This window comes from Vigna umbellata, chromosome 1 (assembly GCF_029865625.1).
Source record: "Vigna umbellata cultivar VRB3 chromosome 1, Vumbellata_1.0, whole genome shotgun sequence".
Taxonomy (NCBI): domain Eukaryota; kingdom Viridiplantae; phylum Streptophyta; class Magnoliopsida; order Fabales; family Fabaceae; genus Vigna; species Vigna umbellata.
In genome coordinates this window covers 30,485,107-30,557,195 of record NC_142165.1, presented here as the reverse complement: position 1 = coordinate 30,557,195, position 72,089 = coordinate 30,485,107, and the positions used below count along the sequence as shown (strand labels likewise).

General features: G+C 34.8%; 2 protein-coding genes and 2 pseudogenes across 2 annotated transcripts; 2 read left to right on the top strand and 2 right to left on the bottom strand.

Annotated features, from left to right (window-relative positions):
* Positions 1-7,201: 7,201 nt before the first annotated feature.
* On the top strand, positions 7,202-8,659 carry LOC148205112 (uncharacterized). Its single transcript, XM_088103025.1, has one exon. It carries the CDS (start codon positions 7,202-7,204, stop codon positions 8,657-8,659), a length of 1,458 nt encoding a protein of 485 aa, XP_087959151.1.
* Positions 8,660-24,285: 15,626 nt separating this feature from the next.
* Positions 24,286-25,451, bottom strand: LOC148205111 (uncharacterized; annotated as a pseudogene).
* A 14,702-nt stretch (positions 25,452-40,153) lies between these two features.
* On the bottom strand, positions 40,154-43,551 carry AFB5 (auxin F-box protein 5). Its single transcript, XM_047318159.2, has 3 exons — positions 42,506-43,551; positions 41,852-42,365; positions 40,154-41,745 (listed from the first exon to the last, which is right to left on the bottom strand). Exons 1-3 carry the CDS (start codon positions 43,123-43,125, stop codon positions 40,987-40,989), a joined length of 1,893 nt encoding a protein of 630 aa, XP_047174115.1. The 5' UTR covers positions 43,126-43,551; the 3' UTR covers positions 40,154-40,986.
* Positions 43,552-52,405: 8,854 nt separating this feature from the next.
* LOC124841808 (caffeoylshikimate esterase pseudogene) lies at positions 52,406-53,108 on the top strand (annotated as a pseudogene).
* The last annotated feature ends 18,981 nt before the right edge of the window (positions 53,109-72,089 follow it).

Below are 72,089 nucleotides of genomic sequence, written 5' to 3'. Positions count from 1 at the left end.
ATGTTTCTTTTGTAAAAGGAAAGGACACATGAAGAAAGACTTCTTAAAATTTAAGAATTGACTTGACAAGAAAGGTACTCCATTTGTTTTTGTCTGTTATGAATCTAATTTGACTAGTTTTAATCATAACACATGGTGGATTGATTCTGGTTCCACAATCCATGTTTCTAATACCTTGTAAGGTATGCAAAACCTAAGGAGGCCAGTGGGAAGTGAGCAATATATCTACTCAGGGAGTAAGATGAGTTCACATGTAGAGGCCATTGGAACGTGCAGCTTAGTTTTAAGTAGTGGTTTTGTTTTGCATTTGGAAAAGACATTTTATGTTCCTTGTTTTTCTAAAAATTTAATTTATGTTTCAAGACTTATACCTTTGGGTTTTTCTTTTAATTTTTCAGATTCTGGTTTTACCTTAATAAATAAATCTAAAGTTGTTGGTTTTGGTGAATTGTGTGATGGTCTTTATTCCATTCTTTTGCAAAATAATATCGCTTATGATTCTATGCACGTTACTACCGGGTTAAAAAGATGTGTTATGAATGATGATTCTTTTGTTTTATGGCACCGTAGATTGGGACATATCTCCATTGAGAGAATTAAGCGATTAGTAAATGATGGAGTACTTCGTACTTTAGATTTTGCTGATTTTGGGACTTGTGTGGATTGCATTAAGGGAAAGAAAACTAACAAGTCCAAAATAGGTTCTAAGAGGAGTTCAAGTTTACTAGAAATTATTCATACAGATATTTGTTGTCCAGATATGGACGCAAGTAGTCCAAAATACTTCATCACCTTTATAGATGACTACTCACGTTATATGTATCTCTACTCACTTCGTTCTAAGGATGAAGCTTTGGATGCCTTTAAAATTTTTAAGGCTGAAGTTGAGCTACAATTGGGAAAGCAAATCAAGATTGTGAGATCAAATAGAGGTGGAGATTATTATGGTAGATACACGGAGAATGGACAAGCACCTGGTCTATTTGCGAAGTATCTTCAAGAACATGGAATTGTTGTCCAATACACTATGCCTGGTTCTCCATATCAGAATGGTGTGGTAGAAAGAAGGAACAAAACTTTAATAGACATGGTGAGAAGCATGAGGAGTAATTCAAAACTTCCTCAATTCTTGTGGACTGAAGCACTAAAGACGACTGTGTATATATTAAACCGAGTCCCAACCAAGGTTGTCTTAAAGACACTGTTTGAGTTATTCAAAGGTTGGAAACCAAGTTTGTGACATATACGCGTTTAGGGATGTCCGTTTGAAGTGAGAATTTATAATCCACAAGAGAAGAAACTAGACTCAAGGACTATTAATGGATATTTCATTGTGTCAACACCCAATTTCGTCCGGATTGACTCTAATAGGTTTATTTTATTTTATTTTTTTTATTTTTTATTTTTTTGTCTTATTTTATTTTATTCTATTTTCTTTCATTTTTATTTTTAAGTTATGTTTCTATTTTACTTTTTTTTATTAGTTATTTCGCTTTATTTGATTTAGTTTTTTATCTTCTTTTGCTTTAATTGTTATGTTAAACGTTAACAGAACGAAAAAAAATCTGAAAAAAAAAAGAGAAAAAAAAAGAAAACGCAATAGTAAACTAAACCTTTTAGGAACAGCAGACTTTGCTTCTCCCCATTCTCAGTCTACGCAAGCACGAATTGAGCTTTAGAGGACTGTCCTTCTGCAGCAAAGGGGCTTACAGTAGCTGCAATCATATATAAGGGGGAAAGGATATCTGATTCGCTAGGACCAATTGATCCATTTGAAACGTAAAAGAGGAAAAAAGACAATTTGAAATCAAAGTGAATATCCTAAGTCAGAGGTTTTTCCTCCTGCGGAATCTTGCAAAGCATTTTTGAAAAAGAAGGACCATGGAGTCTTTCAAGATTTCATTTTTTTTACAGACCTCAGGAGAAGAACAAAAGAAAACCTCCTGGAGGGTCTTTATTCATATTTTTCAGCTACCAACCATCATTGGCGATCACCACAACCCTCTTGCACCCACAATAGCACCTACAACAGCACTTACAACAGGGGAGCAACAACAAAAGGTCACGTCTAAGAGCGGAGAAAGAAAGAAACGTTGGCTATAAGAGGAACATTTGCTCAGATACAAAGGGATAGTAACAAAGCGAAAAACAAAGTCTTCTTTAGAAGTAAGCTTCCAACTCTAGCTGACTGACTTGCATTATCTTCCATATATGGATTGATCTTTTAGGATAATATTTCTGTTCCCGCCTACTCCCAATTAATTTTGCGTATGCGAATCAGTTTTTTTTTTCCTACTGCTCTCCTTTCCTTTGCTGTTTGGACTCCATATTGTTTTCATTGTCCGAATCACTCGCCCCCGTCGCGTCGAAACAAACCCCGATGTTTCTCCACATTTTTGGTCACAACCATTACCCATCATGGCGAGATATTAAACCGCTCAAAAACAGAATAGAGTAATAGGAGAACCCATCGTCAGCGACGACGGTGGCGGTCGCCGGCAGTGTCTCCCTCTGGCGAGGGTTGGGACGTCGTTGGGGTTCACAAGGGAGAAAGGTTGAACCGCAGTGAAGGGAGATCCTTCCTTTGGAGCCACCAGTAGCAGCTGGTCTCGTTAGTGGTGGTGAGAATGTGTCACAGGAAGTGAGGATGTTTCCCTCTCGCGTAAGAAGAGGAACGAGAAAGGAGAACCTTGCGGTGTGACCAGCAATGACTATGGCGACGAACGACATCGCCGGCGACGTGCTGGGCCGCAGGGAAGGATGCCACGGTGGTTGGCTCGACGATGGCAGCGGCATATATTGTATAAGAGAAACTCTAGGTTTTTTGCTCACGAAACAGGGGATGAGGGAACCCATCTTCTTTTTACTTTCCTGACTCTCTTATTGTTTACTTTCTTTATTTTATTTTTTTGTTTATTTCTTATCTAATTTTTATTTTTATTTTGTTTTTCTTCTTCTTTTGTTTTTCGTAAAGGCTTGACTTTCTTTTTTCTTTCGATGCAAATTTTCTTTTTTCTATTCTCGTACCTGCCATTAATTTTTCCTTATGTGAGCTTGTTCATGGAGAAGAAGTTTTTTTTTACAAATAAAGAGAAAAAAGAAACCTAGGGTTTCTGCTCAGAAAAGTAGGTCTGGGCCAAATCTTCCTAACAGCTGGTTTTAAGCTTTGGTTTAATTAGATTCTTCTTTGTTTATGCTTTTATTTTGCTTTACGCAATCCTGATACGTGTTTTAATTTATTCATTGCACATACATTTTATTTGTATAATTTATTTTATTATTTTACTATTATGTTAATATGTATTTATTTAACCATTATTTTCTCGTAGAATATAAAATGGTATAAAATAAAAAAAATTATGAGAAATAGATTTCAGTTTTTTAGGTTTAAAATTCTTCTTTTATCTAATAATTAAATATGGTCTTATTTCATTTTAAACAATTATTTTCATATAATGAAATTAGCCAAAAAAAATTTGTAAAATTATAAAATATAAAAAGGATAAAATTATAAAATCCAAAATGGTTTTTGAGTATATTTTAAAGGTTAAGCACATGTGTGATCGCTCGCATCGTCCTTGTGCTCAAAACCTTCTCTCTTTCTTTTATAAAAAAATACAAAAAAAATATTTTAAAGGTTAAGCACATGTGTGATTGCTCGCATCGTCCTTGTGCTCAAAACCCTTTCTCTTTCTTTTAAAAAATACCCAAAAAATTATTTTAAAGGTTAAGTACATGTGTGATCACTCGCATCGTCCTTGTGCTAAAAACCTTTTCTCTTTCTTTTATAAAAAATACAAAAATATATTTTTAAGGTCAAGCACATGTGTGATCGCTCGCATCGTCCTTGTGTTAGAAACCTTTTCTCTTTCTTTTATAAAAATACAAAAATATATTTTAAAGGTCAAGCACATGTGTGATCGCTCGCATCGTCCTTGTGCTAAAAACCTTTTTTCTTTCTTAAATAAAAAAAATACCAAAAATATGTTTTAAAGGTTAAGCACGTGTGTGATCGCTCGCATCGTCCTCGTGCTAAAAACCTCTCTCTGTCTTTTATAAAAATATCAAAAAAAATATAAAAATCTTCAAAAACTAAAAACAACATTTTCAAGCAAACAAACAATATTTCTAGCCAGAACTACGTGATCCTTGATTCTCCATCAAAAGTGGAGATACGTAGGAGCAAGGTTAGCCCTTGTCAGGTTCACTTCCCAAAAATCCAAAATCATTTCAAAACAAATTTTCAAACAATTTCCAAACAAACTTCTTAAACAGTTTCAAAAGAACTACGTAACCCTGATTTCTCATTCTGAATGAGAATACGTAGGAGCAAGGTCAATCCTTGTCTGGCCCAAAAAACTAAAAAATATATTTTGCTTCTTTAGAGTTGTATTTTAGGGGATAGTTAAACATTTTGAAAACCACATCATATTCGCGTATTTAGTTAAAGGTACTGCCTTAGGGCAGGCGTTGTAGGGTGCTAATACCTTCCCTACACGTAACCGACTCCCGAGCCTAGAATCTGGTTCTTGTAGACCACGCCTTATCATTTTATGGTTTTTCCGTAGTTTTCCATAATAAACTATGGTGGCGACTCCAAAATCTCTTTTCAAAACCCGTTTCCTTTTTTGGATCGTCGTCCCGTCGCGATTCCGGTTGCGACAGATGGCGACTCCGCTGGGGACGTGAAGAGAGTCAAGCCATTTAATTAGATATGCGAATTTGATGTGGTTTTTCTTTATGTTTTCCTTTCCCATTTCTTTATCTATGTTTGATATTTATAATAATTGCATGTGAGTTGTTTTGCTTGTTCTGTGAAAAAAAATTGGTGTATGTTGAACCCTAGGGTAAAAAACATGTTTATATCTGCCTGGGAATTTTTCTGGTTGTTTTGCAGGTGAGGGTTTGGGTATACATTGCATTCTCCCTTCACACACACACTTTGTACATATCATCAGTGGGGCCCTATACCCGGGTCTGAGCGTAACTTAGAATTAGAGGAGTTGTGTAGCGGTGTCATTCTGGGATGTACTTCCTGTCTGGCTATCGTGAGAACTCCAGCTAGAGTCTATTCTCTTCATTTGTGTCTCTACATCTAGTTGATTACTCTGACTGTTGTGGAGAAGCAATGAAAAGGGCCATAGCTCTAGTAACCATCGACCTTTAGGTTCAGGGAGCCATCCTTGTGAGGTTGCATATACTTGACCTTCAATCTGAAGCGCTGAACCTTTATTAGGGCACAAAGGGAGATGTGTGCAGTCTTATAACCCTCATTTTTGCTTAATAAAATCCAACACCTTGTACATATCACTATATCTTTTGATAATTTTTTCTTTCTTTCTTTTCTTTCTTTTTCTCATGCATTTTTATGGTCTTGTCACTAGTTCTAGTTAGGAAATTATAAATGTGACCAAGCCTTTGAGATAAAATGGAAATTAACATGAGATCTGAGGTCAAGGGGGGTTCAAGTTCAGACATTTTAAAGGAAATGTTAGCCACTGAAGTAAAAGAGGGTAATATGGTTGGCCTGAGAGAACTGCTGAAGAAAATGAAGACAACCCCAAAAGGATGCATTCAGGAAGGAGTATGGGAATCTGTTGAGCCTGTTAAAGGTGAAAGTTCAAACACGGCCATTACTGTTTTAGCCCAGTACTATGAATCACCACTGAGATGTTTCACTTTCTGGGATTTCCAATTGGTGCCTATGGTAGAAGAATTCGAGCAAATTTTAGATATACCTCTCAAGGGAAAAATTCCCTACAACTACCTGGGGCAGTATACCCCGACTTGTAGCTAGCGAGAATCACAAAGTACCCCTATGAAGTTAGATAGTGAATTCACTCTTAAGGGTACAACATGAGGTCTTTCTTGAGGACACTTGGAGTGGTACTTGCATCGAAAAGTGGAAACATTCATGATTGTACAGGCACTGATCCCCTATGGTGTCATGCCCTTTCTTAATACCAAGGATTTTGTCGACTAAGCTGCCATGAATGCATTTGTGGGAGACAAAGTTTGCTCTAAAGAATCCAGTCACTATTGTCCTAACTGAAGTTTCCAAGACCCTTAGTCAAGGTTATTTGCCATGCAGAAAGAAGATCTCTCGCATGAGTAAGGCCATTCTGAATGCCACATGTCACGTGGAGGAGTTGTTGCAGTATAAACCAAAGATGAAAGAGGCAAATCAATGAGCGCAACTCTATGCAGGCTTAGAGGAGGAAAGGTCTAAATGATGTGTTTTCTTGGCAGCAAAGATCGCACATCATATGTCATTGCGGTAAGTACCCTAATGTACCCCTCATGGGTATTCGATGTTGTACTAATCACAATACTGTGTTAGCACAAAAGCAATCTGGGTACCGCCCACGCCTGCATCCCTGGCCATATCGCAGATCTTAAGAGGAAGGAACCTTTGCTGAATTGCTTCATCAGGTTAGAGACACTTGGGGCAATGGTCGGAGGGAGGCTCAAGATTATGGATTATTAATGAAAGTTTTCCTTAGGAAAGGGAACGTAGAAAGGGTTAAGACAATCAAGTTGTAATTCACGTTAATTTCACCTACCCAAATTGTGAAAAACAATTTCAAAATGACGAGCAGTGGATAAAAGCAGTAGTGACAAAACTGAAGAAGGAACGTTGGCATCGGGCTGAATCAGAGAAGAAACATCAAGAGTTGATGAATCAGATGAAGGAGTATACCGTTGAACAAGGGCGAGTTATAGAAAACTGGAAGAGAAGTTTCTCACAACTAGCTTCCCTTGCTAATGAAGCCATTAAGGATGTCCCTAAGTTATTAGCTGATGCTGAATCTGTAATGCCGATCTTTAATCCGCCTAAGAAGGTCAAAACTTTCCTCAATTACTGCAAGAAACTGATGAGAGAAATGAAGAATGTGATGGCTAAGGCTCGTGATAATTGATCGTGATTTTGCATAACTCAGATGTGGTGAACTTAAATGTTGTGGATGAACTGTCCTATTGACTTTGTTTCATGTTAATTTCCAGATTATACATTTGGCAATGTTTTCACATCTTTATAATTTCTTACTATAGTAACCGCGTTACTTTGTCTTTTCTCTTTTTCTTTTCCTTTTTATTTTCTTTTTCTTAATTTATTTCATCTAATGAAATTCAGATTTAAAAATAATAATACGGCTAAGTCTCCAAAACACCCTAAGGGACACGAACCAGTGGAAAAATCATGGAGAACCAAGGAGAAGTTCAAGAGGGGATGAAAGCCGATATCCAACAGCTGAAGGGACAAATGAGTCAAATCTTAGAGGCTCTGAATGCCTTACAAAGCCCTGGAGATTCGTGCGCACAACGACCACAACAAAGAGTTCCAGAGGCACAAACTTTCCCTTCCTATGGTCTTCCCCCGAATTACACTCCACCCTCAGGAGTGGACTTGGAAGATCTTGACGCTCAAAAGGCCGAAGATAATGCAGTTGAAGTAGAAGACGAGCCTGGGGCAACCACTTTCACAATTCCGGGGAAGACGATCCAACCAGGTATTGAGAGCGTGATAATGAAAGAACAACCCGAGATGAAGTCAACATCTTATGTCGTTACACCAGCAGATTTTAAGGACGACAAGGGTAAATTAGAAATGCTCGAGAAGAGGTTGAGAGCCATAGAGGGCGAAGGAAGTTTTGAATTTGGAGATGCTAGAAAACTATGTTTAGTTCCTGATGTGGTGATACCTCCAAAGTTCAAGTTGCCAGAGTTTGAGAAATATCGAGGAAATACTTGCCCAAAGAGCCACATAACCATGTACTGCAGAAAAATGGCAGCTTATGTCCATGATGAAAAACTTTTGATTCATTGCTTCCAAGAAAGTTTAACTGGTGTGGCTCTAACTTGGTACATGCGCTTAGAAACTACTCACATCTACTCATGGAAAGATCTGGTTGATGCATTCCTAAGGCAATATGAATATAGTAAAGATCTAACACCTGATAGAGTACAACTGCAGAACATGGTGAAGAAAGAGTCTGAATCATTCAGAGAATATGCCCAAAGGTGGAGAGAAATTGCTGCTCAAGTAGAACCGCCTTTGAGCGACAAGGAGATGACTACCATACTTTTGAATACTCTACAACCACCATTTTATGAACTCATGATAAGCAGTGTCTCCTCGAGTTTTGCTGATATAGTAGTGATTGGAGAGAGGGTTGAGGGTGGCATAAGAAATGGAAAAATTGCACTAGGCCCAAAGCTAGTAGCAAGTTTAAATGAGTATGGTCCTAGACATGAAGAACGAAGAGCTAATTCACATTTTACTGCCTATCCTCAAGTGTCACATTCCTATGGGTCCAATCAAGCCATTCAGCGAAGGAATTACAATCGTGATGAAAAGGTCGCCAACTTTACTCCTATCCCCATGACCTATACAGAGCTACTGCCAGATCTTCTCCGCAACAACCTCATAGAGGTTTGTCCCACCAGGCCTGTGCGACCTCCTTACCCAAAGAATTATGACATAAATGCCAGGTGTGATTATCATGAAGGAGCGCGTGGACATTCAACAGAGGCATGCAAGGCTTTAAAGCATAAAGTGCAATCTTTGATCGATTCAGGATGTTTAAAGTTTGAAGAAAGTCAATCCAGCACTTTGACAAGGCGTGAGCTCGCCTCTACAAATGCCATGAACAAATGAAGAGGACTCTAGGACTATGTGGGAAAGCATAGGTTATTGTAAAAGGCGAAACTGATGTTGTTTTGCTCATGTTTTGAATTGTCTTGCTATGAGGGCTATGTCCATTGATATCATGTTACCATCCATGACTTTTAATGTGAACTTTCATTACGAGGTATCTCCAAGGTTTACTGGAAATCATGTCCTAATAGGGTGTCGTGGAGAACGAAAGCCGCAAAGAACAAATTGAAAAAACAAAAATGATGAAGGCAATCTTGAGTCACTCGTCTTTCTTGTAAATCATCAAACTCTTGTTTTTTTCAAAAATAGCAAAAAAGGAATAAAAAATGATAATCGAAAACAAAAGTTGCAGTGTCAGATTATTCCGAGGTCAAATGTTGAATCAAAAATAACAATTTGACGTTTTTTGTCGAGACGTTTGTGCGCATGTTGCTTAAAAACCTTCACCATTTACCTTTTCCAAAATAAAGGATTTTCCCCAACAAACACTATCACTGCCCTCACTAACAAAGTGAACCTTTACACTGGGGCAGATTGGTCTGACCAAAATTACTCTCGCTTGTGCTAGTTGGGTGATCCCTGAATCCATTGAGACAAACAAAAGAACTTTCAAAAAGAGAATAAGCCCACTAGATTGAAAACCCGAAAGGGCAGTCTAGAAAGGAAAAGAGAGGAAAAAGAGAACTCATGTTGAGGTCATCTAGTCGTAGAATTAATCTTTTGAAAATAAAGCAATCAGAATTTGAAATGATGTGTGGCCATCTTTCTTTATCCAAAAAGCAAAAACTATAACCATTGTTACCCCGTTTGAGCCAAAAATAAATTCTTTTTCAAAATTATTCCCAAGTAAGGGTTATCATCAGTATGGGTCAACTCGAGAAGCAGACGAAGATCACTGAATGATCAAACGAGAGAATCCTTCAAAAGGGTAAACAAAAAAAAAAAGAGAACAAAAACAAAACAAAAGAAAAATCACAAAGTGGTGATAAACGAGGTGAATGAAAAACAAAGTTCAAGAAAAACAAGAAGAGTGCTCAAAAGATCAAATTATTGACACAATGCCAGATGATAACCCTTGTTTCAAAAAAATAACCGACAAGCATTCATTTGGGCCTTTAACCCTTTCTTTCGATACCTTCTAGCCCTAGCCACATTACAAGCCTAATAAAGTCCACACAGATTGAATAATGTTTGCTCAAATTTTCACAAAGCTTAATTTTGCGACAAGACGAAATGACTTGCAATGTGTTCAAAAAAAAAAACAAAAAATTTTGAAAATGAATGAAAAAAGTAATGTCTCAGGAAGAAGGGATCTCTTTGTCAACTAGTCAGAAGCATGCAACAGAAAATCAAACCAATTGGGCCATCCTTTTAGCCGATCTTTTCATGCCCACTACCTCTTCCAAACAGAATCCCATGCCAAAAAAAACAACAACAACAAAAACTGGGGCAGCTTGGTGGACCTCACCACGCATTTTTCCTTGAAATTCATCAACCCATAATCTCAAAACTAGGGCAGCTTTGCGGATCTTACTTGAATTTTTCACCCAAATTATCATGGATTCGTCACCATACTCATTACACCAAACCGGGGCAACTTTTAAGTACCTCGTGTTCGCTTCGGCCCTCACCTCCTTTAAGGAGCATATGAGGTGACCTGCCCACATGGCTATCCCATTCTCTTCCAAACCATTCTAAACAACTCTCATCCTTCACTTGCCAGTAACTTCAAACATGTGTGCACTAAAGTCTCGAAAGAAAAAGTCAAAAATGTAATAATCTCAAAGTTAGATCTCGGACGTATGACATTCCTCACTTTTAGAAGCATTGAAAATAATGACCAGTTTGATGATTGCAAGTAAGACGTTTGACTCAAAAAAAAAAAACACACAAAACAAAACAAATGTTTTCATATGTGCATAACATAAGTTGCCATCAATCCATCAAAAAGAAAGTCCTTCTGATCGAAACCTTCTTCATTCATATGAATGGTTATCGAATCTTTCTTAAAAAACACAAAAAGAGTAACATTCAGATTTTCTCTCTCAAGCCATATTATTTCAGGTCGATCAAGCTTTTTCTCTCATATTAGGGTCTTGACATCCTGATCTTGCATCAAGATTTTAACAATTTGTAATGAAGGGTTTCAACACCTTGACGTCTTTTCAAAAATCAAATTTCTATCAAAATTACAAAACATTTCACAAAATTACAGCTTTCAAGAATTCCGAAAATATCAAAGCCCAATTTTCACATTGGCCCCCAAAGCCCAGTTTCTACACTGGCCCCCAAAGCCCAGTTTCAACACTGGCCCCCAAAGCCCAGTTTCAACACTGGCCCCCAAGCCCAGTTTCTACACTGGCCCCAAAGCCCAGTTTCCATACTGGCCCCCAAAGCCCAGTTTCAACACTGGCCCCAAAGCCCAGTTTCTACACTGGCCCCAAAGCCCAGTTTCTACACTGGCCCCCAAAGCCCAGTTTCAACACTGGCCCCCAAGCCCAGTTTCTACACTGGCCTCAAAGCCCAGTTTCCATACTGGCCCCCAAAAGCCCAATTTTAACATTGGCCCCCAAAGCCCAGTTTCCATGATGGCCCACAAAGCCCAGTTTTTACACTGGCCCCCCAAGCCCAGTTTTTTACACTGGCCCCCAAACCCAGTTTCCACACTAGCCCCCAAAGCCCAGTTCCATACTGGCCCCCAAGCCCAGTTTCCATACTGGCCCCCAAGCCCAGTTTCCATACTGGCCCCCAAAGCCTAGCTTGCCTGGCCCACAAAGCCCAGTTTCTACACTGGCCCCCAAAGCCCAGTTTCCACTGGCCCCCAAGCCCAGTTTACACACTGGCCCAAAAGCCCAATGTAAACATTGGCCCCCAAAGCCCAGTTTTTAGACTGGCCCCTAAAGCCCAGTTTCTACACTGGCCCCAAAGCCCAGTTTCCATACTGGCCCCCAAAGCCCAGTTTCAACACTGGCCACCAAAGCCCAGTTTCAACACTGGCCCTCAAAGCCCAGTTTTCATACTGGCTCCCCCCAAAGCCCGGTTTCTACACTGGCCCCCAAAGCCCAGTTTCTACACTGGCCCACAAAGCCCAGCTCGCCTGGCCCCCCAAAGCCCAGTTTCCACATTGTCCCACAAAGCCCAGTTTCTACACTGGCCCCCAAGCCCAGTTTCTACACTGGCCCCCAAAACCTAGTTTTCTTTGGCACCCTAATATTCTGGCCTTCCACTAGGCAATGGTCGAACTCTTGCTCTTTTTTTTTTTTTTTTTTTTTTTTTTTTTTTTTTCTTTTGAAACCCAGACGAAATTAGTGTTTCAATCTTTACTTAGCTTTTACTCAGATAATACGAAAATATCAAATTTTCATATTATCCAGTAGTATCTAAGTAAAGAGGGGCAGCTGTCAACACCCAATTTCGTCCGGATTGACTCTAATAGGTTTATTTTATTTTATTTTTTATTTTATTTTTTATTTTTTTGTCTTATTTTATTTTATTCTATTTTCTTTCATTTTTATTTTTAAGTTATGTTTCTATTTTACTTTTTTTTATTAGTTATTTCGCTTTATTTGATTTAGTTTTTTATCTTCTTTTGCTTTAATTGTTATGTTAAACGTTAACAGAACGAAAAAAAATCTGAAAAAAAAAAGAGAAAAAAAAAGAAAACGCAATAGTAAACTAAACCTTTTAGGAACAGCAGACTTTGCTTCTCCCCATTCTCAGTCTACGCAAGCACGAATTGAGCTTTAGAGGACTGTCCTTCTGCAGCAAAGGGGCTTACAGTAGCTGCAATCATATATAAGGGGGAAAGGATATCTGATTCGCTAGGACCAATTGATCCATTTGAAACGTAAAAGAGGAAAAAAGACAATTTGAAATCAAAGTGAATATCCTAAGTCAGAGGTTTTTCCTCCTGCGGAATCTTGCAAAGCATTTTTGAAAAAGAAGGACCATGGAGTCTTTCAAGATTTCATTTTTTTTACAGACCTCAGGAGAAGAACAAAAGAAAACCTCCTGGAGGGTCTTTATTCATATTTTTCAGCTACCAACCATCATTGGCGATCACCACAACCCTCTTGCACCCACAATAGCACCTACAACAGCACTTACAACAGGGGAGCAACAACAAAAGGTCACGTCTAAGAGCGGAGAAAGAAAGAAACGTTGGCTATAAGAGGAACATTTGCTCAGATACAAAGGGATAGTAACAAAGCGAAAAACAAAGTCTTCTTTAGAAGTAAGCTTCCAACTCTAGCTGACTGACTTGCATTATCTTCCATATATGGATTGATCTTTTAGGATAATATTTCTGTTCCCGCCTACTCCCAATTAATTTTGCGTATGCGAATCAGTTTTTTTTTTCCTACTGCTCTCCTTTCCTTTGCTGTTTGGACTCCATATTGTTTTCATTGTCCGAATCACTCGCCCCCGTCGCGTCGAAACAAACCCCGATGTTTCTCCACATTTTTGGTCACAACCATTACCCATCATGGCGAGATATTAAACCGCTCAAAAACAGAATAGAGTAATAGGAGAACCCATCGTCAGCGACGACGGTGGCGGTCGCCGGCAGTGTCTCCCTCTGGCGAGGGTTGGGACGTCGTTGGGGTTCACAAGGGAGAAAGGTTGAACCGCAGTGAAGGGAGATCCTTCCTTTGGAGCCACCAGTAGCAGCTGGTCTCGTTAGTGGTGGTGAGAATGTGTCACAGGAAGTGAGGATGTTTCCCTCTCGCGTAAGAAGAGGAACGAGAAAGGAGAACCTTGCGGTGTGACCAGCAATGACTATGGCGACGAACGACATCGCCGGCGACGTGCTGGGCCGCAGGGAAGGATGCCACGGTGGTTGGCTCGACGATGGCAGCGGCATATATTGTATAAGAGAAACTCTAGGTTTTTTGCTCACGAAACAGGGGATGAGGGAACCCATCTTCTTTTTACTTTCCTGACTCTCTTATTGTTTACTTTCTTTATTTTATTTTTTTGTTTATTTCTTATCTAATTTTTATTTTTATTTTGTTTTTCTTCTTCTTTTGTTTTTCGTAAAGGCTTGACTTTCTTTTTTCTTTCGATGCAAATTTTCTTTTTTCTATTCTCGTACCTGCCATTAATTTTTCCTTATGTGAGCTTGTTCATGGAGAAGAAGTTTTTTTTTACAAATAAAGAGAAAAAAGAAACCTAGGGTTTCTGCTCAGAAAAGTAGGTCTGGGCCAAATCTTCCTAACAGCTGGTTTTAAGCTTTGGTTTAATTAGATTCTTCTTTGTTTATGCTTTTATTTTGCTTTACGCAATCCTGATACGTGTTTTAATTTATTCATTGCACATACATTTTATTTGTATAATTTATTTTATTATTTTACTATTATGTTAATATGTATTTATTTAACCATTATTTTCTCGTAGAATATAAAATGGTATAAAATAAAAAAAATTATGAGAAATAGATTTCAGTTTTTTAGGTTTAAAATTCTTCTTTTATCTAATAATTAAATATGGTCTTATTTCATTTTAAACAATTATTTTCATATAATGAAATTAGCCAAAAAAAATTTGTAAAATTATAAAATATAAAAAGGATAAAATTATAAAATCCAAAATGGTTTTTGAGTATATTTTAAAGGTTAAGCACATGTGTGATCGCTCGCATCGTCCTTGTGCTCAAAACCTTCTCTCTTTCTTTTATAAAAAAATACAAAAAAAATATTTTAAAGGTTAAGCACATGTGTGATTGCTCGCATCGTCCTTGTGCTCAAAACCCTTTCTCTTTCTTTTAAAAAATACCCAAAAAATTATTTTAAAGGTTAAGTACATGTGTGATCACTCGCATCGTCCTTGTGCTAAAAACCTTTTCTCTTTCTTTTATAAAAAATACAAAAATATATTTTTAAGGTCAAGCACATGTGTGATCGCTCGCATCGTCCTTGTGTTAGAAACCTTTTCTCTTTCTTTTATAAAAATACAAAAATATATTTTAAAGGTCAAGCACATGTGTGATCGCTCGCATCGTCCTTGTGCTAAAAACCTTTTTTCTTTCTTAAATAAAAAAAATACCAAAAATATGTTTTAAAGGTTAAGCACGTGTGTGATCGCTCGCATCGTCCTCGTGCTAAAAACCTCTCTCTGTCTTTTATAAAAATATCAAAAAAAATATAAAAATCTTCAAAAACTAAAAACAACATTTTCAAGCAAACAAACAATATTTCTAGCCAGAACTACGTGATCCTTGATTCTCCATCAAAAGTGGAGATACGTAGGAGCAAGGTTAGCCCTTGTCAGGTTCACTTCCCAAAAATCCAAAATCATTTCAAAACAAATTTTCAAACAATTTCCAAACAAACTTCTTAAACAGTTTCAAAAGAACTACGTAACCCTGATTTCTCATTCTGAATGAGAATACGTAGGAGCAAGGTCAATCCTTGTCTGGCCCAAAAAACTAAAAAATATATTTTGCTTCTTTAGAGTTGTATTTTAGGGGATAGTTAAACATTTTGAAAACCACATCATATTCGCGTATTTAGTTAAAGGTACTGCCTTAGGGCAGGCGTTGTAGGGTGCTAATACCTTCCCTACACGTAACCGACTCCCGAGCCTAGAATCTGGTTCTTGTAGACCACGCCTTATCATTTTATGGTTTTTCCGTAGTTTTCCATAATAAACTATGGTGGCGACTCCAAAATCTCTTTTCAAAACCCGTTTCCTTTTTTGGATCGTCGTCCCGTCGCGATTCCGGTTGCGACACATTGGATATGCTAAAAAGTCTAAGGGATATAGATTCTATTGTCCATCGCATAACACTAGGATTGTGGAGTCAAGAAATGCAAAATTTCTTGAGAATGACTTGGTTAGTGGGAGTGATCAGTTTCCAAACATTGGGAATGAAAGAGATCACTATGAAGCTCAACCCTCTAGCTCAAGTGATAGATTTGTTGCCATTCACACCCCTCAAACACAAATGGGTGATAGACAAACAATAATTGAAGCTTCACAACCTACTGAAAATGATCTTACAAATGAAGTTGCTAATGAGGAACAACAAGATGATGTTGAACAACCTACTAAACACTTGCTTGAGCAACAATTTCCTCAAGAAAATGATGAGGCAACATTAAGAAGATCTACTAGAGTTAAAAGGCCAGCAATTCCTAGTGATTATGTAGTGTATTTGCAAGAAGTTGACTACAATATTGGAGCTGCAAATGATCCTGAAATGTTTTCACAACGCATGAGTTCTAAAGAATCAGACCTATGGTATGACGCCATGAAAGATGAGATGGATTCTATGGCATCCAACAAAGTCTGGGATCTCGTTCAGTTGTCTAATGGTGTAAAATCCATTGGATGTAGATGGGTCTTTAAAACCAAGAAAGATTCAAAAGGAAACATTGAGAGACTTAAGGCAAGACTTGTTGCCAAAGGGTTCACTCAGAGAGAAAAAAATCGACTACACAGAGACCTTTTCTCCTGTATCTAAGAAAGATTCTTTCCGAGTAATTGTGGCATTAGTAGCTCATTTTGATTTTGAGTTACATCAAATGGATGTGAAAACAACATTCCTTAATGGTCATCTGGAAGAAGAGGTTTACATGAAACAACCTGAAGGATTCTCTTCTAAAGACAATGAGCACTTAGTTTGCAAGCTTAATAAATCCATCTATGGATTAAAACAAGCCTCCCGCCAATGGTATCTAAAAATTTATGATGTTATCACTTCATTTGGTTTTGAAGAAAACGTCAAGGATCAATGTATATACCAAAAGGTCAGTGGGAGTAAGATTTGTTTCCTTGTATTATACGTGGATGATATTTTGCTTGCAACCAACGATAAGGGTTTTCTATATGAAGTGAAACAATTTCTCTCAAAGAACTTTGACATGAAGGATATGGGAGAGGCATCTTATGTCATTGGCATTAAGATCCATAGGGAAAGATCTCGAGGCATTTTGGGTTTGTCTCAAGAGACCTATATCAACAAAGTTTTAGAGAGGTTTAACATGAAGGATTGTTCACCAAGTGTAGCTCCTATCGTGAAGGGTGATAAACTCAATTTGAGTCAATGTTTGAAAAATGATTTTGAGCGGGAACACATGAAGAATATTCCATATGCTTCAGCTATCGGAAGCCTTATGTATGCTCAGGTCTGCACTAGACCTGACATTGCATATGTTGTTGGAGTTTTGGAAAGATATCAGAGTAATCCAGGTGTTGACCACTGGAAAACTACAAAGAAGGTAATGAGATATCTTCAAGGGACAAAAGATTACATGCTTATATATAGACGAACTGAATGTTTGGAAGTGATTAGCTACTCTGATTCAGACTATGCTGGCTGCGTTGATTCACGAAAATCAACATCTGGTTATATTTTTATGTTAGCTGAAGGAGTTGTATCTTGGAGAAGTACCAAACAGACATTAACTGTTACTTCTACTATGGAAGCTGAGTTCGTTTCTTGTTTTGAGGCTACCTCACATGGTGTATGGTTAAAGAGTTTCATTTCTGGGCTTAGAATTGTGGACTCTATTTCTAAGCCATTAAAGTTGTACTGTGACAACTCTGCTGCGGTGTTTATGGCTAAGAACAATAAAAGTGGATATCGAAGTAAGCACATTGACATCAAATACTTAGCCATCAGAGAACGTGTTAAGGAAAAGAAAGTGGTCATTGAACACATTAGCACTGAGTTGATGATTGCTGATCCTTTAACTAAAGACATGCCACCAAAGAATGTTAAGGATCATGCAGTGCGAATGGGACTTGGTTCCATGATGTAATTTCATTATCAGTGCATTTATTATTTTCAATGAAACTCTTATTCAGTTTGATGTTTTTTTCTCATATGTTTTTGTGCACATTTATTTTGAGAAGATATCATTTAGTTTTGATCTAGCATAAACATATGGTTTATGCATTAAGTTGAGAGCTAATGTTGAGAGAAGTATATATTGTGGTACATGGAAGATAACACACACTATCAGAGGACCTATCGCCATGACTCGTATATATTTTGTCACTTGTTGTGGTTAATAATTGGATAAAGGGACCAAGTGGGAGAATGTTAGTAATATTTTAAATATTATAGAATTTTTAGTTCCTATTTTTAAGGAACATAAAGTGGTCCATTACGCCATTATTTTTAACTGCATAGAGGTTATGGAGCAGTTACTAATTTTGTTTAAACGTAAAGCCCATTTATTTTTGAACCTATGATGGCCAAACTTTATATAAGGGAATGAGTTACTCTCAGTTTTGATCACTAAGCCTACTCCTCTATTCAGTAAACACACCATCGAGTTTTAGTGAGTTAAGGTTTGGAAAACAAAGTTATCTATGTTTGGATTACAAAAGCTGCAATGGCAGGAGGTACGCATATTATTCTTTCATTTTGCTTCTGTTGTTTTTTATCTGAATATGTTACTGTGATGTTAATATAATATAGGGTTAAATATGTTTTTAGTCCCTAAACTATTGGTCGTTTCTGGTTTTCGTCCCTCTTTCAAAATAAGGTACAATTTGGTCCTCATTCTTTTTGAAAAGTTCATTTTAGTCCTCAAAAACTAACACCGTTAAAAATTTGGTCCTCATTTAGTCAACAAAACGAGGACTAAAACCAAAGTTTCGAGGACTAAAATGAACGTTTCGAAAAGAATGAGGACCAAATTGTACCTTATTTTGAAAGAGGGACGAAAACCAGAAACGACCAATAGTTTAGGGACTAAAAACATATTTAACCCTATAACATATTTAGGTCAATTTTATACTCTGATATTTTTATCAGTGAATGCACATCAATATGTATTAGAATAGAGAAAAACTTCACATGTGATATCGGATATGAAAATCCGATTATACCTATATCAGATTTGGAAATTCGATGTGTTGTTTGTCGCATGTCCATTTCCGAATGTTGCTTTGTTATATAAAAGTTTAGTTCTATTAGTTATTTAATTATTTATTTTTTTATTATTATTTTTAAATTTATGTATAATTTATATGAGTTTATAATTTGATTAGAAAAAATTTTAATTGTTAAAAAATATTTTTTATGAATTTATTAGATTTAATAAAAATATTTTAGAAGAAATGAAATTTTAAAAATGTATATCAAATATGAAAATACAGGTTATCGGATGTTGATATCCGATAAATGAGCAATCGAATATGCAGTTTCGATTTTATTTTAGAAAAGTTTAATTTCATGCACTTATTTAATTAGTTTATTATAATTATATTAGAATTTATGTATCAATTTTTATGAATTTATAATTTAATTAGATAATTTTTAATTGTTAAAAATTAATTTTTATAAATTTTTTAAATTTAATATAAATATTACAAAGAAAATAAAATTGTGAAGGTGTTTACTCGGATATGAAAATTTTTTACATGTTTTTTTACTTGTTTTAGGTTTGTTGCACTTTTATATTTGCTGCATGCTGCTTTATTCATATTATTTAAAAATATGTTTGTTTTATAAAAAAGTTAAATAAAGGTTTAATACCCAATTTTGTCCCCACTTTGGTTCGGAAATCTCAATTTAGTCTCTCTTTAGAAAAGTAATTGTAATGGATCCTTACTTGTAATTATGTGAGTCAAGTTAGTCCCTTCCGTTAAATATAAGCAAACGGAGTTAATGAGTTGATGATGTGGCAGCAGTTAGTGATTAGGTGTCAAAACGCAATTGTGTGCGTGCTTACGTGGTGTTAAGGCAGTTCATTTTGAAATCTGGTTTTAATTAGAAATTGGGGAAAAATTGATTTGGGAGTGATTTGTTGGAGATTAGGGCATTTTGATTTGTGCGAAATAAATTCCAGAATTTATAAAAGGATTGTTGCTTTCATCATCTTCGTACCTGTCGTGTTCTAGAAAATATATGTTTACATGCTTTTCTTCATCAGTGAAGAAAACCTACTCTATACACCAAACACAGATACATTTTTTGTTTTAAAAATGGAGCAACAGAATGTTTTTACTTTTCTACTACCTCTTGATCTTGTGGTTGGAGTTATTTTTCTACAAAATTCTGACCTCCTAACTCTGTGAATCAGCTTGTGTTTGCTTGTTGTTACTCGTTATCCCAAAGTATGCATTTCATTAATTAAGAAAAACACTAGCAAATTTTTAGGATCCTGCAGAAGAAGTTAGTGAGAAAACGAAAGAAGTTGATCTTCCTCTAAATGCTGCAGACTCTAATAACACCGCAGAGGGTCTTCAGAATCCAAACACACCTTCCATAGACGAAGAATCTGCAAAGTCAATATCCAACAAGTCAGAAAACGATCAAACCGATCCAACCACAACAGTTGCTGCTAATCTCCAACAAATCACCCCCAAATCAATTTTTCCCCAATTTCTAATTAAAATCAGATTTCAAAATGAACTGCCCTGACATCACTAAGCACGCACACAATTGCGTTTTGACACCTAATCACTAATTACTGCCACATCATCAACCCATTAACTCCGTTTGCTTATATTTAACGGAAGGGACTAACTTGACTCACATAATTACAAGTAAGGATCCATTACAATTACTTTTCTAAAGAAGGACTAAATTGAGATTTTCGAACCAAAGTGGGGACAAAATTGGATATTAAACCTTAAATAAAACCAATTAACCTAATTTTAATAATTATTAAATTTTGTTAATATAAACAATACATTTTAATTATTTAATTTTAAAATATAAAAAATAAAATTAATAGTTATTTAAATTATTTGTATGTTGATTATATTATTTATAAATGTATAATTTATAGTATTAGTTTATGATTTTATAATTTAATTATAAATGTTTAATTTATTGTATTATGTCAGAATCATTAAAAACGCACCCAAAAACCCTCTGAACGGATGCCAGGTGTCAAGCGGAGGGGATCCAGAAATCAGATAGTGGAATGCAAGTGTCATCATATGAGCGGACGTTCGTTTTAAGCAAAACTGAGTTTTTGGAAAGTTTACGTCACACTCTCTGCATGCATCTTCTTCTCCAAAACTCTGATATTACTCATTTCTTCTCCTTCTCACAAAAAGCTATCCCTTCTCTCTACGAAAACTCACCCTTTCTCTTCTCCGATCTCCGTTCAGGCACCGTAGAAGCACTTCTGGCGTCAAGAGCTTCAGTTTGAACCGATCGGTTTCGAGTTCTGAACTGGTAAGTTCTTTTTGTCCTTAGCCGTTCGTTATCTGGTACATGCAAACTACAAGTTTTGGTTGCATGATTTCATCTTGTTTGAGCCATTGTTGGTCTTCTGTTATTTGGTTAGTTGAAGAATTTTTGAACGTGAGGGTAGAAGGAATTGTAGTCAGGCGAGCCTTAATTCTGCCTCTAGGAACATTCGTTCACGCTCAGAGGTAAGGGAAGCTTATTTAATTTAATTTGTATATTTACTGTGCTGCATGAACGTTTGTTTATTTGATTATTGGAAATGAAATATGATTGTGCTATGTTCTGATGTATGAAATATATGAAATTTCTATGATATGGATTGTATAAAGTATGAAAATTGACTATGATATGAATATATGAAATTATGAAGATATATGTTGAGAAATTTAATTGAGATAAATGAGTTCGAAGTATGAAATTCCCTATGAAAGTGTACGTTCGTCACTGAACGGTCCTTGACCGTTCGGTTTTCTAGTGAACTCGGTTAGAATTGGATTCTTTCATTTGGGAAGAATCCTAGTTGAGGATGAGCGTCTTCGTTCGTAATGTTGTGCATGAGCGTTCGGCCAAGCATAGTTGTTTCTTGGTATTCGTTTATAAACTTAAGTATAGATATATGTATTTGTATATACATTCGTTTGTTCTTAAACACTGCTCCAAATGATATCTTATTATAATTGTTAAATATTTTAATATAAGTTTAGTAGTGCTCGGTCTTACACCAAACGCTCGTACTGAATAATGCTCGGTCTTACACTTTTTGGGATGTTACATATTAGTTTTTTATTTTGTTAAAATTTTTGTATAAAATAAATTATTATTTTTGTTTTATTTAATAACAAAAGTTTGGTATTTAAAATTTATATCAAAATTTTTAATAATTTTTTAGATAGTTTTAAGTAATTTTATTTTAGTGTTTTTTTTAAGTTGATTACATTATTAATAAATGTATAAATGTATAATTTATTGTATTAGTTTATGATTTTATAATATAATTTTAAATTTTGAATTCATTATATTAATTTTTTATTTTGTTATAGGTGATTGTAGTCTAAATGGACGAATATCGTTATGGGATTGATTATGATATAAATTCTACCATGCTATCAAAATTTTCGTCCTTTATAAATGAGGTTGCTGAGGGAGATTCACTATAGTAGAAAAGGCTTTTAACGTCTCTTACTTGGGGCTTTTGACGTTTGATTCATCCCTGACGTCTTATTGGGTGACATCAATGGAACGTCAAGCCCCATAGTCAGACGTATATATAGACGTCGGTTCCTACAGTCGGACGTCTATATAAACATCAGATTGCACAAGTCGAACGTCTATAGAGAAGTCTGACTGCACAAGTCAGACATCTATAAGAACATCAGATTGTAGGGACCGACGTCTAATCCCTTGAACGCTAATCACCTGAAATTGTCACTGTAAGCCATTAGAATTTTGTGTGTGCATTGACAGACATCTATAGACGTTGGACAGTGCAATAACAGATGTGTACTGGGTGTTTTTTTTAAATTAATTTATTTTTACAATAAAACCACATTTGAAAAACAAAAAATTGTCCCAACACAGCAAAATATAATATATTTTATGCGTTTCAAGTTAACAAAGTACTAAATAATCTAAAAAATAATCCAAAACCTAAACTATCAAAAGTTAAACTTAAACTAAATGTAATTAATGTTCAACATCAATAGTGGTCTTCCTACGTCCATCTCTAGAGAAGATAAGTTGTCCATTCTTGTCTTATCTTTTTAGTTACATCCTCTAACATAGGAGATGTACTCTTGAAGCACTGCAAAATGAAGAAAAATTCATTATGTTTGCATATGTTCAAAGATGAATTTTATTTGTAATGTATTGAAGGTAATCATCATTACCTCAATCCAGTCATTTGTAATGGTAGCTCGAATGATGGTTTTAATCCAAAACATGACATAGTAGCCACATTCCCATGAATCTAGTGCTTGTTACACTAAAATGACAAACTAATTAGTCAAACATTTAGATCATTCAATAACATAGAAAATGAATAAGAACTATAAATGACTTACAACCTTTGGATACATGATTTAAACTAGTTGACCTCGGGGTTTACCCATAACTTTATTTACATTGAAAACACAAGGTAATATTAATATAACTATATTTATCATAAAAATTGAAGGTGAGCATGAATTTGAAACATAACAAGAGAAACACTTACTCTTGAAGCATGTTTTTGAAGTCATTTTTCGTCCTCATGTGTAGCGAACAAAACCATATAATTTTGCATTGTCTGGGAATGATGACCATCAACTGCTAGTGAGACCTATCATGAATCAAAACTAGTTAGTAAACTAATTAAGTAAACTTTAATGAAATTTTACTTAGAACAACCCATACCCATCAATGTATGACACAAGGTATATGTCTCTATTTGACTCAGCCATCCATGTTTGCAAATAATTTTGTTTGGTCTTAATTGTGTTACCAGAAGGTTGAATGGTCTAAGATTCAACAAATTCGTACATGGAAGATCGACCTTGGTCCACAATGATAGTGTCCATGTACCTAAAACAACAAATTTAAGTTGTTAGAAACTGAGAATCTAAATATAACTAATATGGAAGACAAAATTGACTATCTTACATGCATCATAGTTGAAGGATGGAAATATTCAACATCTTGTCTCCCCCAATGACCTCTAGTGCATCATTTAATGTGATATATACTGACACATGGCACTGAAGGCCAAATACTCTCAAATCTCAGTACAATTCTACTAGTCCTTTGGACAACCTGGGTAATTTTGTCATGAGCTTTGATAGAGGATCATCCCCCGCTTCAGCCATGTCATAATCTTCATCTATAACTAGCTCATGCATCGATGGCTTCTGAGGATGTGTGAACTGAAGATAAAATTTTCAAAGTTATCAATCAATATTTATAAATTTAACATACAAAAACTAATAATAAAAATATTATACTTGTGGTGTAGCAATGTGTGATATGATCAATGTTTTAGGCCAGGCTATAAATGTTCCTATGGCCTCCCTCACAAAATGAATTTTTGAAGTGGGTACAGACATCTGAGCCTAGGAATCCCGAACCTCGTCAATCATCACACGAACGTGGTGGCATAATAAGGGAACATCATGAATAGTTTTTCCTCCCTCAAGTACTCGTCGAACAACCACAATGCGTGGTGGATCCCCATCAACCAACAACTCATATTGACCACTATACTTAGTAGGGTCTATAGTGGAGCATGATCCTCTTGTGTTGACCCGAGGTGCTGTTGGAGCTTCAGTGGACACCCCCACGGTGCCTTGGGTCCTGGAATGCAACTTCTCTTCAAGCGCTTTTTAGATTTCCTTTTGTTCTTGTAGTTGTTCCATAAATCGTTGCTCCATAGATCTCATGCTTTGGTTGAGTCTTTCCTCCCACTGAAGATCCATCTTCCTTAGTGCCTCCTAACTCATGGATTCAGTGTTTTTTTTTGTGTAGGGCCAAAATAGTCATGAAGATCAATCGTCCCACCAACTCCACGTACACGTTCTGGGTGCTCAGGCTTTCCAATGGTCGTTGTTATAATGTCGTCCCTACATTGGCCAACAAATGTTCCTTGAGTCTACTGCTCAACCAGCTCATCCTACATATAACAACATACTTTGTTACATAAAACACATGGGATGATAAATACACAACCAATCAATGTTTAGAAATTTAACTTACAATTTGTGAGATCAAGGCAGCTGAGGGGGATGTTATGTTCCCATCAGACTTAGTCCGAGCAGCCTTCCACATCTCGTACCCAACAAATGCAGGTGCTAGGTCGGGGGACTCAAGTCTTAAGGCCTCCACTCGACTCTTTCTCATCTTCCTCTCAAGTAATGCATAACCACCTCGTGATAACACGTGAGGTGCATCATTTAGTCTTTGTCTTTCTTGGGCAGCTAACCTTTTACCCTGTCAAACCATATATATTCATAAGTGTAAAATCACAATGAAATACATTAAATAACTAAAGAAAACAGTTAAGAAACAAACTTGTCAGTCCCCAGACTCTCTAGATGCACGAAATTGCATTCACTCCTCCTTAATTATTATGTACTTGTCACAAGGAGACTCGTGTTGTTTGTCTCCAAAGACATATAGATGTGTTAGTCTTGTCTTGAAATCCTTCCATCTGATCGCTACATTGGATAAGACTTTCTTTCTAATTTGACCAATGTTTGGAATATCAAAATGTTGCTGTTTAAAACGAAGAACATGTTAATAACATAATAAGAACAAAGTAAACAATATATCAATTTTCTTTTAAGTAAACATACCTGAATGTCCTGTCATAAAAGGTTTTTGTCGACCTCTGGGACGTCATCCCAAGATGCAAGAATGATAGAAACATGGGTTTTTGCTAACATACCCAAATAACTCCTAAACTTATCAACATGTGACCTTGAACGCAGACTTGATCTTGGGTCAATGTCAACATGTATCATGTCCTCCGCAACACGTCGGGATAACACATCGGGCAATCCTGTGACCGGTCGACCACATCCGCTCTTTCCTGATCTTGATCCTGAGGTCGACATATGCAAAGAAGTCTAACATGATAAATTTGATAAGATTTCAGCAACATTTCGCATTGGTCTCTGAAATACACAAAATGAGAGTGGTTAGGGATGACCACGATCAAATATGCATCCGAAGAACAACACAAACAATATGAACCAAAATTTTATCAATCTTATCCATAAACTCCAACGTACATGTTATAGCAAATTATGAAAAATAATTTTTCCAAACTATCCCATCGGATAATTCAAAATTTAACACAAATGATTAAAGAGTAATCGTTTGTGTTAGATTTTAAACAGGAACTAAGTTTCACTTATAATATAAAACGCCAATCATAATAACACAACAAACTTTATCACATGTTTTAATTAAAAACCCAATCACACGCATACCCAAAAGCCAATAACATGCATACCCAAAAGCCAATAACATGCATACCCAAAAGCCAATAACATGCATACGCAAAAAATTTTCAACAAGAAAGTTAACCTTTTTAACAAATTAAAAACGTAGTGGAGGGAAATGGAGGAATGCACCTCTCAAAAACGCAAGAAATCGCGGGCCAAAAACGCTCAAAATTTCCGCCAAAGAACACGCGTAAAACTGCACCAAAATGCAATAAAAACGCATTTTAATCGGTTCAAATGGAAGATAATTCATTAAATAGTAATGTAATCAGAGTAAAACTAATTATAAACGGTGCAAAAGAGACAAAACGAACCTCAAAAGCGTAAGCCGTGGAGAGAAAACGCGAGGAAGACAATGAAAAGTGAGTGCGCGTAACTGCTGCCTCGCATTCGCGGGTTGGTAATAGCAAACCTTTAGACGTCGGCCTCCCTCCCAGCCGACGTCTAAATGACGTTACACGTCCACTCCCCTCCCAAGCCGACGTGTAATGGGTTTAAAATATTAATTTTGGCGAACACATTTAGCGTCTTGGTTGGGGGGAGTCGACGTCTAAGACCTATTTAGACGTTGGGGCTGACTGACGAACGTCTAAGGGCAATGAAATAGTCACTTTTGCAGGTCATTTGGCGTCCGGGGAAGGGGTGTCGACATCTAAATAGGACTTTAAATGTCGGGGTGGCAAGATCAGACGTCTAAAAGTGACTATTGGGATTCTAGGCTGACCAATTCAACGTCCAATGTTGTGGGCCGACGTCTAAATAGGCCATACACGTCGGCCCCCTACCCCTGGACGTCTAAAGCCAATAATTATTTTTATTTTTTCGTATATTTCTAACGTCCATTTGAGGAGCGCTGACGTGTATGCGTATTTAGACGTCCCCTCACCCCCATAGTCGCAGTCTAAATAGTTCTCTTATTTACAAAAAGTCCATTGGTGGTCAAACATCTAAAGGGTGATGTTAAAGGCATTTTCTGCACTATTGATCTAACAAATCATTTCACAACAAATGAAATTATTTTTTCTCGTGAAAACTTAATTGAATAGGTAAGAGGGAGTGCATATGATCTAGGATTTGTTGTGGTGACTATAAGATCCGATAAAGTTATCGGTCAACCTAGGAGGAAGACGTTTGTGTTGCTAGGATGTGAAAGAGGTGGAAAATATAGAAAATACAAACCCGATGTTGGACCTAGTACATATGGCACCTAAAAATGTGAGTGTCATTTATAGTTAAGGGGCAAGCCATCTGCTAATGGCGATGGGTGGGTATTGCAAGTGATATGTGGATACCACAACCACGATTTAGTAGAAACTTTAGTGGGACATCCTTATGCTGGTAGGTTAAATCTTCCTGAACAAGTAATACTTGTTGATATGACTAAAACCTCCACAATGGCACGTTGACTTTCCTCAAAATCTAATTCATCCAGATTACAAAATTGGCCTAAAATTGGGAGATGCAGCAAGGATGACACATCATCTAAAGTCACGGACATCTCACCCACTAGGAGATGGAAACTACTAGTCTCGAAATGAAACCTCTCTACAAATGCCAGCAGTAGACCCCTATCCACGTAGTCATATGAGATGCCCACCAGAGACATCAGACTCGAACCATGCACGATGTCTCTAATGCCCTTGTGGAAGGATCCTAATTTGTTTAACTTGTTCCCATGGGAGATCAACTTCATCTCCCCCGACCCTAAAGAATAATATTTAATATAAAATTTGCCTTCAACTAAACAATAATCATTAAAATTAAAGTTTTGCAATTACCCGACCCTACCAATCCACCTTTAAGAACATCCTGATGCTCATCCTCCTGATCAAAATCGTGCTCCAAGAAATCCATCTTCAAGAACAATTGCATCCTCCTTAAACCTTACAACTCCATGGTCATCAACCTCAATATTAGGCTCAGCTGCTCCACGTCTTCTGCGAGCAGAAGCAGTAAGTTTCCTCGTCTCAGCCTTTGAGGAAATCTCTCCGCAATGTGAAGATGCACCTCGAGTACGAGCCATACCTATTCTAAATTATTTTATTAACAACATTAAAAAGAATAATCAATTCAAATAATTATACAATTATAATATTAAAAAATCATAATAACTTCCAAAAAAATAAAATAAAATTACACTAGTAAAAAATATTAAAGCATTCAAAACAATTTATTTAAATTCAAATCAATTAAACTACTTCATTATAAAATTAAATAATATATTATTACAAACAAAAAAACTTAAATTTCTAAAAAAATATACAAAATTTAAATAATTATAAACAAAAAAAGTTAATTCAAATTAAATTTAATTAATTCAAATTTTTATATAATTATAATTCATCATATCTTCAAATTATAAAACATTAAAAAGCTGTAAAAAAAATCAAACATTCAATTCTATAAAATTATACAAATTTTAAATATATTTTAAATAATTACAAACAATTAATTTTAATTAAAAAAAATTCATTAATTAAAATATTTAAATAATTATAAATTAGTAATATTTCATTAAAAAAGTAACATTCAATTCTATAAAATTATAAATTAGTAATATTTCATTAAACATTAAATAATTGAAAACAATAAAATTTAATCATTTTAATTAATTCATTAATATATTATTACAAATTAAAAACAATAAATATTATAAAATTTAAATAAATTATAATTAATATTAAATATTTACAAAATAAATTATTTAATTCAAATTAAATATAATTAATTCAATATTAGTATACATAATAAACTATTTCAAATAAAACCATTAAATAATAAACTATTTCAAATAAACAATTAAATAATAAACTATTTAAAATAAAACAATTAAATTCAAATAAAAAGAACAAACTATAAAAAAATCATACAATAAAACCCTAAAATAAAATTAAAAACGAAAAAAGAAATAAGCATCAGCTCTCCAAACCCTATAGGCATGTATCGATTTTTCAAATCCGATACATGTCTATCGCGTTTCAGATCACAAAACCACGAACAAATCAAGTAAATAAAAAAATTCAAACACTTTCTGATCATCCAATTTATATATCCAATCTATAAACATGCAAAACAAGCAAAAAAAAAATTAAAATCATGAACCAACCTTTGACAACATTTGAGCATCGAACAATGGAGGAAAATTGGAGAAAGAAGACGAAGTGTGCCTCTGTGCGACTGGAAAAGAGAGCAAAGAGAGCAAAGAGAAGGAGAAACTAAAATGCCAAGAACCTGTGTTAGTGTGCGCGCAAGAGAACAAAGAAAGGAAAAATCATATCCGAGAAGAGTGTTGTGTTTCTGTACCTCTGTTGCGAAAAAGAAGAAACTTTTTTATTTTTGTTTCTTCTTCTTTCATGTATAAAGTCCTACTCCTCTTCTTGACCAATTTGGGGTGGATGCTCACATGCATTGAACAAAACCTGGTAATAGAAAACAAAATATGTTCTAGAATGGTGAATTCGAGATGCATGCACCCATTTTCAATGTTTTTTTCTTCGCTAAGAATCGTGGTGTTGAACTCACATTACAACATGTTGGCTTGTCTTAACAACTAGTGCATAAGGATACATGGTACATGGGAAGGCACGATATTGTATGGAGGGAAACATGGAAGGATCAAAAGGTTAATAGACATTTAAAAGTTTAGGGGTGGAGGAAGTAGTAGCCCACTTATAAATGGGCAAACATGGATAAGCCCATAATTGTTATTTTTTAATTAAAATAGAAATTTGTTTTTGTAAGAGTGTCTTCTTAATACAATACCCCTAAGTATTGTTGCTACTGATATTAGTGTTTGGATGTACTGTGCAAAACAAGATCAATAACAAATCATCTAAAATATAAGAGACAAAATCTACTTTTAAATAAATCTTTTTATATTTTTTTTATCATTTCAAAGTTAAACGGGGTATCTCAAACTAAAAATGAATAAATGTATTGTGTTATTTAATATTGATTTTTTTCTATGTTCGATATCCTTAACGTGTAATGTCATGTGTTAAATTAGCGTATCACTTACTTACTTTTGTTTAAAAGTGGTTAATGCAAGTTTATTATCATAGATTGCCAATTTTTAATAAAATTAAAACTGAATTGAGTGTTCTTTTTAAATGATAAGACTAAATAGAGATAATCTAACCAATACAAAAAGTATCGATCCTAAAAGTTTTAATTGGTTGGGAAATACATTTTATTTTAATTAGTTTCCTTTTAACGAAGGACTCTTCTTGATGTGAGTTTTTAACATTAAAAAAATGTTTAACGACATTTTTATAATTAATGTAATAAAATAATATTTTATTAAGTAATTTCTTGATTATTTTAAAATTTAAAATAAAAATTATTCGATTTTATTCACTTACAAAAAATAATTTATGAGAAAATCCGTAAGAAAATTATTTGTATATTATCTTATGACTTGTTAAAATATTATTAAACCTTTCCTTAATAATTTATATCTTCCGGATAAAATGCCGGAAATAATTTAAAATTCCTACAACTTTCTTATAGGTTTTTATTCCCGCAACAAATTTGCAGGATGTTGCGGTAAAATTCTTTTGCAAAATAAAACTGTAACAATTTTACACAAATATCCATGTCTATTTCCTTTCACGTGGATAATTTTCGAAACAAAAACTCAAAAGAAGTAAATTACTTTCAAGTAGTGCTAGTATATTCTATGTAGAAGTGCCAAAATGAGTCTATCTGATTTATTTAAACTTTTGATTTTAACCTGTCTAAAATACATCATATTATACTTAAAATAAGTTAATAATTGCAACTCGACCCGTCCATCAATGGGTTGATCTATTATCAATTTTTTTTTCTTTTCCAACTATTGAAAATATAATTTCACATGGAAAATACATTGGAATTTCTTTTTTATAATTTCACATGTCGAGCTAATGGTGATGGTGTTTATTTGTTCGTCCTGGTATTGTCTATCGGTCTCGTATAAAGTCTAGAGGAGATGGAAAAGAATAATGGATATCAATATGAGAAAAGAATTAAAGGATTAGTTTACGTGAGTCACATATACGCTAGATATGAAGGGAGAATAGTAAACTTGGAGATAAAAGAATAATTAGGTTCCAAAGATGAGATGAGAGGAGAATAGTGGAGGACATAAGTAAAGTGTCGTGGGCCAATATTTTAAATGAAGTGAATGTGAAATTTGTCGCAATTTACAAACGTGTTTCATTTAGGTTTTTAATGATGCCTAGTTGTCGGACTGGCCTGCTTGGTTGGCAAGCTAGGCAAGATAGGCTGGAACAAGCTGACAAGTTGGCCCACCGGGCTTGACCCTTTTTTCCATATATATGTATATAAGATCATTTTGACCTATACATCTTAGGATATCTAAAGCCTCCTTGAAATCATCTTGACTCGTAATGATCGAAATCATTTTATCACACGTATGGCCAAGACAATCTTGACCCACTAGATCATCTCGGACAATCATAAACATTTATCGATATCAATTCGCTCTATGATGACTAAGATCGCATCGGCCAGGTCGTATTATAGTAGAAAGAAGGTTAAGAGTTAAGGTGTATCATAAACATCATTAAGTAGATTAATTATTGTAATTATCTGTGTGACCCTAGCTTAACCAAGTAAGGAGCCATAAGCCTAATATAAATAGCATTGCTCACGAGGAAACTAATTATGTGTTCATCATTACTACATTTATTACTCTCGTTGACGCGCACTCTGACTTGAGCCTTAAAGTGTCTTTTACAGGTACATCCCGTATTGACTTGGAGCGATACTTTTAACAATTGCCCTTCTCGAGGTAATGTTTCACTTAGCGTTTCCAGTAAGCCTCTTCATCTTTTTGCTCCTTAATGCTGGGATGCTACTAGACTTGTACGATGAAGTAACCGAAGAACATGGAATTTTTTTTCATTCTTATTCATCATATCGGTGATGCTACCTAGATCATATTGGTATTTTAAGACTTTTATTTAAATCATACCGAATCTGGAGGATAATATATTATATGTACCTGAGATCATCTCAACCTATACACATTAAGATATCTAAAGCATGCTTAACATTACCTTGGCCCTTAATAGCCGAAATCATTTTATCACACATATGGTCGGGACAATCTCAACCCATTCCTACCCTAAATCATCTCTGATAATCATGTGCACTTCTCGATATCAATTTGCTTTGTGATGACTAAGATTGCATCAATCATATTGTATTACAACATAAAGGAGGTTAAGAGTTAAAGCGTATTATTAACATCATTAAGCATATTAATCGTAGTAATTATCTAAATGGTCCAGAACCAATCAAGTAACCTATAATATAAATACTTTTGTTCACAAGGTAATTATTACGTATTCATTATTACAATATTTATTACTCTCATTGATGCATATCAATGACTTGAACGTCAAAGCATATTTTGCATATACATATCTTTTCATCTTGAAACAATACTTAGATCTTAGAATATCTCAATTTAAAGATTGAATAATACAATGAAAAGCCTATTTGATAGTGGAAAATCATCTAGTAAATAAAATTCATAAATTTTACATTATTTAAGTGATTATTTGGTAAAAATTCATGCTAGTTTGGTTAATATATTTTTTTATTAACATTTAGAATTTTACATCAATTAAAAATAAAAATAATTATAATATTTAATTTAATTTTATAAAATTAAATTAGACTAATTATTTACGTTTTGTCATAAATTCAAAAATTTTAACTAATCAAATATCTTCAATGATTAATGATAGTTGATACTTATCTTATTTGAAGTAAAAAAGGCTGGCTTGATACGTAGCGTGAGGGAAAAGAAAAGAGGGTAATACCTTGTTTGGGTGAAAATAAACATCATTTGAGACTTTAATCAATATATTAACATTGCTTTGCTTGTTTGTATATGTATCAACTTTGCAATTTCCACATCAAATAACTTTTTCCACCACTTTATCATAAAATGCTAAGTTCATTTGGTTCAAAAAAGTCAATACCCATTTCATAAAAGGTACTTATTTAAAGCACATGTTTGCGAAGATCAAGTTGTTATGGTCTCCAACAATAACATTATAACAATACGAACCTTCATTACCATTTCAGCTCAATTAATTTTTAAATTGTTTTTCTTTTGTAAATAGTTTTATATTAAACTAGGTTAAATTAATAAAAAACGTGTTAATAATTTATTTACTTTATATACTATGCATTTATTAGTTTTGCTTTTGTTAATCAACTTTTAAAAATTAAAAATAATAAAAATTAGAATTTAAAAAAATATCGAATTAAAGACCTTTTGATTGTTCTATTACCCTTGTCTAAATTATTTTTTGATCTTATATTTTAATACGTGGAGAAATGAATTATAAAAGAAGTTCTTCTTGAACAATGAGTGATTGATATTTTAAAATAAACAAACTTAGAAACAAATCCATTCCTTTTATACTTTTCTACTTGTTTTCTTTGTAATTTCTCACTTTTTTTTATTCTTACAAGTACTTTTCTTATAAGAAAATAATTATCCTCGTGTTTAGAAATACATGGTTAGCCTTGGTTGAGAATCCAAGTGTAAATCAAAAGTCTCACATTAGATAGAAATGAGTAAGTAGAATACTATATAAAGATAAAATACCCATTAATATATTATCTTAAGGTTTTGGGTAGAGAGTGATGTCAATCCCTTATATGGCTCGACTCATATCTCATTAGTATTGTGTCTCCCCAATGAACCTCCTCCTCGATAGACCCAACAGTGGTATCAGAATATAGGTCTCGGTTCAACAGGAACCGAGGCATAATAGACATATTAATTCGGTTACAAACTGCCCGAAGCGTATAATCTGTGTAACCGAGGCATAATAGACATATTAATTCGGTTAGAAACTACCCGAAGCGTATAATCTGCGTATAGGCACCGGTTGGAGGAAGGAATCGAGGCAGTAAAAGTTAATTACTTCGATTAAAGGAATAACCGAGGCAATTTACCCTACCTACCTACTCTTCTCTCTACTTCTCTTCTCTCTGCTGCATCCAAAAAACACTTCTCCACTCTTCTTCTCTCTCGCTGCATCGACATCCAAGAAATTCTTCTCTCTCGCTGCCATCCAATCACTGCCTCACTGTCGTGCCTCCCCGCTGCTGCTCACTCACCGCCGCGGCCTCCCCGTTGCTGCCTCGCCATCGCGTGGTCAAGACAGTGTTGCTGTCGTTCGTCGAGCTCCCTGTTGTCACCAGCTTCGTCCATTGGGGAGCAACGAAGCCACCAGAATCGCATCCTTAGCAAAATCGCGCTGGCGCTATCTTCCATGGCGATCTTCACAAAGCTCCGGCATTGGCCTTGCAACCTCCATCTACGTGCCACCATTCATCTTCATCACCAAGCCGCTCCAGATCCGCTTCAAATCCACTCCAGATCCGCTCCAGATCTGCTCCACAACGTCACCACCGCTGCCTCCCCGCTGTTGCCTTGTCGTCGCGTGGTGAAGACAGTGTTGCCGCCGCATTGCCGCCATCGTCATGTGGTCTTCCTGGGTTCTTGCTGCATCGTCGTGTTGTCTCTGATGGACGAAGATGATGATGGATGAAGGTGGTCTACGGTGGTGTTTTGGGTGGCCCGATGTGAGAAAGACGGTGGTGTTTGGGGGCGTGTGGTGTTTGGCGACGTGTGGTGTTTGGCGACGTGTGGTGTTTGGCAGCGTGAGAAAGACGACAGCGTCCTGATGGGGAAACCAGGAAGAGCATACTGCCTCGGTTCCCTTTGAACCGAGTTCTAATCCTATATTGTTTTGTCTCGGTTCACAAAACCGAGGCATAAAAGTGTAGACCTTTTACCTCGTCTGTATATGCTTCGGATCAAGAACCGGTGCCATAACCTCTGACTGCACTATTGTATAATGGTCGAAGGACTACTCGTGGTGGAAGGAACTCAAACTATGAGAAAGTAGAATACTATATAAAGATTGAAATTTGTTTGTAATACATTTTGTTTCTAAACTTTTAAAACGAATAGCTATAATTTTTTTAAACCAATGACGTTAACTTTTTTAACTTTTTTTAACATGTTAAACATATTTAATCCAAAAACCGATACAAATATGTACAAGTATTTAGCATACCATTTTTTAAATCTTTCTAATTTTCCTTACCTTTCTGTTTAGAAAATGAAAATTGAGATCCACAAGAAATGGAGAAGTGCATCTATAAGCGAAGACACCATAAACGTGCATGTCTCAGAAATCAATTAATCATTTGATATCAAGAATGAATCATCATAGCTTCAATTAGTCAACCTGAAATCTATTCACTTCGGAAGTGGCAAGTACACAAACATTTTGGTTCATTATCTCAAAGGGATGTCAAGTAATGTAAATGATAGTAATAATGATGTGAATGAACAAAGAACCTTGCCTATTCCAGTTTCTTCCCGTTAGAATGATGTGCATATTTCTATGATAGTGATTAATGCCTAATTAATTGTCATTGTTCAAGTGTTATCACTGACCAAGAGATAATGAAATGTATGTTAATCTAGCTGGTATAGTTCCGGCGGCTACTCAATGTCAAAACAGTTAGTCAATAAACAGTTAGTCAAACCTTAATTTTTTTGCATGCATTTGTTGTCATATTCAACATCTCCCTTAGGTTGTTGACCAAGTTCATCCCCTCATATCCTAAACATTCTCTGTGCCATAATAGTAATGAGAGCCAAAGGTTGGTATACTTGTGTTATTATTGTAAATTTTCTTTGAAAAGTAAGCATTCTAAAGCAAGAGAGATATTTTAAAATTCTTTGACTAATGGTTTAAAGCAATACCAGGTTTGATTATTCTTCGCAAGGAGACATTTATTTGGAGTAGCATGATTTTGTAATAAGTGTTAATAAAATTCTTTTATTGTTTTAATCATTTTACCAATTAAGAGTGTTGTTGTTGTTGACGTTGTTAAATTTGTGCATCTGAAAATTGAGGAAGGATGTGCATTAGGGTTTTCGTTTGCATGTGATGTGTCCTATCTATCACTTGCATATGCATAGATTTGTAGTGTAGTTGAAATATGATGATGGAAATATGAAGTTCTTAAGGATGAAGATGCACTTCTTAGCCAAAATGAGGCCGATTTCTGTTTCATTGATTTTCTTAGTTGAGGGAGGGTCTATGTATGCTTGAAAAGTTTGTATGGTTATTGTGTGGAGTTTTGTTAGTATTAATTTGTAGTATTAGTTAGGTTAAGATCCATCATGACCAAATTGGGCTCCACCGTACATTTAGAGACCAATGAATTTCATTTCTTTTGAGGTTTCATCTCCTCCTTCTTGACTATGTTGAAGTATATATGTGACAGTCATAAATGGTAGCTGCTTTATCAGAGAGGCCAATTTGATTCAAGAGCTGAAGTGACCACTGACCGGACGACACCACTTTCTTTTTTGAAAGTCAGGTTTGGGCTTCACCTATTTGTTGATTTAGAATGAGTTCCAAATGCGTAGAGTATCATAGTTTCATCTAACTTTGAAAAGATATACCAAGTAGTTGAGATGTGACAGAGTTAATTCTAATGGATACTAACAGAGAAACTATTGTGCAACAAATTTGTAATGGAGTATCCTCCTCGCATTGGTCATCAAATAATGAAAGTAAGTAATTTTAGTTTGCACAAATGTTGTAAAAAAACTATTCTTTTTATATAATATAACGGAAAGGTTAAAATGATTTTATGCTATAAAATGAATGGTATTTTTACTATGTTAAGACCAAAGTAGAAGTTTCCTCGGTTGAAATGTTTTCTTTTTGCGTGTTCTTCAAATAGTGAAACCAAAGAAAGTGAACGCCACTTTTAAAGTTGAATGAGAATTGTAGTTCTAATAGTTCATGAAACTTTAGTTTTAGATATCCCACGAGTGGTCGAAGCTGTTTGATCCGATTAATGAGTTCATTGATTTAGAAGCATTGGGGCATTACAAGTTCAGAGTTCCACTTGAAGAAGAATATGACACAAAAATGATGTCAAGATGGAGGCAAAGACTGAGATAAACCATCTATTATGGATGACCCATGTGTCAATTTTGTACAAGGAAGGGGTCCCTCCACATTCATCAAAATAAGGAGCCCTAATGGCAGTGTTAATGCTAAGGATGTGTTTACTTTTTGTGTGTGCATGTACTATATATGTAATGTGGGGGAAATGGATGAGAGTTCACAGGAAATAGAAAAGATAGATATTTGTAAAAACCAAAAAGTATTGTTGCGCATTGCACAAACGCTCATCTCCCAAAGTTTTCAAATCATGTTTAGGAATAGACAAAGATACTGAGGTAGGGGATGATGCTACTTTCCCTCTTTTGAAAACTTTTTCTTCAATGGCTATCTGTAATATGATTAAACTTTTGAGGGGCTAAATTGAGCAACTTATCTAAAGAGATTCCGACAATATGACTTGACTCGTGTATTATGGGTGATTTATGGACAAGAGCCATTTAATATTCTAGTGCATGTCTCATCCCTTCAATGGTCCACATATGTGATGGCAGGATCATTCGTGCATTGTTACACACCATGGATTTCAGCTAAAAGCAAAAATGATACTTTAAATCTAACACAGACTCTCTTAAGTCCTAATGACGTGTTCACTCTGCAATTGGACAGTTTTTATATGATGGTGTAAACTTCAAAGGGAAAAATCAAGTCTTGTAAAAATGTTAAAGCAAGTAGGGGGGGTTTCAATTGATGATTTGATTTCAACTAGTTGTGATTTGAGAGCACATTCCATGAACTGGAGATTAACTTGCTCATGATCAGATCCTTAAATGGGCCCAAACATATATCTCAGAAATCCCAATGCTCCATTTGCTACAAGAACAAGACCACCTCTGACAGCAGATGCAAACAAGATACCACGATTATTCTTAGCTTATACGTGTCTTACATCAGTGTCAATCTCATCCTGCAGACAACAAAGACAGTGAGGCACACCCACATAATGGGTACTCACCCAACAAACTTTGGAATCCTGATACTCTTCGCTGATGTGTACACAATGTGTATTCTACAACTATCCATCTTCTCACCTCTAAGAGATCAAAGTAAGGGAAGAGGAAAACAGCAATTGAGAAGGTATTCGATTACAACTTTGTGTGGGACCATGTTCCAATTTAGTACGTGTCTGTATTTTCTGAAGTGTTAAATCCACCGGATTGAGATAGAACCACGAAAACAGACATGATTTCTCGGTGAACAGACTACAGAATCTATTATTTTTTAAAGATATTGTATTAATTTCTTATCAAAAGAATAGGAAAATGTTATTGTTCTTAGAAAGTCAGCATTCTGCGTCACTGGATAAAGCTTTGAGCTTGCACACATACTGGGGGCAGTGTTATCATAATATACATTATTGATAAAGCGATCTGCGTAGCATACTCGTTTGCATAGCACATGAAGATTCATCTAACTTTCCTCTAAAGTTGCCATTCTGACATGGTCCAATACACATAAAAAAAATGTGAAACGGGTTAACTTGGGAATAAGTGAAGATCAGTCCTGGAAATAGTGCTTGGAAAGAAAAGAATGCGTGACTGATTATTTAATTTGAGATAAGATAATTGCATAGTGAAGTAGCTTAATCCAGTGGTGTGGCACACAGAGGACAGCATTCTTTAGTGGTTGACCTCGTGCTTAGATCAGCTACGAAATGTGCTTAACAGACAAAAGTTGTAAAAACCAAAAACCCTTTATAGTAGACTAGGTTTCACCGACCTTACTAATTTTTCCTTCCCCCACCAAGGCACCAACACCACCCACTGCCACTTCCAACTAGTTGTTGGCTTCCTTGTTTGTTGTTTTGTATGTTAGATTCTGCATTCTGGCTCTCCACCATTATTTTTATCAACCTCGATATCATTATTGATAAATGCATGATTATCTAATATCTTAATGTGCAACATGGCATTAATGTATCCAAACCCCAAAACCGTACACGTGGCCCACACAACCAAAAGATCAGGTGGGTGGGCCAGACCGTAGATGGGTCTTCACCAACCAGCCCAAAGAACCACCTTTTTAGAACTGCAACTCCATATAATTATTGTAAGTTATTATCAGAGCGTATGTGTGCTTAGTGAACAGTATAATGCATGTGACAACCTGATCGGGTTCGGGATATGTGTTGTTGATACTTGTTTATTGACGACCATGCAATTTGATGAAAAATTATTTAAAAAAGCGATGGACTTGATCTGAGGGGTGGCCAGTAGGTATGATAAGACCATCACATTGGTCATTCAAACGTATCCAATGGCTATAATTGAAACTAGTGTGACAGTGGAGGGGAATCAATCTACTCGTGGAAGGTCATTATCAATTTGTTTTCTCTTATTTTGTTTTTCTTTTCTCCTAGGGGACAGTGATGGCTACTCGTAAAGAAGAACGAAAGGCAAACAGAAAAAAGGATATGGTTAAAAGGCAAAGACAGCTATTGTATGGTAATGACCATCCCAGGGGCTATTCCCACCATGGGCAATAATATGGATAAGCCAAAGCCATGTTATGAGAAGGGAGTGACCCTTTATTTTGTTTGGGTTCAGTGTTCCCTGCACAAGGCTCTTATCCTCCCACCAAAGCAATCTGAGTCAGGGACATGGAAAGAGAAGGGAAAATAGCCAATTGTAAGGGGGCCAGTGGCAAGGAGACCATTGCGTTCACTCCACTAGCTGCAGTAGCAAATGGATAGACAAAAAAGAGAGCCAAAGCTTTGCTTCCCATCACTTAGTTGCATAGTCAGATCCCACTTTGATGTTATGTTCACTTTTACCATTCTGCCTAATGCCAGATTGAATACCAACAAGAGAGGGAGATGGATTTCTTACCTAATAATGAGAGAGAGAAGAGATAGTCCGTTAGTGGACTTGGCCGCTTTATAACGCAAACGCAGGAGGGGAGACCAGTCATCAAATTATTGGTCCCCCTCACCCCTGTTCAAGCCATATAATTTTATACACATTCATACATACATCACCCTAATATAATATCTATATTCCAAGCACAGGGAAAAATTCAGACTGTAGCTAATAATAAATTATACTTCAGTCTCTCAACATAAAGTAATAGGAATGAGAATTGAGAAGGTTTCTGTGAGGCAAAGTAACTAAGTGATGGAAAGAGTCCCTCACTGTTCTGATGGAAGTTCAGGACCATCAAACAATCCCTCCCTCTGTTCTTTTTTCTGATAAAAGATATGGATCCTCACGGCGTGTAAATGGAACCCCACGAGAAGAAAGGGGGTCCTGCAACGTGTACTTGAATAACACTTTCCACACAATTAATAGGTCTCACTGTCGTTCATTCCACATTCAGAAAACGAAAGATATAGACACAAAGATGGTCCATGCATATTCTGGCATTTATTAACCATCTCACAATTGCTAACAATAACAATAAATTCAACAGTCAGGTGCTACAGCAACACATCCGTGAATATAAAATTAAAAAAGAAAAAACATTTTAGGGAGATAGAGATAGGTTTATATCACAGTCTGGAGTTTGGATTCTGGCCAGCCAAAGCTTCGACTAAGTATCATTCGAATCCACATAAACAGACTAAGTTCCTTACAAAGTGAATACATTTTTTGCTTCTCTACTGGTAAGATATGATGGATAAGTTAGAGAACATCACCTCTCCAAAACCTCTGATTTGATCCTTCTGAATCTGCTCTCAATGTACCATCTATTAGACCAAGGAAATGAAATAATGCTTATTAACCAATCCTCATAGCAGCTTCAGCAATCTCTACTTCCCCCTCCTTGGGCAGTTTTTCGTTATGATAAATGAATATAAAGGAAAAAAAATTACATAAACTTAAACTGTGACGATACGACAACATTGAATTCTGCAGGTCTTCTTTCTGAATCATCCTCCCCCTACCCCTTCCCATTATTCTATTCCCTCTTCCAAACCTCAGTCCTGTAACATGAACAAGGGCAAATGGAGAACTTTTCTCAACCCCCCTCCCCAGTACCAGCTTTGGGGCCTGCCATCCCTGCAGCCCACACCACGAACAGGAATTGTAAGCTTAACTTCGTTTGCCATGGATATCAGAGAAATCTTCCGGCAGATTTATTTAAAATCCCCTGCTCAATCATGTTTCATCGACCAGCCACCACTGGAAAGAGTTAAAATCTTCTTGAATTAAAATGCAAAATCTAATGCAGAATGTTAACAAATCCTGGAGCATCATCCCGCGGTCCATCAAGTGACCGATACATGTACAATATCTCAATATCATCACCTGCATTCTCCACACTGTTGCTGATCACTTCCAAAACAAGATTGGGCAATGCTTGTGCAATCTCTTGGCAAGCTTGGCGTGTCAATTTGCAGCTCGACATCCAGAGGAATCTCATGTTGTAGTAATGATGCAAACCAGATCGAAGAGCTCCATCCCCAAAAGGACTATCCCTGATTTCAAGCTTTTGCAAATTAGGGCATCCTTCAAGCACATACTTAAGGCCCGTGTCGGTGTCCCCAGCAAAGGCAACCGACAGTGTCCTAACCAATTTCCCATACCTCCCAATGTACTCAAAAGCACGATCAGTGAGCAAACCAGACACAGCTAGCCTAGTGAGCTTCTTGCAATTCATAACAATAGCACCAAAACCCTCATCCATGGGTTCCTGAGTCACAGGATCTGGCCTATACCGCCCAATAATACACAGACGAAACACCACAAGATCTGGGCAGTTCTTTGACATAGCCACCACAGCCGCATTAGTCATCCTCTGGCAGAAATACAAAATCGACTCCAACTTCCTACAACCCTGCGAAATCGCTTCTAACCCAACCTCAGAGACAGGCCCTTCAGTATCCTCCCTTGCATCCACAGGAAAAACACGAAGCTCTCGCAAGTCCTTGCAAGTAGCAGCCACTGCCTGAAGTCCTTCATCACGTATCGAATCAAGTACCTGAAAAACAACACCCGAACAATCATAAGCCCAAATCTAAATTCAGATTCAAATCATTAACAATGCAGTCACAACAAAACTCACAATGCCACAACACAACACATACCCAGAATATCTGTAGCTTATGACAGTGGCGAATAACTGCCTTCAGCTGCTGCGCGTTAACATCGGCATAGCTCAAATTCAATGAGGTTAGATTGGCGCAGACCGGATAAATTGCGGGAAGGTAATCCGCCCAAATGTCCCTGAATCCAGACAGGCAAACCAAGGATCTGCAGGCCTCAAACGCTGCCGTGTAATCCGGTTCCAGCTCGCCAACTACCCCGGGCTCAGCAGCACTGAAGGAGCCTGTTCCAAGGTGAGTAAGCTGCGGGGCTCGAAGTAGCAAACGATGCAGCTGAGCCATGGAAACATATCGGTTCAACCGAAGCTTCTTCAAACGAGGCGACCTAGCCACCAAACTCTCCAAAGCCTCGAAATTAATAGGACACTCAACGCAATCAAACACAAGAGACTCCATGTTGATTTGGCTCTCGGGGAAACATATAATCCAATCCGCAATCTCCTCCTCGTCCTCAGAGTCCACAACAGATTCGACCAGCTCAAGCACCCTCAGCAGTCTAATATCAACACCACACCACACAACACAACAATGCTCAAAATTAGGAATCAACTAAGCTTGCTTTTGGACAAACAAACTTCCAAGAAAGTAAAATAAATCCAGTTCATGGGTTTTACAAAACTTGATTGAGATCTGTACCTGCACTTGGCAGCGACGGAGGCGAGACCGTGAGTGCTAAAGCCCTCGCAGCAGACGAGGACGAGTTCGCGGAAGCCTGAGAAGGAGTCGGCGATGAGGTCGAGGTCGTCGTCCGTGACGGTCATGCGTTTGAGATGGAGCTTCTCCAGCCAGGGGTAGGCCTGGGCCAAGGCGCTGGCCCAAGGAGTGAAGTGGGCCCCCCAATCGTGTGGCATCAGATCGAAGTCCGCGAAGCGCGGCTTACCCTTCACGGTGACGGACTTGACGCGCGTGAAACGCGTGGTGGCGCGGGCGGGGGAGAGAGAGTAGCAGTTCCCGATGAAGAGCTCGGATCGGGTGAGGGCCTCCGCGCGGTACCAGGAGCGGCACACCAATGAGGCGGCGTTGCGGTCGCGGCGCGAGGAGAGGAAGTGGAGCACGTTCTCCAGCACGTTCTCCAGCACCTGGTCCGGGAACGGAGCCTGCGGCTCCGATGAACCCGACCCGGAAGCCGGATCCGGAAACCCGCCGTAGTTTCGGGTCTTGGAGGTGGAGGATTCCGTGATTTCAGCTCGCGCCAGATCCAGCACGGAGGATCGCTGGTCTTCCTCGGAGTTTGTGGAAGGATGGTTCTCTCTCATTTGTTGAACTGGGTGGATGATGTTTAGTGTTGGGGTTGTTTGATCTGGGACAGTGGCTTTGGATTCAAAAGATGGAATCTTTGATTGGTTGATAGGGTATTGGATTTGTGGGGTTTGATTGGTTAGAGTGGGAATGAGGAGAAGGGAAAGTTGGAATTGGAATTGGAATTGGAATGAAGAGAATGAAAGAAGAGAGTGTGGAAGGTGAGATGATATGGGAGAGAGTGAGAGTGGGGATTTTTTAGTTTAATTGGTCAGAAAACAGGGCCAGGGAGTGACAACAGTAACCTCAGCTGTCTGTGTCTCTGCGCTTTAGCATTGGGATTCTTCATGCCCTCTCTCTTTCATCACAAATATCCAAACGCCCTTTCTCTCTCTTCTCCTTCATTATTTCACACATTCTATCTTCTCTCTTCTTCCCTTTCCAAGCTTTTCTACTTTTTTTTTTCTTCTTTTATCTTTCCATGTCCTTTGGTAATGGTTTTTAGCCATCACAGGTTTTCCATTCTGGTTAACTTTATGAAATGGAGAAAACAAGATCCAGTCCTAATTATTTTTACCTTTTCTGCAATTTTTAACTAAAAATGAATTTTCTTGTGATTAAGTTTTATAGGGTATGTGATGATTTTGGTTTGAATATAAAATGGATGAGGGATAAAATAAAATAAAAAGAAATGATAATTGCATATGCTGAAAATGCTTTACACCAACTCAGATTTTGAAGAAACTGAGTCTTAGCAAGTCACATTATATAATTATAGACCGCGGAACTACTTTTGAATAGAATTGACTGGACCACCACTTTCAAGGATTATCATCAATTTCCGTTGCGTTAGTCAAGTTTATATATGTGCTGCACTACTCATCACTTTCTTTCATTTTTTTTTTAATTATATTTCCCATTCTTCTTCGTCAACAACAACAACAAATTACTTCTTTTCATGCAGTTAAAAAATATCTAGAATTGACAGATTTGAAGAATTAAATTTAAAAATCCCGTTTAAGATCGTGTAAATGTGTAAGTAGAAAACTACTGAAAGCTGCGCATATTAAATAAATGATACACTCAATAATTTGATAGAAGTAGATCATAAAATATTGGAAACGAAAAAGTTATCGAAAAGATTTAACTTTAAATAGTTTTGGAAAATGTTTCTTAAACGGAAGACGATAATAATAATAATCATAATAATACTACGGTTTGTAATTAAAACCGAGGGAAGAAAGCAAACGAAAAAGCAAGGCACCATATCGTATGTACTAACGTACGTAAGAATGAATTAAACAATATTTAAATCTATAAAGCTGTGAGTATTTAAGAGGAAAATGGCCAAGGAAAAAGAAATATGTACGTTTAATTTGGCCACATACACGACCATTAACTATGTTTCAAATAACTTTATGGGCATCGGTCTTCCACAGTAAATTACACATATATTAATAGCACATTTAGAAATAATATGATTAATTTTCTTTAATAAAAACTATTAAAATCTTTGCAGCAGATAAAAAAGAATTAAAATTCTTAGAGAAAATAAATAAAGAAGAAGAAAAAAACTTTTGAGACATTTATTTCAATAAAAAATAATTAGTATATTTCATAACCAAATAAATGATTGTAATAATTAGTTCAACAAAATATGTTATACTTAGATTATTTAAGTGTCATATGGGGAGAAGATAAGAAAGATAGGAATTATAATTGTGGATGGCAAAAAAAAGTCAAGTCTAGCTGGCTAGCTTGCTAACTTGTAAAAAATAAAGTAAACCGAAACAAACTTTTTAATATGGAATTTGAACCAACCTATTTCGTCAAGCTTAATAGTCTGATATGCTAATATCGTGGGTTAATCAAGCCAGTCCATCAGTTCGGTTTCATTAAAAAAATTAGGATCTATATTATGAGACTTCATATCACAATCTAACAATTTAGTCAATATGACACATGTCGCTTAAGGTTTAATACAACTTATATAGTATGATATCTAAACCCAGCAGTTGTCAGCCACAACCGATAACTCTATCTACTATAGAGACGACTTGTCATCTTCCAACTATACCAAACGCTCGTCAACTATCCTATAATTGAAAGTGCTCGTCAAACTTCCATAAACAGGTCAAAGCGTTTGTCAAAAGTCAAGTGACATTCGTCAAAAGTCAAGTGACATTATGACACTCAGTTAACCAAATCAGGCCAAGATCAGCGCACGCTCAATTACGTTAAACGGGGTTGGCGGACGCTCAACACTTCAATAATTGGACCAATAATCCAGTTAAAGAAGAAATAGTCAAAAATATATAACCGTAATATGCAAATTACGGAGCCAACTAACCGAATATCAAGACTAACGTGGATTACGGGTAGGTAACCGAATTTACCAACTAACCGGATTTTAAGGTAATCGGTTTATTTTACTTTTTAGGTTAAATACAGGAGAACCTAAGGAAAAAAGGTACGTTTTGCTCTAAGATAAAAGAGATCACTTTGTGAGAAAATCATTGATTTAGAGAACTAAAGTTCCACTACTCATATCTGACTTTAGCATCGGAGTATCTTCGCAGGTACCCCCACTCTCATTGAAGGAAAGACAACGGTCCCAGACGTATAAGAGTAATAAAGCATCATCAACAAGGTTCGTATCTCGATCCCAAACAATTATACTAAAACACAACTCGAAATGATAACTCGTTTCAGTCCTTTTGACTTTGAATTAACATCAACTAGTTTTCATGTAAAATGTTAAATATTTTAGTCTATTTTCATATGAAATTAGACTTTCAATAATAGAAAAAAAAAATAGGCAGGCTAGCCCAACAATGGGCTAGACCGAGTTGTAAAGTTCAACCCATTTTTAATAAACAAGCCAACTCTGTCCAATTTTTATGGGCAAATGTCAGGTTGAGCTTAATTAAAAATAGTGAAAATTATATATGATTAATCTCTCTTGTGTTGTGTTGAATATACACATAGGGTACTCTATTTATAATAGAAGAAATATGGTTTAAGTCCTAAATACAAATAAAGAATAATAATAAACTAACTAAAGATAAAAGATAAAGATAATATATTTAACATTCCTCCTCAAGCTGGTACATACAAATCATATGTACCAAGCTTTTTACTAATATATTCAATAAAGACTTAGTGAAAATATCTACTTCTAAACTCGAGTGATACCATATTATTAATGATTTACGAAGACAACATAAAAACGAAATATCAACCCAGAAGACTCCTCTAAGAAACAAATCTAGAACGTTGCTCCATATAAATCTCTTCTTGCAAATCATCGTTAAGGAATGTATTATTAACACCTAGTTGATAAAGAGTGCGAACAAAGGTCGACAAACAACTAACAACAACTGTGGAAAATAATATTGGACAGTGGTGGAAAAATGTGAAAACTTCAACTAAGATGACTTTGACAAAGGAGATTGCCATCAATAATGGATGACGACCAACAGTGACTGAAAGCGACAAACTATGATAGACTAGGTTTCCATCAACAACGAATGATGGCCTACAACGATGAACAACGATAAATTGCAAGGACTAGATTATCATCCGTAATGGATGGAGCCTATAGTGGTGGACATCGATAGACTATAGGGAATATATTGGACCACATAGAAACAGATTCCTCCTCACAACGAACGACAAAAATGATGTTTCGTCAATGATAGAGAGTGAAGGTGGAAGATATGAATCTTTTAAAAAAATGGCCTCCTTTATTCATGAAAGAACCTAGAAACATACTTTCCTTCACAAGGAACGGCGGTGGATAGAGGCAACAAACACTGGACAAAAGTTAAAAAGACGTGACTAAGGTACTGAGACACAAGTGTTGAAAGACAAAATTCTTAGGTCGACCGATCTAGACGATCAAAATTGTGTTGTCATTGGTTAAAACCGATACTCCGACAATAACAACGGTAGACGCCGACGACGCCCACAACGGTGATAAACGACCACGCTACTGGCAACAGCGGTAGATGACGCTGGCCCTAGAAGCGGTGAGTGTAATGGCAAATGTAACATACATTTTTTCTCAAAAAAGAACCTATAGCTCACATACCATGTTGAATATAGTGAAAATTATGTATGAGATTAATCTTCCTTGTGTTAAATATATACATAGGATACTTTATCTATAATAGAAAAAATATGGGCTAAGTCCAAAATATAAATAAGAAATAATAATAAACTAACTAAAAATAAAAAATAAAGATAAGATAAAGATAATATATCTAAGACTTAATACCTCTTTTGGTCCCTCGAAAGAGGGGGAATGTTCAAATTCGTCCTACTTTTTTAAAAAGTTAAAAAGGGTCCCAACTTGTGCAAAAATTGTTCAAGTTAACCTTTTTTGGTTACGGCGTCAAAAATCTAACGGTGGCACACTGAGTTGTCCACTTTTTCTCATACGTGGCACACTGAGGTAATATGACATGCCAATTTTGAATTTAAAAAAAGAGAGTTGCTTGACACGTCAGCTTCATCTTCCATCTCTTAGAGCCACAAATGCCACCGTCAATATCTCATACCACCGCTAAGGCTACAAGCTTCTTTCTAACAACCAAATCACATTTTCTTCCTCCGTGTACCACTGCAACGAAACCAAAAAACACCATCATCTTTTCCGCCAGACCTTCGAAAAAACTCATAAACAAAACTCAAATTTTTGTCTTATGATCTTATTTTGCTCAATAACATTAGGTATACCGATGGCGCTTATACTGGGCAAGCCATCAGGTATTGAAGTTTATGTGGCAGATTAAATATGTATTTGGATTCTCGTGTTTGTTAACTAATAATCATTGACTATTTTTTCTATTCATTTTCCTTGTAATGCTTGTAATGTTGTAGCGTTTCTTTAGGCACCTAGGAGAAGAACCCCAAGATTTGTGCGTTTCTTGGAATCGGTGAACGTTTCCTCTGGAGTTTGTTATTGACCCACAGAGAATGTCGACGGACCTGCAATTGAAATCGAGTTGTAGCAGATGCGGATCAACAATGGATCTCTACGGAAGCAAGCACATGACTCTGCTTGAGTTGCGGCAAAACCACGGCCGAGAATCGCTCCAAAGGAAGAGGCACTCTGCAACTCCTGGTGTTTCAGTAAAAGGCAAGGTCAGAAAAGTAGCCAAGTGGTAACCTCCACCAATCTCCTCCTTCGAAACTGTAGAGATCTAAAGAAACTCAAATCGAGACTCATCCATAGTCGTCGAGAACCTACGAAAACCAAATTCCAAATGAACATTAATCGCATGACAGAAAATCCCAAATTAGGAACCCTAATCGCGATTTCATCGTGAATAAAAAATGTCCAACCTTCTCGCAAAAATCACCCAACCAAGATTCGCCATCAGCACATCAAACTCTTCGAACCTGCAAGCAAACCCTTCATCGCCAATCTTCATCACGCCATCAACATTTGCATATTCTTCAACGTAGAGAAAGCAGCCCCTACCCTCTATCAAAATATTTTTTTTTAAATTTAAATTTTACACGTCATTTAACCTCACACTTCCACGTAATGACATAAACTAGACACGTCATTATGTTTTGTCCAGGATAGCAGCTGCACCGTTAAAAATTTGACGTCGTAACCAAAAACGAATAACTTGAACAATTTTTTCACAAGTTGGGACCCTTTTTAACTTTTTAAAAAAGGTAGGACGAATTTGAACATTCCCCCTCTTTCGAGGGACCAAAAGAGGTATTAAGCCTATATCGAACAAGCTTAAACAAGTTGGGTTGACCCATTTTGTCAATACCGGGAATAAATACAATTTTATAATGTTAGAAAATAAAGAAGTGTTAACTTCTTCTTTTAGAATAATAAAACAAAATAGAGAAATAACTATAAGATGTCCATGTATTATTTCAAATTTATAATAATACAATGACTTAAACGACTTTAAGATTATATACTTTAAATATTTTATTCTAAAATTTGTAATAGATCATATAGTTTGTTCTTATAAGGTCGAATATATCCGGTATAGACTCCGACAAATACTTTAAACACTCCAAGCTTTCAACCTTAGGGATACTTGTCCTTAGCGAAGTAGAAATTGTGTTTATAGAAGACACTTCAACGCCCAAATCAGTAAATATTAAATGTCATAATTAATGAATGTAAATTGTTACCTCATAAATTTTGTTATTTAAAGTATTATCGGTGGGTTTTTTACCTGTGTGGGCCTATTCCATGTGGCTAATTACCTGGATTAATCCTTAGTTAATTAATTTGCTTAATTATACCTTAATCATGATCTTAACCTAGTTCCCCTACGTGTGCTGGTCATGATTAGTTGATATGTATTATGCCTATTGACTCTTGATATACTAATTTAAATAATATAGAAAATTTAATCTTTTTAATTATTTTAATTTTAATTTTTAATTTTTAAAAATAAATAAAAATTGTTCAAAAATTTGGTGCGCTAGGTGGGCCAAACTAGGTGGGTCAGGTCAAAATGAGTTGGAGGGTTGAAAATGTCAACCTGGCTCATCCCATTTTGGCGAGCTAGCCTGTAGATCACAACCAGTTTTGTCACTCTTATTTGACACCAACACTGACATGTGATACTAACATTGACCTTAAACCTTAAATTCATAAGAAATAAAAATCAAATTTACCAATGAATTTTGTGAACAAATTTTATCAACATATATTAGAATCTCAATTGCCAACTAAAATATTGATTGATAATGAATTCATCACTAAATTAGAATTGTATTATCGTCAAATATTTTCTATGGAAATATATATATAGTTAAATTTCATCAATAATTTATAGTTTTTAGTATTGACAAATTTTTCTGTTTGTAAAATAACATTAAACTTTCCTCTTTGGATTTTGATCGATTAGTGTAAAATTCGTTTTCTAATTTATAGTTCTTATTACCGACATATTTTTTTCATTGGTAAATTCGTCAATCATATGAGAATTAAATTTTTCATCAAATTTGATGATATTTCTTTTATAAATTAAATAGAAACAAGTAAGAAGAATAGGAGAATGAGGAGGACGAGATGTTGAAGCCCGTGATGATGGCGGTGGCTAAGGTGTAACAACAACTTGAAGGAAGAAGCCAATCCTAATCATAATATTTCTTGACAAATTTTGTTGATGGCCAAAATCTATCGTTAATTGTCAATAAATGATCATCGATGAATATCTACCGAAAATAAATTTTTGTTATTTAGTAATTACCAACATGTTTTTCAATCTGTTAGTAAAATTTATTAATGAACATGTTACATACAAATTTTTGGCCGTCGGTAATCCATTGATCAACTCAAATTATCAATGAATTTTTTCTGTTACCGAAAAATTTTATTCATCAATAATTAATGTTTTTTTGTAATTTTTTATTGGAAACAACTACTTCAAAATTGAAAAGAGAATTAATATCTTTATTTAAAATATAAAAAATGATAGTTTGATATTCTTTCAAAAGAAGAAAACACATCTTCTTGAAACCTACTTTAATATATAGATATTTTAAGTGAAAAATAAGAATTATAATTAAAATACTAATACTTTGAGTTGTGTGTATTTCTTTTGATCAAAATATCACTATCTATATATATTTCAAGTAATAAAAAGATTTTGAGAGAAATGTAGCAAAGAAGACATATAACTCTAAAACAAACAAGGTAAACAAACACTAGTACAGTAAAGTGAAACAAGAACGGTTATTTTTGCTTATACGCAGCGGTTTCGCAACCGAGACATATACAGGCGAGTCAAAAAGGGGTAGGCTTTTTGTCTCGGTTCTGAACCGAGACAAAAATGTGTGTGCTTTTGCCTCGGTTCAAATCCAACCGCGGCAATAGAGGGGTTTTTTTCTTTTTTATTCTTTTTTTTTGTTTTCACCATTCGTCAGGTGAGTTGTTAGCCCTTGGCCGCAAACGCTCATCGCTCCATCTCACACCACCATCATCAAAGATTCCCAACTACGAAGAACAAATAATGAGAACGACGCGCTCCCACCATCACCTGCAAAGAATCAATCAAACACCACCACTCCTGTAGATAATCAATCAAACATAAAACAACCCAATCGAAATCAGAAAAAGGGGACAAAAGGAAGCTTCCTCCTTCGCTGCGAATCATAATGGAGAGAAGAAGAAGAAGAACGAGAACGACCACCACGCCTTTGTGCCCCCGCCGCGTCTTCATCGGAACAGAGAAGAGGAAGGAAGCCTCCCTCTCGCCAACGAAAAAAATGGGAGAAAAGAGAGAAGCGACGCAACTTCTTTCTCTGTTCACGAAATTTAACCCTAAACACATGTTATTACCTCGGTTATTTTTTTAACCGAGACAATAAGGGTCTACGGCCTCAGTTCTATAAAGAACCGATGCCTAAACCCTCTATAAAAAATAAAAAATAAAAATTTATGCCTCGGTTCTTTAAACAACCGAGGTAATAGACCTTTGCGATAATTACAAAACTGTCACCGCGCCAGTTTTAGGTATTAATTCTTTTTGAACCGATGCATATACGTTTGCGATAATTAAAAAATGTCACCACATCATTTTTTGTTTCGGTTACAACTAAACCGATGTCAAATGCGCGAGTTAATTTTTTTTTTACTAGTGAAATTAGAGATAATCAAAATTAATAACGTTTAACTTTTTATATAATTTTTAATATGTATTTTGATTAAATGACAATAATATAATATTATATTACTTTTAGTTTTTTATTATATTTTATTTTTCTGTTTTGGTAAAAAGTTGAGTGTCCTAAATTGGAAAACAAGTATAAAGAATGGTTTAATTGCTTCCTTTGTCCCCAGTTTGGTTGAATTGTGTCAAATTCATCCTCATTTTTAAAAAAGTTTCATTGTCGTCCTCATGTGGTGTAAAAGTGTCAATTGAATCCAAACATAGAAAAAATTTGTGTCAATGTAGTCATCTCCGTTAAATACACACTAACGGTGTTAAGTGGCTGATTATTTGGCACCGACGTGTCAATGACGCTGGTCGCACTCTTCCTCACCGCCACCAAGCTCGCCGGAGCTCTCTTTACTCTCACCGTTGCCGCCAACGCCTTCTCCTACTCCTGCTTCCGCAAGAACAACCTTCGCCGATTCCGCTCCCCTATCGACGAAACTTCCAACAAAGAGAGCTCGGATTAAAATATACTCAGTGTCCTGGAGCTCTCTTCGTCCCCTCCGTAAACCTCGTCGCAGACGATTGCCTCTCCTTCTTCAACTCTATCAAACAACAAAACCCCCAATTCCAACACCTCCCCTCTTTTCTCTTCGGCGAGTCCATGGGCGCCGCCATCTGCCTCCTCATTCACTTCCTCTCCCCGGAACCCTTCAACGGCGCCGTTTTAGTCGCCCCCATGTGCAAAATCTCCGACAGCGTCAGACCCAGATGGCCCATTCCCCAGATCCTCACCTTCCTCGCCAGATTCTTCCCCACTCTCCCCATCGTCCCCACCCCCGATCTCCTCTTCAAGTCCGTCAAGGTTCCCCGCAAGAAACTCATCGCCAACATGAACCCTTTGAGGTATCGCGGAAAGCCGAGGTTGGGCACCGTCGTCGAACTTTTAAGGGTTACCGACTTCCTCAATCAGAGGCTCTCTGATGTCAACCTTCCTTTCATTGTCTTGCACGGCAGCGCCGATGCTGTCACCGACCCCGATGTGAGTAGGGAGTTGTACCGCGAAGCCAGGACCCTCGATAAGACCATCAAGGTTTACGACGGGATGATGCATTCCTTGCTGTTCGGAGAGACCGATGAAAATGTTGAGATTGTCAGAAACGATGTTCTATCGTGGCTGCTCGCTAGGTCTGGTGGGGAAACAAGACTTCAATGAAGAAGGTTTCAAGGTTCTGTTTTGTTAATTGTCTTGATGCATTTGGTGAATTCGATGCTACAAACAAAATTATATCATCGGACTGGCAACACCAAAATGTGAACTGTACTGTCCATTTCATCCAACAATTCTAATTTATTGATATATTGATGCAAGAAATTTATTCCCTTCACCAAATGTTCACTTCATCGTTTCTGTATGGGCAAATCATGAACAAAAGCTACCACTTTTGGCTCTGATAGTAAAGAGAGCTCCGGCGAGCTTGGTGGCGGTGAGGAAGAGCGCGACCAGCGTCATCGTAATGCGTGTTTCAGTTGCTAAGTAACCCTCTAAGTGCCACGTCATTGACACGTCAGTGCCAAATAATCAGCCACTTAACACCGTTAGTGTGTATTTAACGGAGATGACTACATTGACACAAATTTTTTCTATGTTTGGATTCAATTGACACTTTTACACCACGTGAGGACGACAATGAAACTTTTTTAAAAATGAGGATGAATTTGACACAATTCAACCAAACTGGGGACAAAGGAAGCAATTAAACCTAATTTTTAATATGTATTTTGATTAAATGACAATAATATAATATTATATTACTTTTAGTTTTTTATTATATTTTATTTTTCTGTTTTGGTAAAAAGTTGAGTGTCCTAAATTGGAAAACAAGTATAAAGAATGAATAATCTCATTTAAAGTCAGAGAATCTAAGTGTCTTAGTTTTGTGTTTGTATTTCTATTTATAAATAAAATGGTTAGAAATAATGTATCTTTTAAATAAAAATATAATATTTTAATTACAAAAATAATAATAAAATATAAATTTCATTATCTTTTGTTAAAATATCTCCTACATTATAAAATTTATTAATTATAAAACTTCTTATAAGAGTTAGGCCTAATTTCTCGACCAATAAATTTTGGCGACTTCCGAGTATTTTAAGTATCAAAATGTTACATTAAGGTCAAATTTATTTTTTATTTTATTATATTTATATTAATATATAACTTAATAGCAATATGATCCACTACAATCATGTTCAATTTTTGAAATTATAATTTTTTATATTAATGATAGTTTGATAATAAAATATATCATTGACAAAATTTTAATAAGCTAACTAACTGATAAATTCATAATTTATAAGTTTGAAGTTGGTAAACTACTTGTGAAATTAAAAGTATTGGTAAATATAAAAAAAATTTAAAAGGTATAATCATAAACCATAAGGTATAACTATGTAAGTTTTATTATATAAATGAAATTTGTATTTTTAAGAAAAATATATTATTATATAATTATAATTTAATTATTTTTAAAGTAACCCAACAAATGGTAGAAATAGTGTAATAACTACGTGTTTTATAACATTAAAATAGATAATGATAGTAACAAGAATTTAATGATAGAAAAACTATATTAAAATATAAGGAATGGTAACGAAAAAAAAAAATAGATAAGTTACAAGTAACATGTTAGAATGACTTATATAAACTAGAAATTTAACATTAGTTAAATAAACTTATAGCAAACGCATTCATATCATTCTTTATATATTCAAATTGACATACATTTAAATCAAAATTCAAAAACTATCAATTATTATAAAAACTTGGGTTAAATATGTTTTTAGTCCCTAAACTATTGGGCGTTTCTGGTTTTCGTCCCTCTTCCAAAGTAAGGTACAATTTGGTCCTCTTCTTTAGAAAAACGTTCGTTTTAGTCCTCAAAATTTTGTTTTTAGTCCTCGTTTTAGTCCTCAAAACGTTCGTTTTTTCGACTAAAACAAACGTTTTTTAAAGATTGAGGACTAAATTGTACCTTAGTTTGGAAGAGGGACGAAAACCAGAAACGGTCAATAGTTTAGGGACTAAAAACATATTTAACCCTAAAAACTTTATTATTTATTGGATAATTTTATGTTATCGAACTATTAATCATCCATATTTAATATTATATTTAATATGTAACATCCCAAAAATACAGTGTAAAACCATATAGAGAATAATCACATGTTAACAATACTACAGATCAGTTCAACGCTCGACTAAATATAATTACGGCCGAACCACCTTACATAACAGCAAGGAAATAAAAACTAACGCTAGTTACCACTACTCTAACTGCCACTAGACCGAACGTTATATAAAAGGAACTCATACCGAGCGGTCTTACAAAATAGAAAGCTAATATCCGACCGAACGTTCCTAAGGTTCGGCCTTCACTTCCTCCGTGTCTTCCAACACTTCTTCCAACAGCTCTTCTCCTTCTGCTCACATCCACACGGATGATCATTGCAACAGGACAACGACAAAACGTACCACATTGACAAAAATGATAAACAGGGTGAGCTTATGTAATTTAATTTATTCAATCACAACATCCAACATTCATAACAAAACCACCAACGACCACATCATAATTCATACATCCATGCATGCAAATAACGACCACATGACTCTGACTATCCGGACTTTATGAATCCTGTGTAGCTACAACGTTCGTGCACCCGGGTGATGTAGTAACTGGGATACCCTCAACAGCTGCCACCCGAAGTTGATCCGTTCTGTCCAAGTTAACCTTATGGACTAGGACCTCCTACCATTCCCACACGTGACTTACTCCTCTCTACATGAGAACGAGTAATTATGGAATATCAGGATGAATGCCCGCTAAGCTTTACCCACATTCATACTTTACCAGTCAATAACCACTTTCTGAGATATTCCTCCCTGGAATACTCGTTCATAATCAAACTATTTCATACACATCACATTTCAAATTCTCTCATACTTTATCATCCACATATTCAAATGAAATAAGATCATACGTTCTTATCATAGCCCAAGTACGATTTGTATAACGCTTCTTATAAACAAGACTGAGCGCTACTCATCTACTTTAATGAACAGACTCCTAAGAGTTCAAACCAGACGCCACGAAGCCTAGGTCGAGTACTAAGACTCTAGGCCGAACACCTTTTAAAGACCAACACTGACTTATACTAAGTAATAATACTGATGAGAAACTATGAATTAACGAACGCTATCTAGTTTGAATAAAGACTCTAATTCTAAGCACAGTAATACTATATTACAGAAAACAAGACCCAACGCTTGGTTTAAGACCGAGTCCTGTACAAGCCAAACACTATTGAACGAGCGCTGGTCCAAGACCAAGTGCTTATCAGGAACGAACGCTACTGAGACTGAAAGATTGGTCCAAGACCGATTGCTAATAAACTCACAGAAAACAAATGAATATATATATATATATATATATATACACACACACACACACACAATTGAGCCACCACTTATTCTGAATGAAAAGAACGATAACGTCTACGACCTTGAGTAACATATGACACGTTAACTAAACTGTTCAGAAAGTCTAAAGGAGAACTACACTTAGGCTGATCACTCATATTTACATTCTAATATTATAACACGCTCGTTATTACCGTAATTCCTTGTATAAGATAACCTAATATAGACGGACGCTCGACAAAATTACCACCTTTACTTATAATACTACAGTTGACGATCAATCCCTATCTCAACTCAATTCACCACATGCATCATTCATCCATCCACACGTCCAAACAAGCAGTGCACACATATCTCATATTCATCAAATAATCAAACAACGTATCATGCAAACATGCCAACGTTCAAACAAGAATTTAAATCAAATTATATAAGTTTCCCTTACCTCTATATGTAACCGAACGCTCAACGAGGCAGACTGTAACTCCCCACTACCAAAGACCTAACGTTCGACAATCCCGTTTTAGGAGTACTAGACCAAACAGAGAAACCAGGATACTCAGAATTATACTATCCCATCAGGCGACCAGAAATAGAGAGTTGCATGTGAGAATGAACGAACGTGCTTAAAGAGAAGGAAACTTACCAGCTCAGAATCACAAACCGATCGGTTTAAATGGAAGCTCTTGACGTCGGAAGTGTTCCAACAGTGCTTGAGAGGTGATCGGAAGAAGAAATGGTGAGGTTTTCTTAGAGAGAAGGAGGAGAAAAGAGCTTCAGCAGTTTGGAGAAGAAGAAAGGCATGCAGAGAAGTGACACGTTATTTGAAATTTGACCTTAAATACTGGCGTCACCTAAGACGAACAACCACTCTCCTACAGCCACCTGTTTTTCACTAACTGAGACGCTCACTCTCCTTTTAACACATGGATCCCACTACTTGGAGTTTTTGAGTGTGTTTTTAATGGATTCTGACATAATAAATATATATATATATATATAAGAAAATATATTATTTTATAAGATTGAAATAAACTCAAAATTGACTTCTTTACGCAACCACTTCTTTCATTATAAGTTTATATGTGATTATTTAATAGTATGATTTTATATTATAATCATATTTAATTTTTTTATTGATTCTGATTTATTTATATTAAGCAGTAAATTATAAAAGTCATAAGGTTAGTTTTAATGCGTTTAAATTGTATTGATTTGAATTTAAATTAAATTATTTTATTATAAATCTTCCTATAAATAAATAACACTTTAACAAGGGTTATTGACTAATTTTACATGGATGGAGTCACATATACAACTCTTTTTCAACTATACCTAACATTATATATTATATATATAACCCTTTATTTATTAAATAAAGTGAATAGATTTAATGCACGACCATCCATAATACTTAACATTTAGGGACCATTAAAGACATTATCCAATACCTTACTAATTAACCCATCAAAGTGCGTGTCAGTCAATCACCATTTTGCTAAAGTAGACAACTACAACTCCAAATATGCTAAAGTCACTACATATATATAAAGTAAATCTTTCACGTCTATTCTTTATTCTACTTTTGTTATTTAGAGTTAAATATGTTTTTGTCCTCAACTTTAAGTGAAAATTGAAATTAGTTTCATTTTAAAATTTTGTCCTAATTTAGTCTCCAAACTTTAAAAATGTGTGAATTTAGTCTTTTTAACTAAATTTTGTTAGGTTTATTTGATGTTTCAAGCGTGTTTCATGATAACATTTGAGTTATTTATAGCGTTTAACACATTTTTACTTCAATGTTAACTGAGAAATGCATTTGAAACATCAAATAAAGTTAACAAAATTTAGTTAAAAGGACTAAATTCACACATTTATAAAGTTTGGAGACTAAATTGATCTAAAATCTTAAAGAAAAATTAATTCTAATTTTCAATAAAAAATAAGGACAAAAACATATTTAACCCTATCATTTATTATATTTATATGTTTTTGTATTTTCCTCTCAAGGTGTTAAATAGAACCAAATTCCATTTTCATTTATACTAATTAAATTTTATACTACTTCTTTTACAAGTATAGTGAAAAACACGAGGAAACATAAAGTAATAAAAGTGACAAATTGTCTATAGTTTTATTATACGAATATGATATTTCATATTAATTAGTATATAGACGTGAGAAGCTGTCATGTCTCGTAACAATCACGAATTAATAGACTCACTGCTCCTTCTTCATAGATATATACATACATATATCTATAGATATAGATATATAGATATGTATAAATATCGACATCAGTTGTGACTAGGGTCAGAAGGCTATGAAATAATTAAGAAAACAATAACGTAATCATCTGCACTTGTTCTACTCATGAAATCTTTCAGCTTGGGTGACGTGCATCATATTCTGATTAAGCTTGCAGTATCTGTCAAGCGTGATTATATGATTCATTATTCAAACTATTAATTACAATTGATAGATTATGACAACACCCTTTGACGTGTTCTATGAATGGAAACACAATTTTAAGGTTCAAGATTCGGATACAATATATTATCACACGTACGTACGTGGCACATATATAGTAGAATATATCGACGAAAACAAGGTGGTTTTTTCTTCAGTTTCTCAAATAAGCTATTGACATATATAGTACCATGCTTTGCTTCTTCAGTTCAAGCCTAAATATGAAAGAAAACATGAAACGGGATGTAGCCAAAGCAGTATGAACCAAAGAAAAAAATGTATTTGCTATTAATATTTCCGTCTTCAATAATTTTTCTTTTTCTGTAAACAAAGAAACAATGCGAATGGGATAGAACATGACACTGCTCCTTTCCATTTTCACTAATTTTAGTCTATTAAATATATATGTTCAAATAATCTGTAGTTTATTGTAATATAATTATAACTTGATCGTAGTAATATAGTTAGGGTTTAAGTTGTTGTCGTATTCAAAATTATTTTATATTACAATAGTTACTATTATGACCTAATAAAATACGTTAAAAGTCTTCTATAACTAGATATAAAATTAATTTAAAATATATAAATAAACATAAATTTTATTTTATAAATTGATTTGGTGAGAGTTAGGTTTAAAATTTATTTATTAAAATTATTTACTAAATTTTATTTTAATAAAATTTATCATTTTTGATAAAAAATATATATTAAAAGTCTGACATTAATTAAAATAAAATTAATTTATAATATATAAACAAAATATAAACTTTATCTGGTTTTGTTATCACTTAAATAAATAAACAGAGTATATATATATATATATATATATATATATATATATATATATATATATATATATATATATATATATATATATATATATATATATATATATATAGCCTTGAGATAATTTGGCAGCTATCATCCCAATTTATCCCAGTTTCTAACATAAAGAAGGGTTATGATTCAAAATAAGACAAAATGGTCATCACTCACTATTTGACTCACATCAGTTAGATGCTCTTCATTCACATCATGCATTTTTTTCAAATCATATTTTATTTCTTCCTTAAAAAATGATTACTATATGGTACATAATATACCATATACAATAAGGATAAATAAAAAATTTCCATGTTTATAGTAAAAGAAAATTAATTATTTTATGAAATGTAGGCGAAAGCCGTGAGAAGAAATTAAAAGTAAACGCAAAATATAAGCTTTTGAGCGATAATAAACTGTAAAAGGTTATCTAATTATCTTCATTTATTCTACTTCCAGTAATGCTCGCTTAATTTTATTGTCACTATTTTTTTTTTTTTATTGGTGGGTTAACGGGGACAAAGTTATTGTTACAGTAAATAAAAAAGTTTCATTTTCATTATTATTCTTACATAGTTAAATATATCTGTAAAATATTTGATAAACTCCTCAAATATGTTAAGTATTTAACTTTGAAAATATTAGTAAAGTATTTGTCTTCTCTTAATCGAATGGAAAATGATACTTGAACAACCATTTTTGACAACATTTAGACACGCGCACACGTGTTTAAATTTGAGTGGTCCAGTTGGAAAAATTAAATGAAAATGGACCACTCAAATTTAGACACGTGTGCGCGTGTCTAAATGTTGTCAAAAATGGTTGTTCAAGTGTCATTTTCCTAATCGAATAGGCTAACATTCTGTTATTTAAGTTAGGCGAAAGCGTCAGAAAGCAATCAATGTGCTAACAGATAAGCTTAATTAATATATTTTGTAAAATATATTATTTATACTTATTATTCGTAGAGCCTTATTTGGATAGGTATGCGTCAAGTAACTTTAGTTATATGTTAATCTTGCGTTATCTTAATTAGTTATAGATCTTCTAATTTAAACTGTGAATTAATGTGATTAATAATATACTTGATATGACTTCGTCCTAGTTAAGTAGGTGTAGACTGGATACAAAGTTAGCAACATATCAAATTAGACGCAGATAATGCTACTTGCTACCTGATCTACAATAATAAAAAAAATTTACCCGTTATCCGTCGGATACCCTTATTAAAACATATCTACGGATATTTTAAAATCTGTAGGTATCCCGGGATACCCACAACCACAAATATTTAGAAAAAGATATTTTATAAATTTTTAAAATAAAATAAAATCTAAATAAAAGTACAAAAAATATATAATTAAGAAGTATATAGGTTTTTGTTCATTATCAATCTCCTGAACAATGGTTGCACTAATGACATTTGCAATATCCTTTATGTAGATCAAGATTAGCCGAGTAGTATTCGGTTTACACACAAGATCGACAAGGATGTCAAGATGTGCTTGAATTGCTCAAACTTGTTGTGACATTGGTCATCCCAAACAAACTTGGTAGAATTCTTCAATAAAATTGGGTAGGTCTTGTCCGGTAGCCTTGGGAGGAATTAGGAGATGGTTATTAACCTTCCGATGAGATGTTGTACCTCCTTTTAATATTCTTAGGACTTCTTATATCAATGATTGCTTTACATTTTTCAGGGTTCACCTTGATTCTTTTGTATATGTGCATGAATCCTAAGAACTTAACCCCCCCTCCCCTTAAAACACACTTTTTTGGGTTAAGGCATAGGTCATTGATAAGTGCCAAATTTAAGTGAATTTTAAGATAATTTTGGCACTTATCTTGTTTTTTTATTTTGTTTAAGTTATGCTTAATTTATCCTTATTTAGTTTGTTTTGTAGTTCTTGATATCAAATAGAGAGTCTAAGTGGAAAAATGATGAAAATAGAGGAGTTTTAAAAAAAATTATAGCAAATTGACTTTAATGCAGTTGCAACATGAAATCTAGAACTTGAGCCACAAGAAGAAAACCCACTCTGGAAGGAAACCTCAAGCCTTGACTTGAGGCTTAAGCCATGAAGAATCTTTCACCTAAAAGTAATCTCAAGAGGCTTCAACACAGAACACAAGGCCTAAGCCATAGAGGAAATTAACCTTAGGGGAGTCATGGAAGCACGAGACTTGAGTCATAGAGGAAACCCACGTTGGAAGGAAACCTTAAGCAACCACCTTTGAAAGGATTTAGAATATAAATTTTATGGCTTGAGCCAAAAAATATGTAGCTGAAGCTGCAGAGAGGCGGTTTGGGGAAATATAAAATAAATACTTTGTGGCTCAAACATCAAAAGTTATAGCTCAAGCCACGCCCTGAACAATTATAAAATAGACCTCATTTTTTCATTTTAGGCATTAAGTAGAGGACCAAATATGTAGTAATAGAGTAGGAATGAGTTTATGAGACTCGAGGGACATGTTTTCAATGTAAATCTTATGTCTAAATACCATTGGGATTGTATTGCAATACTCTATGAGTAGCTTAACTCTCTCGTGTCGAGGTTGAATGTAATCAATTCTAACTCTTTATACTTCAAGTTCTTGTTAATTGGTTTATACTTGTTAATTGGTTTATACTTGTTGTTGGATGAATTGATCACTCATTATTTCACTAGCTTGGGATTAACTGGAAACTAGTTTCAAGTTGTGATCTAATTAATTCTCATGTATGCTTTTAGATGCTAGGAATAGATCTAAGGTTGTAGTTGGGTACATAGTCCTGGTCTTAGTACAAGTGATTCATTTAAGCAGTCACTGAGAAATCATACTGAAGTTTGGTGATCCTAGGCTCTAGGTGCCAAGAATTGACCTAGAGTTACATTCAAAGAGAACTTCAAAGACAATGAATGATTTTTGTAAGTAAATAGACAAAATCAATACGGGTGCAGTGGTAGAGGATAAGATGAAATCCACTCATAGTCTCTACTTCACTCAATCTATATAATATATACTATTATCAACATTTTTCAAATACGTACTTTTTATAAAAAAAAACCCAAAACAAATTACCAATATGATTGCAAAATCCCTATATGATAAACTCATTCGGCTATACCATAAATGACTTGGTGCACTTGCCAATAAGTCACACAGCTAGATAAATCTTTTAAAACTTGATATTGTTGATGTTGAGGATTTTAGGGCTTGAGCCTAATGAACATAAAATTCACAACTTAAGTCCAACCCCATTAATTATAAACTTGTGAGGCCGAGAACACATCCAGACAAGTATAATAAATGTTGGTTGTTGAGACAAAATCAAAATGTCTAGCAACCTAAGTTTTGAAGCTTATCAAACAACACTTAACAAAATATTGTTCATAGAGAACTACGTCTAAGGAAAGAAGATGTTTTTCAAATAAATAATGTAATAGACAATATGTGTAACAAACAACGTTTTACAAACAATGTCAAAATGTTTAAAAGATCAACACATTACAAAAAGCATCTTAGAAAGTGAAACGTTTCTCTAAAGCTAAAATTATGTTTTACTCAAACAACATTTTATCAAACAGAAACGTATCATCTAATGAAAGCCACTAAACAATATCAAAAAAGATGTGTAAGCGTCTCATAATAAAGTGAACTCAGACTGGCGCTAAACGATAGAAAACTCCTAACAGAGTATCCAAACATCTTTACGTATGAACTAAAACGACATATGTATGATCAAAAGATAAAACATCTTAAACAATACATTGTATAATGAATGACCACTAAACACCATAGCCTTTAAAGAAGAAACTAATGTTCTATATCATCTAATGATAATACATGTTGTATGTTTTAGCATCAAACGATGCTTTAATTAAATGATATTGACAAATGCTCTAAACATATAATGTACTTTACAACCATCAACAGATAAAACATTTAATACTATACAAAAAAATGCTTTTGTGCTTGCATGCTTTGTTCTCTTTATCTGTGTAAGAAATGACAACACCAAGCTTTATCCGAAAGCTCTAAATAAAGAGACATTGAGAAACAAGAATCTCTATTCAAAGCCACTAGCCTAGAAGGACCGTACGAGCTACCTTTGATAAAGCTTTGCCAACCTACAACGTAGACCTAGTCTGATCAAGCTATCGAAAAAGGCTATGAAGCCTATTTTGATATTAAAGAATGTCAACTAAAGAGAAACAATTGTTAAAACAGAAGAGAGTTGAATAAGAAAAATAGAAGAAGGAAAATGAGAGAGAAAAAGAGGAAGAGTATGCTCAAGAAAGATCATCATTTATCATTTGTACTTTGTCTCAATGCTTATATCATATGATGCTCTTCAACCCAAGAAAAGTGATGAAAGCAAGCTCAAGCAAGAAAAAATGTAAAAAGAAAGCTATCGTCACATCTAACCTTCTACTTTATCTTCAAGCCTACAATGTTTGATGCTTCCAAAATGAGAGGAAGAGAAGAAGAAAAGAAAGAAAAAAAGAAGAAGAAGAAATGAAAGTAAAATAGAGAAGAAGAAAAGAGAAGAGGGAAGAGAAGAGCAAAGGACTATTATTGAATATCTATTCTGAAGTTTATCACCGAGATTATAATGCCTAATGCTCCTTAGAAAGATGAGAAGAGAAGAAAAGACAAAAAGAACTTCATGAGCTTATATCGTTTATTACTCTTCAACATAAGAGAAGGAACCTCATAACTTCACAGATTGTGTTATACTGTATTAATCATCTTCATGAGAGTTTATTCAATCAGTACTTGTCATCAAACACTAATTATGCTTATACTGAAACATTCATATTAAATTTTGTTCCAGTTAAGTTAGACTAGGGAACCAAGAGTGGTTGACAGTACTTGGGTACCAAGAGTAGTCATAATACTCAACAATCAGGAGCGAGTAAACTTAGACTAGTTGTGTTGACTAGGGAACCAGGAGCGGTTTATAATACTCAGACTAGTCAAGATTGACTAGAGGACCAGGAGTGGTAATAATACTTGTAACCAGGAGTAGGTTAAACTTGTTGTAATCTTTGATAAGATTAATGGAACCCCTAAAGAGTCCTTAAGGGAGAACTGAACGCATTTCAAGTTAAATGAACCAGTATAAAAGTTATCCTTTATTGCTTCCTTCTTTAAAAGTTTTTATACAGCTCTTTTTATAAATCATCGTTTGAACATATCCTCGTTTGTTAATCTTTTGAAAACTCATCAAACGTCATTTGCGAAAAGTTTTTAAAACAATATTCACCCCCTCTCTCTAGTGTTTTCCTGTGTATTTCATTGGGTAGGGTGAGGGACTTTTCAACCTTGTTATCTATGTACACCTCAACACTTTTTCCGACTAGGTGTCTGAATACTTTGTCTATAAGTCTCTAATTTTTTGACCCAACATTTTAAGGCCAAAAGATATGACGTCGTAGTAGTAATTGGCTTCCTTTGTAATGAAGTCGATCTTCAACCTATCACCATTAGCCGTAGGAATATGGTTATAGCTTGAGTTGCATCAAGGAATTTTAATATATTATGGATGACTGCTCCGTTTATTAGCTGATCAATATTGGGTAATGGATAGGCGTCCTTAGGACACGCCTTGTTGAGGTCATTATAGTTTGTGTAGTCCACAAACATCCGCCATTTTTCATGGACCTTTTTTACCAACACAACATTAGTCAACCATGTTTTGTAACATGCTTCCTTGACGAACTCGACTTGTAACAACTTCTCTACCTTAGCGACCATCCTTTTCTCTTTTTCTAGTTTCCTCTTCTTTTGTGAGATTGACCTAAGTTTGCCAAAGGTAGATAGCCTATGGGATGCTATCCTTGGGTCGACCCTTGGGAGGTCAGCTACGATCCATGCAAATAGGTTGACATTGTCGATTAAAACTTTTCCTATCGTCTACTATCACCTATATTTTCAAGGTTTAACCTTCTTGTAGAGGAAAAATCCTAGTTTCTCCAATAGGTTCCATACACGTGTCACTGCCTACTTGAGGGTCGAGATCATCCCTTTCCATGGTTGAGTTGCCTACTATTGCTTGCTCAACGCTGCTAGTGTTGAGTGGTGGGATTGTCGTCCTGGAATGTGATAATATCTCCTAATAAGGATGAAAACTCCATGGCAAGGTGGGGGGTGGATACCACGACACCCTATAGGTTAAGTGCTGATCGCCCCAACAGGATGTTATAAGACATGTTTGCGTCTGTAGCTAAGTACAACATTTGTATGATTTTTGTTAAACTACCTTCTCCAAAGGTGATATATATATCGTTATATCCCTTAGTGGACACTCTTTCTCCAGAAAAGTCGAATATAGGCTTATCGTATGAGGTTATCGCCTTCTTTGGCAATTTTAAGTCCTTTAAGTAGAGTATATCTATTCAACTGCCCTGATCAACCAAGACCTTCTTAATGGAAAAGTTTTCAATCTCCACTATAGTGACCATAGGGTCGTCTTGATCCGGATCCACCCCTTGAAAGTTGGCATCCATGAAGGTGAAATGTGGCATAATCTTCCTCCTAAAGCATCTAAATACTACATTAGCTGACTGCACAACCCTCAATGTCTTTTCCTTACTGAAAATGAAAATTCGCCTCCAACAAAACCTCTATATATAGTATTTATTGTACCCCTCAACTAGGGTTTTGCATCAGAGTGCCTATCCTCGTGCTGAGTTAGTTCCTTTTTCTTTTCTTCCTTCTCTCTATCCCTCCAACCTTCTTTTCTGTCATCAAACCTCAGATATCCAGAACGTGAGCTTCCCTCATCGTCACGTCTCACAAATAATTTAAGGTGTCCGACCCGAATTACTTTTCAACTTCATGTTTGAGCATAGTGAAGTCGTCTATAGTATGGCCATTATTGCGCTTATACTTGCAATACTTGCTTATATTAACATTTGACGAGTTTTGAGATTTTCTAGGTGGTGGTATGAGGTCCGCTTACAACATTCCTCCAACAAATATAAGACCTAGTAACGTCCAAAGGCGTGTAACATGAGAATCGGGTAGGTCTGGGCTCCATTTGGTGGGAACTACTCCTCTAAGGTGAGTCTTGATTGACTCTCTTCTTTTCGGTCGACATGGTCTCAGTCCAAATATTTCTTCTATATTCCCTTATTTCTTTTAGCACATAAACTTAGCAGTTCATTGCTACAACTCACCCATACCTGTAGATGACATCATACATAGATCATCCGCAAAAGGTCTCGGCCCCAACATCGTGATTATGTAGTGTAGAACTACCTCAGGATTTAAATTCCTAATCTTCAAAGCAACTTTATCGAACATATCGATGAAGGTTCATAAATATTCTCCCTCTTCTTGCTTGACATAGAGAAGTGTTAGGAAGGTGAGTGATGGTGTCGACTAATAGAAAACTGTGTCATGAAAGACGACATTAAGGTTTAAAAGTAGTTGATATAGTAGGGTGTAGGCGGGTGAACCACTCCAAAACAGGTCCTTTCAAGGTCGATAAGAAAGCCTTACACATGACAACTTTGTTAGTCAAGTAAATACTAACTTGGGTGACGTACACGACAATGTGTTCATCCGAGTCAATGTTCTCGTTATAGTAGTCCAAGGTGAGACTTTTCCACTACTAAGGGAGTGAGGTATCTATGATGCGGTCGACGAAGGGGTATCAACTCCTTTTGCCACCAAGGAGGCGTTAGTTGCTCCTCTAGTCTTACAACCATTTTCTCCTTCATTGTCATTGACTGTGCACCGATGAGATGAGATCTTATGCCCAAAGACAATGTTCTTGGGAGTCTTCTTTTCCTTTGCTTTATCTTCAACCTCAACCCTCCTCTTCAGCATTCACGTGCTTTAAGGCATCAATCTCTTTAGCGCTCTTTTTCTTAAACTTAGCAAATTTCTGCTGCATTTTCGCTTGAGCTTCTATGATAACTGCTATGTTGGCCAAGGAAGGTCCTGCTTCTTTCGTTCCAGTCATCCTATTCTCATGGACACCATAAATGTTTCTCTTTAAAGAATATAAGTCAGTTCCACGTAGGCGTTAATTGTTCCTACAAAACCAAATATATCATTTGAAGATTTCGACAAATACTCTAAACACTCCAAGCCTTCAACGTTAAGAATATTCTTCATCTTCAAGAATACTTGTCCACTCTTATCAAAATAAGAATTATGCTTGCAAAATATACTTTGACACTCAAGTTAGCCGGATAAATCAGAAGGTAATTAGTGTAGTAACAAATTAACGTAATTAATGTACTTTGTAAATTTTGCTATTTATATTTACTATTCATAGATTCTTATGTGGATGGATTAGACCATATAACCTAATTACTTACTAATATTAAGTTATTCGTAATTAATTATGAATTTTCTAATTTAATTTATAAATTAATATGACTAATAAGTATGACTGTAAACCGATTATGTCAACCTCGTATATAGACATGCATTAGACTAAGACGAAGTTATATAATTAATGTCATAGCAAAAAGCTACTGAACGTATTTTGGTCATCACTCACTATTTCACTCGCATGAGTCAGATGCTCCTTCATTCACATCATGAATTGTTTTCAAATCATATTTTATTTATTTCTTCCTTAAAAAATTATTACCGTGGTACATAATATAACTATATACAATCAGGATAGATAAAAAAAATTTCCACGTTCATAGTAAAAGAAAATTAATTATTTTATGAAAATGTAGAAGAAAGTCGTGAGAATAAATTAAAAGTAAACGCAAAAAATAAGCTTTTGAGCTATAATAAACTGTAAAAGGTTATCAAGTTATCTTCATTTATTCTACTTCCATTGGTGCTCGCTTATTTTTATTGTCACTATTTTTTTTTTCTCCATTCTAAGGTGGGTCAACGGGGTTTATTGTATCTATTAAAAAAAGTTTCATTTGCATGTTATTATTATTTATGGGGAAAATTGGTGAGTACACAATGATAAAAAAACTAATAATAGCAAAACCTTATGTACTTGTCTTTTTGTTCGATAGGTATATTCTTTGCGAATGTTAACAGAGAAAACTCAAAGAGTAAATAATAACGCTATTACTAAGATTATCTCCTCCACTTTCTAATATTTCATTTAATTCATCCCTTATGTGTAAAAGAAAAGTTATATTAAAATTCTATAGATAAAATATATTAATGATAAATAATGCACACCATAATTATAAGCAAAATATTAATAAGTAAACTTTAAATTTATTTTAATCTTACAAAACCACCAAAATAAAATTTATATCATTATATATTATAATTTTTTTTATTATATTGATATAAATTTTTAATAATAATATGATAAAATTTTGATAGTAAATGAATAACCACACAAACAAAAATTATTATTAGAATAAATATGAGATGACTTTGATATTAAGAAAATAATATTAAATCTAATTCATTCTTATAAAATCACATATAAAGAATTATACTTATTTGTATGATGTAAATATGATTTAACTCTAGGTGATATAGGCTCATTGTACTGAAGGGAATGTGAAAGGAGAGAAATTTATTGCTAAAGTAGTATATTTTAGAGAAATTTCACTCACGAAACAATCTCACATTATTATTTAATCACAAATCATCACAATAAATTTATTACATGTAAACAGGTATAGTATTTTATAACATAAAAATTAAAAAAAAATGTAGTATATGCAAAAGTAAAGAAAATTTGATTAGTGGCATTCTGCAATTTATTGGAAAGATGAAGAGGTAGAGAGAGAAAAAGATAGGAAGATCCGTGATGAGAAGACAAGAAGCAGCAGGCATGTGCGTATGAAGAGAAGATAGAATTAAATTAAGAAGAGTGATTACAGAGGCGAAGGAAAGTGACTACTACAAGTACAGGTAGCAACAAGAGTATCTGTAATTAATATTCTTAGATAACCACGAAATCTGATACATTCATGTTTTCAATATCCAATAATTGATGCCTGATTTACCATACCAGAAAGATTCTGGAAAGTTGAGTAAGGAATGCGAAAGCACAAAAACTGAAAAGGATGGCTTATAGAGACATCACATTTTCAGTGTTTTTCTCACTTTTTTCTTTCTTAAACATTCTTTATCTTTCCTTAGGTTCATCCTTCTAAACACATTTTGTACATTAGTTAGGTTAGTATTTTTTTAATTAAGAATTAATTTGTCTTTTAAATATTTTTTATATAATTTTTAATGATAAGTTAATTAATCTGGTTTGTGTCAATTAAAAATTATTATTTTTTAATTATTTTTATATGATTCATTAAAAATAAATTAGATAAATTTATAAATTAATTTTTTCTTTCACATTTTATGTTATAGAATATTTTGTAAGTATGAGTAATAATTACAAATATTTCTAATATTATTTATAGTGAAAATAATGATAACAAAATACATCAAACCATATTTTATGACATGATATCAACTTAAACACAATCAAACCACTTTTTTTCTCATTTTAGCTTTGGACCTTTCTAGTTTCGTAGTTCTTATTCCTAGTTTCGTGACCTTGTACATTATCTTTGTTTGTGACCTTAGTTTGTGGTTCTCGTTTGTCGTTTTGTTTGGTTTCAAACCTCATTCTTTGCTCGTCCTTTTGATGGTCACTATGACTATGCCAGAGAAAAAAATAATTATTATGTTTACTTCACTGACAACAGTTATTTTGCTTGGGAATTTCAATTCAAAATGTAGTCAAAGGAAAAAGATTATGAAGTCACTTCAATGTGATAACGTCATCACCAAGGAAGAAGCTTCCTTCGCTACATGGGAAGTAAAATATGCTCAAATTATTTATTGGATCCTTAGCATTATTGATCCCCAAATGATCAACAATTTGCACACATTTACAATTGTTCAACAAATGTGGGATTATTTAAATCGCATTTACAACCAAGAAAATACGGCCAAACGTTTTCAATTGGAAATGGAGATAGCCAATCATAACCAAGGTAATTTGTCTATTTAAGAGTATTATTCTTTCGGAATTTATGCACAAAACATTATGCCATTTTATATGGTGTGGTTCCCAAAACTTCACTCTCAACTATTCAAGAAGTCTACAACATTAGTAAGCACAATTAGTTTCCTATGAAATTCCATTATGAGTTTGAGGCTATCATAAATGCTTTGTTGAATACAAGTCATGTTCCATCTTTGGATACATGTGTTTACATATGTTGGTGAACTTCTTAGAGAAGAACAACATTTACTTACCTAAGGATCCATGACTTATGATGTTTCTCTTTTTGAACCTGCTCCGGTTGCATATGTTACCTATAATAAAAGTAAAGATTGTGATATGAAACAAGTTCAATGCTTTTCCTACAAACAATTAGGTCATACTACTATAATTGTCATAAGAAGTTTTGGAATTATTGCATGCAACATGGTCATATGATTGTTGACTATCTCATGCATCCCTCACAAGAACACAACGCCTGTACAAGCATTCCATGTCACTGCCAATGACCTAGTTGTCCTCCTACCCAATGTTCATATGATGGTGGTGCTCTCTAACTTCAAATGATTCAACAAATGATACTTTTTGTTCTCTCAACCTTGGGTATTCAGGGTAAATTCACTAATTTTTCTCACTGATGGTTTCTTGATTCTGGTGTATCCAATCACATGACAAGTTCTCCTAAATTTGAATAAAATGCATTTTTATAATAGTACTGAGAAAATACAAATTGTTGATGATAATACTCATTCTATCACTAATATTTGTGACTTGATTTTTGTAAGATTTAGAAATAGCTAAGAATAAAGATGGAACTTGAATATTTTTTTCTAAATTTTCTATCACTATCTTTATCCTTTCAAAGATCAAATCTCGTCATTCAGATCCTAACATAAATTAGAGTAATCCTAGTCGATCAAAATATTCTTTTGAGTAAGCTCATCTTTAACCCTTCTTTCGAGTGAAAATTTTAAAAATTTTGCATCTATGAGCTTTACAGCTATCACATTTGGTTCAAATGGGTTCAAGATGAATATGTGTTCATTTAGAGTAGCTACAGGATATGTTTATATAATTGATATGAGTTTTTATATATAGTAATAGTATCTCATGAGAGTTAGAGCCGTTGGATCTTAGTTAAATCAAAGCATAGTTTATGTAAGGAAGGCTAGTTGATTTTCTACTATTATGATAAGTTAAATGATTTAAATGTTTGGATGTTATAGTTATTACACTTGAACTGATTTGTTTGATGTCTTTTAAGGAACAGTTGTTGAATATTGATTAAGGTGTTGAATTGAAATATATTTTATGACTTATGACCAAATTCAAGATAAATATATTAGTTTGGTTAAATTGGCTTAATATACTATATTTTAGAACTAAAACGTATTTGTTGTGACTTGTAAAATAGATAAAAATATTAGTTGAAGCTAGCTTAATGTTAAAAAAAATGTAACTATGAGAATATTTTAAGTAGAAGGACTAAGTTGTAATGAGTTAAAGAGAAAATAGTTTTTTGTGATGTTGATTAATATGTATGTTTGACTTCGATGAAATTTTATTTTAAAAGATTTATTTAAAGAAGATTATATATATATATAT

What these genes read in the sequence shown, in the direction of transcription:
- LOC148205112 (XM_088103025.1), top strand. Translation starts at nt 7,202, where the DNA reads ATGGAGAACCAAGGAGAAGTTCAAGAGGGGATGAAAGCCGATATCCAA.
- AFB5 (XM_047318159.2), bottom strand. Translation starts at nt 43,125, where the DNA reads ATGAGAGAGAACCATCCTTCCACAAACTCCGAGGAAGACCAGCGATCC. An exon ending in TCCGTCGCTGCCAAGTGCAG is followed by an intron (nt 42,366 to 42,505) that starts GTACAGATCTCA and finishes TGTTGATATTAG; the next exon opens with ACTGCTGAGGGTGCTTGAGC. An exon ending in ATAAGCTACAGATATTCTGG is followed by an intron (nt 41,746 to 41,851) that starts GTATGTGTTGTG and finishes GTTGTTTTTCAG; the next exon opens with GTACTTGATTCGATACGTGA.